At 49.4% G+C, this 61,556-nt stretch overlaps 2 protein-coding genes across 5 annotated transcripts in view; both read left to right on the top strand.

Moving 5' to 3' along the window:
* Positions 1–1,903: 1,903 nt before the first annotated feature.
* On the top strand, positions 1,904–30,472 carry DGAT2 (diacylglycerol O-acyltransferase 2). Of its 3 annotated transcripts, none has more exons than XM_019795361.2 (8): positions 1,904–2,015; positions 14,396–14,524; positions 19,737–19,844; positions 20,244–20,314; positions 26,080–26,284; positions 26,916–27,090; positions 27,499–27,701; positions 29,297–30,472. In XM_019795361.2, exons 1-8 carry the CDS (start codon positions 1,919–1,921, stop codon positions 29,449–29,451), a joined length of 1,143 nt encoding a protein of 380 aa, XP_019650920.1. In that variant the 5' UTR covers positions 1,904–1,918; the 3' UTR covers positions 29,452–30,472. The 3 variants fall into 3 exon arrangements, with proteins under 3 accessions (XP_019650920.1, XP_034522207.1, XP_034522208.1); XM_034666316.1 differs by lacking the exon at positions 1,904–2,015 and adding an exon at positions 7,807–7,891; XM_034666317.1 differs by lacking the exon at positions 1,904–2,015 and adding an exon at positions 7,919–8,000.
* Positions 30,473–45,069: 14,597 nt separating this feature from the next.
* The window catches only part of UVRAG (UV radiation resistance associated), a 298,437-nt gene continuing 281,950 nt past the window's right edge, over positions 45,070–61,556 (top strand). The window contains exon 1 of one of the 2 annotated variants that reach the window (XM_034666314.1): positions 45,070–45,505. In XM_034666314.1, the coding sequence (XP_034522205.1) occupies positions 45,389–45,505 (117 nt within the window). In that variant the 5' untranslated portion in view covers positions 45,070–45,388. The remainder of the gene's footprint in view (positions 45,506–61,556) is intronic. The other variant, XM_034666315.1, reaches the window with a different exon arrangement.

Below are 61,556 nucleotides of genomic sequence, written 5' to 3'. Positions count from 1 at the left end.
GGTCGGGAGGCGAGCGGTCGCCGCAGCGGGGGTCTTTCACTCCGGGCTGGGGAGCAGCAAGAGGGTTTTCGGGAAAGGACGGGACGAGGGCTCTAAGGCAGGCAGGTGTGTGCTTATAACGAGGGTACGTTGCTGGACGACTGGCCAGGGCGCAGGCTGAGGTCCCAATCCCTTTCTTTTCTTTTCCGCCGCGCATCTAGGTCTGGGAAGAGGGAAGGATCCTGGGGACCTCGTCAGATGCAGGCAGCATGGTAGTCAAGTCTGAGTTCAGGCTCCACTCTGGCATTTAATCAGTTTTTGTCACCTCTGTTACATCACTTTACTTCCCCCAGCTTGTTTTCCCCATCTGTGAGATGAGGTTGATATTTAACAAGCCCTCCCCAACTCCGAGCACTGGGGGACCGTGGCCCCTGGCAGTTCCCTCCCCTGTCTTCTCCCCAGGTGGAGCAAGCCCTGACAGACTGGATGGGGCAGCGTGGCAGGGTTTTGCAATCCCCCGAAACAGCCACCAGCCGGGGAATATGCCTGCCTGGGACAGGTGTGCCCACACTGTACTCTGCCCTCCTCCCATCCTCGAGCCCCTGCCCGGGGAGCCCACTCAGCGGCAGCTCAGCCCCGCACCCTTAGAAAGTGGGGCAGAGGACCCCGGGTCCCCTTCATGTGGCCCAGGCCCTCTTCCACCAGTGGGGACCTGAGGCCCTTGGTGAATATATAGGTACTCACTTACAGTTGGAGAAATTGATGGGAAGAGGCGTGACCTTCCTGAGGTTTCCTTAACAGACGCCTTGGCCAAGGGAGACCCTGGGAATCAATCACAGCTGTCCTGGGTCTGTGTGTATCTTGAAGTTGCCCTCCCTCCTCCTAAGTCTTTATTCTGCTTGCTGAACCTCTCTTACTTTGCATTTTTTCTTCAGTAACTGACAGTCGCCTAGTCTCCACCTTCATTATAAAAAAAAATACTAATTATTGGAATTTTGAAAAACAGAGAAAAACAGGAAGAAAATAACAATTGCTGACCTGTCAACTATCCAAAAATAGCTTCCTATTGCCGTGTTAGTATATTTCTTTGCAATTTTATTTATACACATTACATAAAGTTAAGGGCATGCTACCCCTATAGTTCTCAATCCTGGTTTCTCGGAGGATTTCCTCTCTTGCTCAGAATCACTTATAATATTCTAGTGGCTGCAAAGTAACCACCCTGGAGCTGTATCACAGTTTAACTGTGTCCTGGGCATTGGCATTGCCCTTGGAGCGCTGCTCATTGCCCTTGGAGAGATACCGAGCTGCTGTTGCCATTTCGGCAGCCAGCAGCCCAAGCTGCCCCATGTATCCGGCCTGATAGCCCATGACAGCCTCTTCTCTCACGGAAGAGTGCTTTTCTGTTCATTGTACCCTTAGATGCCCATAACAAGGGAAGGAAGGGACTTACCCACATTCATGCTTTAAAAAATGCTTTTGTCCCCAGAGAACGGGCTAGGGATACTGTCTGTGGTAGTCCTTCCCGGAGATCCCCTTCCCTCGCCTCTGCTGTCCATGGGCTGTGAGCTGTATCTTCAGGGAGCTGTCGACTCTCATGTTTGTATTGCAGGAGGACTTTCAGTGAATGATTTTGACCAAATCACTCAATCTCCTATAAGGAGCGTTTCCCCATGCTGTTTTCAGATCTTAAGAACTTTTTGTTCCTTGTTTGTTTGTTTGTTTGTTTGTTTTAAACTGGCTGCAAGAAATTCCAGCATGGGCTGGTATGAAATGCAAACCAGTCACATGATTGCTCTCAGGATCGGCTTTGGTGAAAGCCTGGGTGGGGTAGGGGAGGGTGCTGAAGCGGATTTTAGGTTATCTAGGCATCTTCATTAGACCGGCTTCTTACATCCTTGGTCTTTGAAGACACTCCTCAGTGGCCTAGTTTGCCTCTATGGATAAGTGTCCACTGTTGCGAGGTGGTGAACACCTTGTCAGTGGCGATATTCAAGGAGAGACCATGGATTCTGTGAAAGGAAGTCCTGTGTTGGGTGAGAGATGGAAATAGATACCTTGGTGACTGGTTTCTTGGCCAAAAGAAAAAGGCGGCTGTGGGAGCACGGGCGGGTGGGTGTCTGCTGGGGCTGGTGCGAGTCTGTGTTGGTAACTTCTGATCTCCGAAAGACTGTCCCGTGCCTCGGGTGGCGGCTACAGTCTGTCACGTTCGCATCCCTGCCTTTGTCCCTGCACCAGAGGCTCTTCGGGTCAGAGTCCTCTGACACCTGCTTAGATCCTCAGGGTTCAGCCCAAGACACAGAACAAAATGGTGGCAACTCCAATAAAATCCTGAGCTGATTCGTTAGTTCTGTGTGGGACGGGGGTGGGATTACAGGGGGCAGGTTTTGATGTAATGGAGAAATCCTTTCTAACGGCTGTTGAGGACTGCAAAAGTCTTGGCGTGGGTAGAGAAGGAGCTCCCCGTTACTGGGGGTATGCAAGCAGGAGCTTGGTAGGGAGCGAAACTAAGAGGATAGATTGTTGGAAAATTCCGGAACTGTGGGTTGACAGTCACCTAACCCAGTCCTAAATCATAGGATGAAAATGTCGCTTTCCTGTTCCCTTCTCCCCCATGTCTTTGTAGAAATACACCCCTTCCCTACCTGCACCCCTTCTCTACCTGCACAGAGGCCACTTTGGGGTTATCTGTGCTATGAAAGGCTCTTCTGTGCTGGGAAAGGAGGGCCGAGAGTAATATTTCATTGACAGGCTGGGTGACTCAGTAGCCAATGTGGAAATCCTGCCCCACCCCCAGCCTCCCACCTCAAGCTCAGCAGCAAGTACTTGAGTCATAAAATCATAGCTATCTGTTAGTGCTGGATCTGACCCAGCCCACATGTTACCTATGGGGTACTGAGGGCCCCAGAGAGAAGGGACTGGTTCAGAGAAGGGACTGGTTCAGAGAAGGGACTGGTGCAGGGTTGGAACCCAGATCCATCTCCTAGTCTGTGACTCGCCTCCTTAACCAAGAGAGGAGGTGAAGGGCTGAGCACAGGGCTCTGACTGTCACGGATGCTCGCCAATTTACTTGGAATGAGTGACGGTTACTCCTAGTCTCCAGGATGAGGTGGTAGATAGCTCCTAACCAAGTGCTTTTGCAGAAGCTCCCCCAGCTGCCCTGATGGGTAGAGACACCACGGACCCCCAGAGCTCTGATGCCAGGGGATGAACTGGCAGTTGCCCTTCATCATATGTCAGACCTTCCACACTCTTCCAGGAGGCCACAAAGCCCCACGTGAGCAACCCCCACCACCTCTCATCTCCCACCATGCCGTGCTCTAGAACTGCCACTGGTCTTCCTGTTCCTCCAGCTCTCCCCCCAGTTCTGTCCTACCCCGGGCCCTTTGCACACGCTGCCCCTCTGTCCAGATCTTCGCATGGCTGCTTCAGATCCTTCAGTCTCCTCTCAGAGACCTTTTCTGACCCTGCCATGTGTAGAACTGCCCCCTAATTGCCCCACCTTGTTTTATTGTTTATAGCCCTTCTCATTACCTAAATTATCATGTGTCTTTACCTGTTTAGTAATCGTCTCCCCCAAAAGATTGTCAGCCCCCTGGGAGCACGGACCTTGTCTTTCTCAGTGTTGCGTGCCTGGTATCTAGTATAATATATGGCATGTAGTAGGTGGTCAGTAAATATTTGTTGAATGAGTGAATCATTAATGGAACCTCAGCGCTCCTCAGAGCTGCCCTGTTCTCTTGGGAGGAAGTCCTGCTTTTAGCTTCAGTGTGACTCCTCAGTCCTTCCTCAGGCCTCCTCTGTGCCTGCTTGTGCTGGGTCCGGGGGCTGCAGCCGTTTCCTGCTGCGGAGACACCCTCAGTCTGGTGAGGAGCTGGCTCCAGGGCAGAGTGTCAAGTGGGGCGAGCTGGGCTCTCCATGGTCTCCCTCATCACTTCCAGACCTTTAGAAGCCAGAGAGCCAGGACGCCAGTCCTGCCTTCCCTCTGGGACGTGGCTGGATGGCTCACTTAGCCTCTGGGGATCTCACTCCCCGTATGGAAAATCGGATCAGAAATCTCAAACTCTCAAGAATGTGAGGCCTTGAGTGACCATGAATGGAAAGTGCTTTGTAAACTAGTGCCGCTCGAGTGCATCCAGGAAGGCCTTGCCGTGGTGGGGACTTGGGGTGTGGGCCTTCCAGTTTGCTGCTGGAGCACCGTCTGTGTGTCAGGCTCTGTACTGCCCCTGGGTCGATCCACCCTGGTCCCTGCCCTCGAGGGGGATGGACACAGGGTGACCGTGCACACAGCACAGGGAAGGAAGCAAGGGGAGCTGCAGAGGCCTGAAGGTGAGGCTGGGGCAGCTCAGTCATTTTGGTTGGGGTCAGGGAAGGCTTTCTGGATATTGAAAGACGAATAGGTGTTAGCAAGGCAGGTGAGAACATTCAGGTACAGGGAAGAGCATCAGCAGAGGCATGAGATTTGGGTGGGATGGGCAGTTTGACTGCAGGACCCCCGAGCGGTGAACGTGGGCTGAGGCCCTAGTGTGCCGAGAGGCAGAGACAAGGGAGACAGAGCATGCCGTCTCCAGGCCCTGGGTGGCTCACCTAGAACCACCTGGGGGGAAGATCTGAGGGCTCCTGGGAAAGGTGCACTCAGAGCTGCTTGGTCTCCACCACTTCTGGGGTCTCCCAGGTATGGAGCTGCTGCTGGCAGAGCGGAGGGCCTGGGGCTAGGAGTCAGGTCTCGGGTCTGTCCAGCCCCTGTGCGGCCCCCAAACCGCTCTGTAACCTCAGGAAACCACGGTGCCTTCCTGACTGTCAGTTTCGTCATCTGTGAAATGGACAAAAGCGTGGTAGGAGTAGCTGCCCAGGTTATGGTGTGGACCCAAGGGAACCGATCCCACAAACCCTTCGGGCAAATCAACAGACGCGGGAAACATGAATTCCTTTTATTGTTGGAGCAGATTTAAGAGTCCCGAGTAAAGGGCCAGGAGCCTAACTCTGCATCTGCTTCCCATGTAGCCTTGGCAAGACCCTGCCCTCCTGGGATGCCAGCCTCCTCATCTGTACAGTGAGGAGAGCCGGAAGAGCCGGTCCTCTCAGGTTCATTCCAGCTCTGCTGCAGAAATGGGATTCCAGTCCTGCCCCTGACTGCTGTGGAACCTGGAGCCCAACCTCTTCCTCATTCCCGTTCTCTGCTTGTCTTTGTGAAAATGGGCTCATGTCCTGCGTGGGGCCCAGGTGTGTGTCCCAGAAGAGCCTAGCTCCCCACACTTGCTCATGGATTGTGGTAGGGGCCTATTTGGAATCTCCTCGGTGACATACCCACAAGCTGGTGGTGTTGCCATGGCAACCCCTCCTACTTCAGTAGCTATTTTTTTAATGCGCCAGCATGTGGGGTTGGGGAAAGTGGGCCACTGGGGTCCTCAGCAATCACCTCCAGGGTTCAGGAGTCTGAGACCTACAGAGGGAAGGGGGAGGCCCAGGGTCCCAGCCTCTCTGTGGATACTGAGGACGCCTAGCTCCCTGCTAAGATCCCACACAGGAGGCCCTGAGGACCAAGCAGGGGTCCACTGAGGCCCCACAGCGTCCTGACAGCCAAGCCAGGAGCTTCACAGCCAGCGTGCCCACCACGCTGTGCATTGGCTTCCCCTTTGGGTCAGATGTTTAAGGGGCCCTGGTTTAAGGACACCTACCCCTCAAAGGGGAGACCATTGGTCTTTCCAGGAAAGAACTCACCAGTGCGTTGGGACCAGGTGAATGGCCGGCTTGTGGCCAAGGGGCCCCGGGGGCACCATCTGCAGCTGGTGAAGGGAATGGGAGGGGTGGGCAGCAGCGTTCTCGGCCTCTGGGATGGAGCCCAGGACGCCTTGGCCTGACATTCCCAGTCCTTCATGGCTCCCTAGCCTCTTTCTCCACTAGACTCCCCCGCTCACACAGTTGCCATGCTCCAGCCTGGCCGAACTACTTGCAGTTCATTCCTCCAATGTGCGCTCTCTCTTCCTTCCAGCCTTTGCAAATGCCATGCAGGACTCCAGCACCTGGGGTCCTGCCCCTGGCCCTCCCTCCTGTCAGCCTGGCTAACCCTTCCTCATCATTTTCACCTCACCTGACCCATCACTTCCTCCAGGAAGGTGTCTGTGAGAACATCCTCCAGAGCAAGTTGGGGGCCCCCCCTAGATTCCCCGGCCCTGACTTGCCCTCTGGGCCTAATTGTTCACAGCTCTGCCTCCCCAGCCATAGCTGGGGGGTGCTGCCCAGAGGCAGAGCTCAGCCTCCAGCAGGTGCCCAAGAGGCAGACGAGAAGCAGGGTCTGGCAGCTGCCGCCCTAGGTCTGCAGCACCTGGCCTGACGTGGAAAGGGTACTTAGAAAGCGCTTGTGGAATGAATGGCAGTGTTTGGACTCCATCCTTCTCTCCCTCACTCTGGAGTCTTCCACTGTTGCCCTTACCTTTAACCCCAGCCTGTCTAGCTGGAGGAGACCCTCCCTCCTGATTTCCCAGAAAGCTCCGTTTGACCATCTGTCGTGGCCCTTGTCAGTCAGCTGTGGACTGGGCCTATCTCTGTGGTGTCTGGACCCTGTCTGTTCACTGCAGTCCCCTCCAGCATCCAGTCATTCAGTAGACACTTGACCGAACCCCTGCTCTGTGCCTGACCCCATGCTGGGCACAGGGACCCAGATGAAGGAGATGCGGTCCCTGCAAACAAGTACACACTGTTGCCTTTAATGAGAAATGCTGAGTGTAGGGGTGAGGTGGGCTTCCCCGAGGAATGGTCAGCCAGGAAGCCTGAGGAGAGTCTCTGAGGCGTCAGCGCTCAGGGCCCGGCAGGTGTCCACCAAGCACGAGCTGACCAGATGGGAGCTGGAGGTGACCCGATTCTAGCTGGGGGGACGGCAGGCAGGGCCAGGAGGGCGGACAGTCTTCCTGGAAGGAAGGAGTATCTGGCGGAACAGGTGCTGAGGTGCTCTGTGTGCGAGGTCTCCAGGGGCCCAGGCACAGATGGGGACTCTAAAACCCGGAGGCATTTCCCCGCGGAGCCTCGACTGGCCTTCCCGTCACCACACGTGTGATTCCTGCTGAAAGGTGCCCATGGGCAGCCACAGAAGAGAACTCGCCTCTGGCCTTGAAGAAGTGGCCCCTGTCAGGTCCTTGGCCTAGTTTCCTGGACCTCCCTGGGGCTAGAAGGGTCTGCCGGGGTCAGTATGTCCATCTCCCTGCCTCTATGCAGACTTGTACCCAGGCCTTTGGAGTAGTTCGGGGCGACTTCCTCACTGTCCACTTGGCAGCTGTTGTCTGAGGGCAGAGCTTAGGTCCAGGTGGGCCCAGGTGTGACACCCTGGGGGCTGAGGCCATGAGCAAGATGACTTCCGTCCTCAGGAAGCCCCTGGGACTTCTCTGTGACCTCACTGGCCTCCTCCTAGTGCTCTGTCACATGGGCCAGGCACTCTTTGTCCCTTTTTTATACGTCATTTAGATTTCTCACCACAATCCTGGGTTATGACTAAAGAGGACACTGAGTGTCAGACAGGGAAGTGGCTTTCAGGGTCTCACAGTAGGCCAGAGTCAGAGCCAGGGTTTCAATCCCAGGTGTGCTGATGCCAACCCCTCTGCTTCCGGGTGGCACAGGGGTTGTTACACCCATCAGACAGGAGAGGAAGCCGAGGCTCCCTGGATAATTACCTAGCGTTCACGCAACTCTTTACTTTTTATGAAGCTCTTGCCCACACATCACCTAAGTCTCACAAGAATCTGGCGAGGTGGGTATTAGCTCTACTGCACAGATGAGGAAACTGAGGCTTGCACAGGAAGTGACTCACCAAGGCTACACTTCCTGCCGGCTAGAGGCCAGGGTCTCCTGATGCCTAGCCTCCTGTCTTCTGTACCTTTTCCCGGCTGGCATGCCCCCTCCCCAGGTGCTGGCAGCGAAGGTGAGTGGAGGAAGCAGCGGGGGCCATCCCGCGGCATGACCTATGGCCGTTCGTGTGTGCTCCTGCCTCCTCAGGGAGGCCGGCCTCGCTCAGAGCCTCCTCTCCACAGGTCAGAGGATTCTCCTGCCCCCTCTCTAGTTCCTCGCCTCAAATTAATTTTTTCTGAGCTCTCATGTGACGTTACGTCGCAAGTTTACGTGTAGGTGCTTTATGTCTCCCGAGCAGGATTCAAGCCCCGAACAGGTGAGACTTTATCTGCCGTGTTCACTGCTGTTTCCTCGGCACCTAGTAAGTGCCCCAGGCGTCAAGCCTGGTCTCTGTCCCCGCCTACTTCTCCAGGAGGCCACTTTTGGCTCATCAGGTCCTTTCCAGCTTCTCTATTTGCAGCTTTCATTTTTGGTAAACGTGAACCCCCATTCCTGGATCATTTAACCGGCCCTTTGTAACTGCTTCCGAGTCTTTATTCCCACAGCTGCCCCCAGTCATAGCGCCTGCTTTCCTTCCCCTCACCTCCCAGATCTTGTCATCAAGGCCCTGCTGAGGCCTCGCCGCCCCCTGGGAGCCTCCCCTGCCACCAGCCTCGCTCTGCCCCCTTGTCTCATAACACACACATCCTGACAAACTTTGTGTTTGCTCACTTCTCCTGCCCCTTGCCACTGCGGTCTGTGGCAGAAGCGATGGCAGTAGCTACCATCTGATCACCTAACAAATGCTGAATGTGCCTTGCACGCATTTTTTTTTTCTTTATTTCATTGTCCCAGCAACCCTGTGAGGTGGGGATGATTGTCCTCATTTTACAGATGAGGACACCGAGACTCAGGGAGGCTGGGTGACTTCCCTCAGGTCACAGAGCCATGTGGGGGCAAAGCTGGCCGAGAGGCCTTCCTCAGATTAAGGGGATTAGGGCTCAGAGCCTGCCCCCATCAGGCATGTGGAAGAGGAAGCCCAGGAAACCCTGGTTTCATCACCTGAGTGTGGCCTCCCTGGTCACTCTGCTATCAGATATTGGGCAAGAAGGTGTTCACACAGCCGTTCCCACTGCCACGCCAGCCTAAGCTCTGGGACTGAGGGGTGGTCAGCCCCATGGCTACAGGCTGGCTTAGCCCTGCGGCAGCAGCCGTACTTGTAGGGGCTCGCAGGTGGGGGCCTCGCACTAGCTGTGCAAGGATGTCCCTGGTAGACTTGGGGCATGGTTTGGGGCCAAGGAGGTAGCCCGCCCTTAGGCAGGGGTGTGTTCCTGAAGTCTGGGTGTGCACTGGCTTGTCTAGTGGGGACCAGCCCAATAGCTTGGCATCACGGGAATGATGAGGGACGCAGAGCCCAAATTCCAACCTTGAGTCCTAGCTCCCTGGTACCCTGACCTCAAGCGACGGGTTTAACCTCTTTTGGCTTCACCTCACCTCAGTTTCCATCTCTGTGAAATGGGGTTGCCCATCCCTGCCTTGTCTGCCTTCCCAGGGAGTGTTGTGGGACACTGAGGCCCCAGATGGATGGGGGGGCTTCCTTTCTGGGGATCAGAGAAGTGCTCTGGGCTTCTCTGGCAGCTCCACTCTCTCTGGCCTCCACGAATCTAGAAGTCCATGAGCTATGTAAAGTAAGCGGTGAGCTAGACGGTGCCTGGGAGCAGCCACTTGAATGAGCTGCTGGGGACATTTCTCCACAGGGCTAGTGAAGTGACTCTGTGGCCTGTCTTGTCTCCCTCCATGAAAAAAAGCCATGTAGGTTGTGGGTACTGTTCCCATCACAGTGGGAAACTCATGCTCAGGGAGGGCGAGAGAGGCTCCCTCCATGACCCCGACCCCGGCCAAGTCCTCAGTGAGGGTGCCAGGGGCCTTCCTGCCAGCCTGCCCCATCTGACTCGGACACCCAGGCCCCCCATGGCCTCTGTGGTTCATGGGTCTGTCCGTTCATGCGTGATCCTCTCTGCGCACCTGCTCTCGCCGGGCCCTGTTCACGGCTTTGGGCATATAGATGCGTCGGTGTGAGCCCTGGCGCCGGGGAGACCCTGGCAGAGGAGGGTGGCCAGTGGGACGGGAGCTGAGAGGGCGTGGAGGGGACTCTGCGCCGAGGGAGGCTGGGAGAGGGTGGCATGGGAGCAGACTAGATGCGGCAAGATGCTGAGGCCCCACCCGAGACTGGGGACAAGTGTGGCATCTGATTGCAGCACTGGCATCCACACCTGCTTCTGTCACAGCCTGGGCGGAGCAGGTGCTGACAGCTGGGTGGTCAGGGTGGCTGTGACTGGTGGGTACCCAGCTGAACCTCACTTCCCATCGGTTGGGCAACCGTACCGGGGCTGTGGCCAAAGGGGGAGCCTCTAGGGTGTGTCCCCAGCAGGGTGGACACCAGAGTCCAGCAGTCGAAGAGATTGTAGAGTTCATCCTCGCCACCCTCCTGGTATAGATGGGGAACCAAAGCCCAGAGAGGTAAAATGACGTGGCCAAAGTCACACAGGTGTCGGTGGCGGAACTGGGACCGAAACCTCGAGGCGTGCTGCCACATCACCTGCTCCAAGAGATGCCTGCTCCTGGCCTGGCCTGTCGCCTCCCAGCTTCCCCCTACTTTGTTGTGGGGAGAAGAGAGAAGGAACTTGGCGGGGGCGGCCTGCGGCCTGGGAACAGAATCAAAGCCTGGACTTTGGGCCTGAATTGAGTCCAACTCCCTCTGGCTGAGTGACTTTGGCCCTGTCGCTTTTTTATCACCATCAAAATGAGTGACGATGCCAAGCTCACGGGCCTAGTAAGGAATCCGAGTGCCCGAGAAAGTGCTGTGTGGGCCGTGCGGGAAGCACAGCCGTCACCTAGCTGTGAAGAGAGGGAGCTGGGGGGCCTGAAGAACAGCCAGAACGGAGACCTGCTCTTCCTCTCGCTCAGCAAACCTTCTCAGTGTTTGCTCTGGGCCAGGCCCTGGCAGGCCACCGGAGACCCAGATGTGAATCACACCCGGGCCCGGCTCTGTCGTGGGAGAGTGGATGTGCAATCAGCAGCTGGCACAGCTGAGGGGCTGTGGGACCCAGAGGGGGTCTTCTTTTCTCTCCCTAGTTCCCTGTTCTGTGGGCCTCTCCTGACTTCATTCCAGACAGGTTCTCTCCGTGGGCAGGTGGGATGGCTTCTGACAGTTCCAGGTTTGCACGGGCTTTAGAGTTTATGATCCCAGAGAAAGAATGACGGCCTCTCTCCAAAGGCTTACCCTTTCTGGGTTTTAAAGGATGAGCTGCCTCATCTCATTGTCAGGGTCTCGTCAGGTGGGCACAGCAAGGAGGGGTTTTCTGGGCTGAAGAGCCATGACTTGACATCTCTCAGATCCATACGGGGCTTCCTTGGGGCTGGGGTTCAGCATCACGGACAGGCCAGCTCCAGGGCTGAGCTCTGCGGTCAGCCAGGTTGGGATGGTCTGGCCCGGAGGCAGCCGAGTGGGCCAGGCCTGAGGAATGCAGAGTGGCCGTTTCCCCCTGGGCTCCCCTCTAGGCAGCCTTTCACTCTGACTTCCACAGAAACATCTCTCATGCCTCAGTGGACTTGGCGTTTCCTACTTTGTTGTAGAGCGGGCTATGGGTGGTGGCTGGAATAAGGCAGGGTGAGAACAGGCTGGGCAGTGCAGAAAAAGCCCGGCTCTGGCCGCTTGCCATGGGGCTGGTGCAAGTGCCTTAGGCCCCTTCTTCCTGCCTGGTCAATAGGGGGAGGGTCGCACACCTTCCTGTGTTCTGACCTTATCCAAATGCGAGATGCTGCTAATAAGCTTAGCAGATGGATTTGGCTTAGGCATTAGCAAGAATGTCTTTTCAGTGGTTTGGATGGGAGATAACGCCCCCAGCGTGGCGTTACTGTGCGGCCCCTCCCCAAGCAGGAGAGCTCAGTATGGGGAGTGGAACCAGTTGGCTGGCCCTGACCCAGCGCAGGGGCTAGACAGTGAGCCCCTTCCTTAAGCGCTCCTCAAGCCGCTGGCCTCTGGGTTCCTGGCCGCTGTGGGGATTTGCCGTGTGAAGCAATGTCTGATGCCCTCCCCTCCATTGCCTTTTAGTCCCTGCCTAGCAGAAGGTCTAGGTCCCCAGCTCCTGCCCCTAGCTCCTTCCCTGCCCCCGACTGGCTCTACCTGAGACTTTGGCTGAGGATCTTGTTAAAATGCAGATTTCGATTTGGTAGATCCAGGCTGGAGCCCCAGATCCTGCATTTCTAAACAGCTACCAGGTCCCACTTTGTTTTGTTTTGTTTTTTTAAAGATTTTATTTATTTATTTGACGAGAGAGAGAGAGCGCGCGTGCACAAGCGGGGGAACGGCCAGCAGAGGAAGAGGGAGAAGCAGGCTCCCCGCTGAGCAGAGAGCCTGATATGGGGCTCCATCCTAGGACCCTGGGATCATGCCAGGTCCCTCTTTGAATAGGAAGGTGCTGGGGTCCATTCTCTTCTTCTCTCCAGCCAGCACACGTGGTCTGCCCCAGACCTGGAGCAGGGACTTGGTGCCCCTGAGCTGCCACGGCTCCTGCCTCACTTCATCCGGCACAGCTCAGGAGGCAGAGCCAGTGGCAAAGCCATGACTTGGGCAGGCCAGCCCTGGGATCGGGGGTTCAGGCCTGCGCTTGGGCCTCACTTCTCTCCACCATGTCCCTACACAGGCCTTTCCCCCACTTCTAGACAGGTTTACCGGTCCCTGAGCACACCCTACCTCAGACCTGCTGTGTCCCACGGACAAGAGCCCTTTGTGCTTGGCACCTGCTGTGGGGGAAAGGGAGGTGCCCTGAGCAGGGAGCGGGAATCCCGGGCTTTAGCCCTGGCTCTACCTCCTACTGCCTGGGTAAGCCCGGCAAGTCAGAGCTCCTCAGTCACCTGACGCTCCCGTTGGGCCCTACCACGTGACCCCGGGGGGGCCTCAGGCCCCAGCGTGGGCTTTGGGAAGGTGTGGAGGTGGGAAGAGCCCGTGGTGGGAGGATTTTATTTAGAGGGCCACGGAGCAGTTATGCCAAAACCTCTGCCGTGCCGCTACGGCCCAGCCTCACCGGCTTCTGTGAGTTCACATGCTACCACCTCCTCCCAGTTACGCCGGGGAGTAGCGGACGCCCCTGAGCGCCCATGGGTGCCGTGCCCTGGGGACACGGCAGGGAGCCCTTGCAGGCGTGCCTGGGGTCACCTAGTGAGTGGAACCGAGGTTCCACTGGCGTCTGGCTCTTCTGCTGGACCATGCCACCTTCCTCCGATCCACCGGACCAGGGACAGGACACAGGACTGGTGTGTCTGCCTTGAGGTCTGGTGTTTTCTGTGTGTCTCCTAAAAGTCAACTTTCAGCCGAAGAGGTTTCTGTCCCTTTCTAAACTCTGCTGTGACCTTGTTGCTCTCCAGATTGGGAAGAAATGCAAAGGCTTGAGTGTAAGCCCCTAACCCCGTCTCCCAGCAGTAGGCCAGGATGAAAGGTCATGAGACCCTCAAGGACAATGTTGTGACTCAGTCCTTGGGCCTTGCAGAGTGGTGGGCGTGAAAGAATGTTTGAGTAGCATTCGGCAGGCGCTCACTGAGGATGTGTAGAGCGAAGGGCATACCGTTGGGGCTCAGCAGGCATGGGGCTTGGAAGCGGCCCACTTCCTTTGGTCCAGCCACTGGAAGGAGCGAGGTATGGATTAGGAATCTCGCCATGCTCTTCCCTAGTGCTGCCTGTCCTGCCATCACCAGGCTTTCTGGTCCCACTGCCTACCAGCCACTGGAGTCCAGGACATCATCCTGGGGGCACAGCCAAAGAGCCGATTAAGTGGCCATGTCTTGTCCTAGCTTCTAGGCTTGGCGGCTGCTTGGTAGCAAACCTAATTGCGGCCCTCACTATCCCAGGCTTCCCGAAGCTCACTGGCCACTGGTCCTCTGAGGAGGCATAAGCTCCCCCCTGATTCCTTTCTGGGCCCCAAGATCTGGGCCCTGAGATGAAGCTGAAAGTGTAAATCCCTCTAAAGATGGTAATGGTGGTGGTGGTGGCGGGGGTGGGGACAAGAAGGCTCCAAAGGGGTCCTGGGGATGAGAAAGGGCAGGGATTGGGGTACTCAAAGTACACTTGGAGGAAAAAAAAAAAACAACATTGCAAATTGGATATTGAACCTCTGTCCTTGGCCTCACAGGCACAGAAAGTAAAGAATAAATATTTGTACTAGATCCAGTTAAAGGATAAGGACAGGAGTCTGATTGGGCTGGAGGGGAGGGAAGAGAACTGGCAGTTATGGAGAGCTTCTCCCCACCCCAGCCTCTTCAGATACTTTGTTTGGTCTCCAAAATGACCCCGTGAGGGGAACACCATTCCCAGTGGGTAAATGTAAAAGCTGGGCACAGGGAAGCCTGTGAACAGCCCAGAATTACAAAGATGCTGGGTGGCAGGGCCACGATTTGAACCGATGAACTGCTAGGGTCAGTCTGATGTTGCGGCCTTGCCCCTCTCACATCTAGGAAGGTGTCTGCAGAGGTGGGTTGGTGTTGGGGGCTCTGAGGCTGGAGGGCAGTGTGGCAACAGGCTGACCTCTCCCCTCTGCTGCAGGCACTGGTTCCAGCATCCTCTCCGCCCTCCAGGACCTCTTCTCCATCACTTGGCTCAATAGGTCCAAGGTGGAAAAGCAGCTGCAGGTGATCTCAGTGCTACAATGGGTCCTGTCCTTCCTTGTGCTTGGTAAGCCGGGGCTTACAGGGTGAGGGCAGACAGGGTCCTCCCCGGCAGAGCTCAGAGCAGGAGCTCTGCTCTGCAGGGGTGACGGGTGAGAGTACCCTGCTACTTGGCTAGCTTTTGGGTGCCCGATCAAGGGCTCTAGCCCTAGGCACGCATGAGGACTCCGTGAGATGCCATGGGAGGTGGTGGTACTCTTCCCATTTCAGGATAGGAAACCCAACTCTCACATAGGGTAAGTAACTTGTCCCAAGTCACACGGATTTGAATCCTGGTCTATAGGACCCGCAAAGCCTGTGCTTTTCCCACATGCTACCCTGCCGACCAACAACCATTTCCCAGGAGGTGTGTTGCTTTGTCTTAGTGGGGTGTGGTGCCGGCTTGAGTCCTGAATGTACCACAGACAGGCTCTGTGAGCTGGGGCTTTCTGGAGGTTCATTTCCTCATTTCAGCTGTAGGGAAAATACTGACTTCTTCACAGGCCTTTGTGGGACTTGAAGATGAGGGACGAGAGCGTGCAGCGCAGGGCCTGGTCACGGTGGGCCCCCGTTATGTGGGAGCCGCTGTTGGGACGCGCCCTCAGACCCCGCTCCCAGCTGTCGGCACCCTCTGCTGGACACAGTCCCCAGCTGCTCCCCCTGGCCCATTAAAAGCTTCCTCCCTTTCTCTCTCTCCACCCCACCCCCGCCAGAGCTTTGGCTCCTTCTGCAGGGCCAGCTTGGTGCTCTCATTGCCTGGCTTGCCCCCCGCCCCGGACCAGGATCAGGCCATGGCGGATTGTCTGGGAGGAGGAAAAGGGCCCACGCGAGGGCCAGCCCCTGCTCTCTAGCAGCCTTGCTTCTTCCCCAGCCCCGGTGTTCTCAGTATCATGAGTGGCCTCCCAGCGCGTCCAAGCAGAGGGCATCACGGAGCACGTTCCGGTGCCTGTGGGAGAGTCCTGCTGGGCACAGCACTCTTTAGGGTTGTTCGGGCTGACGGGGGATGATCAGAAGTTACCCCGTCTGTGCTGGACCTCCGAGACCACATTTCCAGGGCAGTTCCATGCTGCGCCAGCCTTCCTTTGCAGGGCAGAGGGATGGGACAAGGGTGCTGTGTATCAGGCCCCCACGCTGCCCCAGGCACCCGATGGGCCTTGCCTTGACTTCCCACTTCACAGGTGAAGAAGTGGGGACCTACAGGGCTTCAGTGACTCTCTGAGACCATGAAGCTCCCAGGGTGACATAGCTGGGATTTGGGTGGGAGCCCAGAGCACTCGCCAGGGAGCCCACCTTATTGGAGAGCTCAGAATGAGTGGACCCGGTCTAAAACAACCAGTTTTCACCTTTAGGCCCGAGAGTGGGTTTTAGGGAGAGGGCCGTGAACCCCCAAAATTAGGTGAAAAATCATATGTGAGAATATGTACACCTTTTTCTGGGGTGAAGGGCAATTACCATCAGATTCTTATAGAGATCTAGGGCCTTAATGAGCTAAACACTGGTCTGGGGAGCAGAGCAAATTAAACTGGTTCGCTCGGGGCTCAAACCTCCACCCCGGCCTCCATGTGGCCACTTCTCAGGGTCCTAGAGTAGAGGGCCCGGAGGGGGCAGAGCCTTACCCAGAATGAGGAGGACGTAGTGGGAGCAGGACAAGACCGCATGGACTACAGCCTTCCCAGAGCCCTGTGCAGTCTGCTGCACCCCCACCCCTCAGTCCCCGTTTGTACCAAGAAGCCGCCACCATCCCTGTCCTAGCTTGGCTGCCGGGGAGCTGCTAGAACCCCAGGCCATGCAGTCTGCAGCAGGGACTGGCCTCAAGTTGTATGTTAGCGATCGATCCAGTCCAGCATAGCCCAGAAACCGGCCCGGCATCTTCCCAACGCCCTGTGTAGGTGGGAGCCCAGCCTGCTTGATGGGCAGGTCCGCTGAGCCGCTGCTAATGATTGCTCTAAGCAGCCCCAGCCGCTCCTCCCCACTCCCTCCCACATCTGGCAGAGGCTCCTCTGGTGTTGCAAGGGCTGCTGCGGCCCCACAGGCCTGCCTCTGAACAGACGGACTCTACCAATTTTGTGCAGTGGACCTCTCTGGCGTTCTGGTAAAGGCAGTAAACCTTTCTCAGTGTTTTTAAATGTGTCATGCAAAGTACATGGGGTTTCCAAGAAAACCAATGATACTGAAGTGTAAAATGTCTAGGCATTTAAGAAGTCAGGTTGGGCATACAGTAACACGCACGCTTCTTTATTACTGCACAAAATAGAAAGAGCGGCAGACATAATCGTTGCTCTAATTCTTAATCATTTCGGAGAACAAATGATTTTTTAAGATCTCTGCCCCTGCTCTAAAAGTGATACGAAAACACCTTTGCTTTGTCCCGGTGTCACTGTCGACAGGTGTGGTCTGTTACACGCGTACACGGAGGAAACACTCAATTTCCCTAAGAGAGGGGTGAAAATTAAGGTGTCATCTCGTTCCCCGTCCAAGTGCATAGATCTCCAGATGGGACACTTGGCTGTGTGTTCTGTTCCCTTTCACATCGGGTCACGCACCCTTCCAGCGCCCTGTGAGGACATAGAGACTCAGGGAGGGGCCGCAGCCAGTGAGCTGCAAGGCTGAGGCTTCCTGGAGGAGCATGTCATGCCACCTCCCTGCCCCTGAGCCACCGCGGCCCGCCCTTCTCGCAGGCCTCAGTGACTAGAGTTTTGAATCCCCAGCTTCCCCAAGACGTGGGGAGGTGAAGCTGGGGAAGGTGGCCCTGGGCTCCGTGCACGGAGCCCGCACGGCCTTTAAGTGGTAGTTGACCCCTCCTGGAGCCCACCGTGGGGCTGCCGCAGCTGCAGCCCTGTGGCCCACCAGGGGGAGCAGGGAGCCCTTTGTTCAGAGGGGGATCAAGCTCTGAGAAAGGAGGCCCTTTGGTGCGTTCAGCTCGTTTTTTGCTCAATAAACTTTTCCTGGGTCGGCTGCTAGGGATGGAGAGGTGAATCAGAGCTTCAGCTCCCAGGGAGCCCAGGGGCTGCAGGGCTACGTGCAGGAGGGAGTCCGGCGCGTGCTGAGAGAAGGGCTGTGGGCACCTGGGGGCGAGGCAGAGCAGGTCCCCTGGGCTGCGAAAGTCCAGAACTGGGGTATAGTCTCTGGACTCACAGTGGATTCTGTCTTCCTCCATCCAGGCTGCCTTAGCACCAGCGTGAGGATGGTAGGTAGGGATTCCCACCTTCCCAGAGGGCTCAGAATTTGAGGCAGTGGGCTGCAGCTCAGCCCTCTCTGCTCCCTGTACCCCTTAGGACAGTTGGGGGTCTGATGGCAGCTAGATTTCCAGGCTGCTCAGACCCTCGCCTGAAGTGTGTGGCCCTTGCCCAGGCCCACCTGGAGAATCCACCTGGTCTCGAAGGAGCTTGGATAGCTGTGGCATCTAGGGGGCTGGAATGGCCCTTTTCCCAGGCCTCAGAAAGGCGACCAAAGGCAAACTGCTCAACAGTGTGAGTGACTTTGTAAGTGGCCTTAACTTTGACATAGCCACTCACCAAGCTGCTCCAAGTACTTCACAGCTCAGTGGGGTTTTGTAGGCGGCAAATGCTTCCCTAGAGACTCGTCTTCCCCGTCTGTGACGTCACACTCCTCAGCTGGTCCTGAAAAGCTGGACGCCTGGTCACTCTCTGTTCACTGTCCCTCCCAAGATAGTTGTACTATTTTTAGCTACCTTGGGAGAGGTAAGCTCGTGAGCAGAACAGGACTGCATTGTGGATGACAAGGGACCACGATTTCCCTGCTCTTAGGCTCAGGGAGAGTCCATCTGGCCCTCCCCCGTCCCTCGGGAAACCAGAGGAGGCTTGGCATAGCAGGAAGGAGAGAGAGCATGGGATCCAGAGCCAGGCAGCCCTGGAGCACCGAGCAGTGCCCAGCAGAGGGTGGGCATACAGCAAGGGTGGGCTTCCCTCCCTGAGCAGCGGGGAGGGTGCTGGGTGGAAGTCACGCTTCTACCGACATGAGCATCCGCTGCCCCCAGTCCTGTGCTGAGTGCCACGGGGGCAAAGAAGATGTGCCCCCCTCCCCTAGTGTGGAGAATTCAGAGGTGAGAGATCCATGTGGAAGGCCAGTAGGATACTGGAGAATGGGACTTGGAGAGATCTGGTCTGAGCTGGACCTTGAAGGCTGGATAAAAATGAGAAGGATAGAGGCCCGATGAGGGCTTCCAGGCGCCAGCCCTGAGGTAAGCCAGCTATGGCTCGGACTTGCCTTCCTTGCTGCACCAGGTGTGTCAATGTTAGGGCCAGAAGACCCAGAGAGGAGTGACTGCACCGAAGCCGGCCCCAGGGAGTCTTCTGAGGGCTCTGCTGGGGTTTTTGCGAGGGGGCCTGATGGGCTCTGGGCTTTGGCCTGGGCCTGCCTACTGCTCTCTTATGTTGGAAGGGGCCGGCCCCCCTCCCGGGGCAGGAAGCCACCTCTGTCGGGTCCCTCCGGTGGCAGTCTGGGCCTTCTCATTTTTGGTGAACTTCTAAAACCTGGTGCAGATTATGGATTCACTGGTCCAACCCTGGCTCTGCCGAGATGCCTGGGTGACTCAGTCGGGTAAAGCATCTGCCTTCTACTCAGGTCATGATCCCAGGGTCCTGGGATCAAGTCCCGCACTGGGCTGCTTGCTCGGCCGGGAGCCTGCTTCTCCCTCTGCCTGCCATTCCCCCTGCTTGTGCTCTCTCTCTCCCCATCCCTCCTCTCTGACAAATAAATAAAATAAAATCTTTATGCATCCTGGCTCTGCCACTGTCCTGCTGAATGACCTTGGGCATGTTACCTCCTCCTGGAGCCTCAGTGTTCTCATCTCCGAAATGGGATAAAGTCGCCCTGGCTCACACTTGAGACAGTGGCCCAGGGCTAGCCCTGAGATGTAGATGCACTCGGTCTGTCCCTCCCTGCACCCAGCGTAACTGGGGTGGGCACCGGGATGGGGAGAACGTGCAAGGAGGGGCCAGAAAGAACAGCTCTAAGGACGGCTTTCCCAGTGCTACTGCCCAGACCACATGGAGCCCACGAGCTCCTCCATGCCGGGAACGCCCGTCAGAATCCAGGAGATGAGGTTCTTGCCCCCGTGAGCCTCACCCTCCCCAGGCTGTGGCTGCAGGCCTCCTCTGCCCACGGCCCCAGCTGGGCTGAAGCCACCTCACCTGGTGAGCCGTGGCCCAGAGAGGAGACCGAGACCCCTCCGGGGCGGGGGGCCGGGCCTGATCCGTGGCCCTCTGCTTCCCCGCCAGGAGTGGCCTGCAGCGCCATTCTCATGTACACGTTCTGCACCGACTGCTGGCTCATTGCTGTGCTCTACTTCACCTGGCTGGCGTTTGACTGGAACACGCCCAAGAAAGGTAGGAGCGCAACCTCCTTGCCCCACCCCCTCGCCCTTGGGACCCTCCCTCCCACGCGAACTGAAGTTCCTCAGTGTGGGGGCCGCCCCTTTTTACTTAGCACCTGCTATGTGAAAAGTGGGCAGCTAGGCCAGGGCGCGGTTTTGGGTCCAGGGTGTCGAAAGCCCCTCGGAGGGCCCCATCCTGGTCCTCAGAGGAGCTCACACTCAACCAAGGGTTTGCCTAACTTGAGGGAACAAAGGTGGGAAAGGGCCCAGTGGGAAGAGGGGGAAGATGCTTGGCAGGGTGACCATCCCCTAACTCAGGGTCTCACCCTGGGTCTGTCTTCTCTGCCTTTTGCCCATATGTCACCCGCCCCCACTCCTGCTCCTTCCTACCCTGTATTTTGTTCCCTGGAAGGTGGCAGGAGGTCGCAATGGGTCCGAAACTGGGCTGTGTGGCGCTACTTTCGAGACTACTTTCCCATCCAGGTAAAGACCTGTGGGTGTTAACTTGGGAGGGTGGGGACGGGCGGGAGATCTGAGCGCAAGCTTTAACTCACCGGGCTGCAGTTACCGCCTATGCTGTGTTGAACCACAGGACCCCTTCCGCCAGGAATATCTGTTCCTAGTCTTCCCCGATGCATGCAGGATTTGAGGCATTGCAGGATACAGACAGTGTCATATCAGGTAAAAACAAAAACCAAGGCCCGAGGGAAAGGCTACTCGTAGTTGAGCCATGACGTCAACAAAGTTGCGGTAGGTCAACAAAGTTGTGGTAGATAAGCTTCACGGTCAACTCTTAGCTTCCTGGCAGCCAAGGCAAAAAGGGAAACATGATAGTTGTTGGCTTTTATTTTGGGAAAGGAAGAAGCATGCTAGTTTCTTAGGGAAACATGACTTGTTCTAGCATTTGGATCTAAAAGATGCTTCCGGCACTGAGATCCTTAGTGATACAAGGAGCGCGTATAATAGCAGATATTATGGCCGTTGCGTGTCTGCCTTTCAGTGGATATTAAAGGCATAACTGAAAATGGCAGCGATTTATCAAGAGAATACTAAGGTCGTTCCAAGTCCATCTGACCTGAACCACGGATACAACCTAAAGCAGTAGGTGTGAGGGGCCTTTTTTTCCTTCTGAAGCTCTGATAGGACATCGCGTCTCCCAGCCAGCTGCAGGTGGCCCCTGGGGCTCATGACCAGGGAATTAGGGCCCAGGAAACTAGACGTGCCAAAGAGGAGTGAGACCCTAGTTCTGAAGTGCTCAGGGAGGCTTCCGGAGGACGTGCTCCGAGAACTCCATCTTAAAGATGAGTAGCACTAAAGAGGCGTGGAAACGGACGAACGCGGAGGCAGCTGAGTTTAAGAGGAAGCCTGAGGTGCGGGGGATGTTGAGGAAGTAGAGTGGAGAAGGAGGATCTCCATTTATTGGGAACCTTCTAGAAACCAGCACCTTTCCTCAAGGGGTCCGTTAACCCTCACAGTCCCCTGTTGAGGTGGGTATTCATTTTATCCCTTTTTTTTTTTTAAGATTTTATTTATTTATTTGACAGAGAGCACAGGTAGGGAGAGCAGCAGGCAGAGGGAGAGGGAGAAGCAGGCTCTCTGCTGAGCAGGGAGCCCCATGTGGAGCTCGATTCCAGGACGCTGGGATCATGACCCGAGCCGAAGGCAGCTGCTTACCTGACTGAGCCACCCAACCCCCCCTCCCCCCCGCCCATCGTATCCCTTTTTCACAGAAGAAGAACCTGAAGGTCAGAGAGTCGTAAAGCTGAATGAAGCCAGTAGCAGTTTAAGCTGAAAGTCCACTTGCTGCCTTGCGTCAGAATTCTGGACTCTTCCCCCTTCCCCCACAGCATGGTGCCTCCCTATGCCGCAGAGCTGTAGGAAATAAGCTCGGGGACTCCAGCTTCCCTCAGGCTTGGAGGAAGAGCCCAGTATGACCCCGAGAGAGGCACCATCCCTTCCAGCATGCAGTCTCCCCGTATGAAGCTAGTTAAGACTCTGCTCGTCTCTGGGTTTCCTTCCCGCTGCACCAACATTGGCTAGTCTGGGACCCCCATGCTGGTCTTCCAAGTACCTGTCTTCTCTGGGGCCAGCCTCCAGGTCCTGACAAGATAAGGGCTTGGTCTTGACTTTTTCTCATCTTTGTCTGGCCCCCTGCCAGTGGTCTACTAGCCAGGCTGGCAAGGCAGAGCCATCTGGGCCCAGGTGTACATGGGCAGCGCTGGGGGACTGTGGCTGACTCTGGCAGGATCCTGAAGGCTTTTCCTGCAGGGGAAAGACCTGTCTGGCCAGCTCACTGAGCACCCCAGCACTGGCACACCCTAGCTGCTTGGGGTGACCCAGCGGAAGGCGGTGGGGTCTGAAGAGCCGAGGCAGCATGTGTGAGAGCGAATGTGTGTGAGGTGCGGGGTGGTGTATGTTTGCTGCTGTGAGTCAGCGACTGAGACACCCTGGCATGCCGCCCAGAGGAGGTGGCCGGCTAACCCTACATTCCTCCGCTGCACTCAGCATTGGGAGGAAGCTCCCTCTGCTCGCCACAGCCTGAGCCAGTTTTCCCAGGATCCTTGGGGTCAGGGCTCCCGCTCCTCCCTTTCCCTGACCCCATCTCTCCGGCTGCAAGGAATTCAAGGCTGCTGTTGCTGGAACAGTGCTGTATCATCAGACCTAAGGCTCTCATTCTGGAAGTGAGGAGACTGGCAAGTCGCATGGCAAGTCCAGGCTGCATGGCGAGTCCAGGCCGGCGTTTGTACTAGAATCCAAGCCCCAGGCTCTTTCCCACTGAATTCCTACTGCCTATTTCTCTGGGAGAGACTCGATCCCAGATTTCCTCATTGGATCGAGCCCCGCTTCCTGGGTCTCCCTCCCTCTGCTTTGTGGTTAGAGACCTGGGTTGAGTTCCTGTTCGGTCACTCTATTCACTGATCAGCAGGTGTTTCTCCCTGTACAGCGCTGGGCTCTGTGCTGGGCACGGGGACATGGAAGAGTCAGCCCCGGTCCCCCTCAGGTGGGCTCACCATCCAGCTGATTCTGCTAGACTTTGTCACTTTCTGCCCAAGGGACCACAGGCACACTTCTTGCTAAGCCTCATTAGCCTTACTTGCAAAATGGAGCTGTTCATATGATAAGAAGGGGTCAATTATGGGTGGGTATGAGGGATTGTGGACTCTCCTGTCTCTGCTGGGACCCTTACGTCAAGGGTCAGGCCACAGTGATCAGAGCAGCCTGTCCCTCTGGAAGATTCCTCGAGTCCAATAGCCCCCTCCACCCAAAACAGGATGACCTGATGACCACTGGCCGGAGCTGGGACAGGCAGGGGCCCTTCCCCACTGATGTCCACAATCCCCAAAGAACCAAAACAGAACTCTGTGTCGTTTTCACACCTTTATTCCAAGAAGTCAGCTGGGAATTAGAGCTGCAGGGTACATGTGGGCTGGCCCTCAGAGGGCCCCTAGGCACCGGGACCCAAGCCAACCTGGGCCTGAGGCCGGCTGGGGCATGGAGCCTCGGCCTGGGCTCTGCTCTTGCCCACTGGTGATTTTGGCCGAGCCCTTGATCCTTAGGGCCTCAGGCTGCTCTTCTGTGCGGGGAGGGTTTGGCCTTGGTGACCTGATGTCAGGGCTGACGCTCTGTGGTGTTCTGTGTGGCCCTCCTGGCCCTCCCCCTTCTCCTGGCCTCTTGCCAGTGGTTATGTAACGGTCTCTAGCTGTAACCACCCGCCCACACTTCCGCGCTCCCTTCTTTGTATAGCTCTCTGCCACCAGAGCAGCTCAGCAAGCCCGGAAAGCATCCCTTCTCCCAGCACAGGAGGGCTCACGCGTTAGCGTTAGCGGCAGCCGCCAGGACCACCAGCTATCTGGAAGAGGAGGGGCGGCGCCTGGGTCACCTTGCCCTGAGTTACAGGCAGGATCTCTGGAGAGGAGACTGGGAAAGACTCTCTGAGCTTGGAATGATCTATCTGTCCATCTGCTTCGTTTCCCAGATGTTCTTACTAAGGCCCAGAGAGGAGGGACTGTCCCGAGGTCCCAAAGCAAGTCAGTAGCAGGGCTATGACCTTTGGGAAGTGATGGCTCCTTTCTCTAGGCGTCCGTCTCCACCTTGCAGTCTAAGGAACAGTCTAGATGGGGGCTCTTCCAGCGCATTTCATGCCTTGGGCTCCCAGACCTCGCCTTCAGTTCCGGAGCAGGTTACGAGTGTGTTGCCGGCTGTCTCCTCTCTTACCTAGACACGTCCCTCCCGCGTGGAAGCCGGCTCCAGGTTCCAGCTTTATGTGAGCTAGTGTGGGGGGCACCCCTGCTGTTCGGGAGGCGAACTCTCAGAACAGTCTCCTTGCGAAGCTCACGTAAAGCTGGGCCCCCTCTTAGACGCTCCCTCCTGCCCCCTTCCCAATAGTCATGGCTTAGGCTCCTGCTGTTTTCCATTTCTGTAGCGGGCAGCAAAGCCCTGGTTGGGTTTTGAGCAGCTCTAATGTGGTTGCCAAAGGCAAAGTGGGGGAAAGAGTAGGAAGGCCCGAGCAGCTGGGGGTGGAATCCGGTTCTGGCTCACACAGGTCCCCGCAGTCATAGCGCTGGGAATGGTGCCGGCCACCATCTGCTCCATCCCCTGTGGGCCTCTGTCACCTGAAGGTTCAGATTTCAGTTTCCCAGGGCCAGCCACCAGCACCCCCTCCCCCAAATTGAACACCAGGTCCTCTCCCCAGCCAGGGGCTCCCAAGTCGGGAGTCATGGAAAACCCAAGCTGTGAACACTCTGCCAGTGGCCCGTGGCTCTGCCACCAGCTAGCACCCGTGCGGGGACGTGGGCACTTTCAGGCACGGGAAGTGGGGGTGTTGTCAGTGGCACCCCTCTAGAGGCAGGGCAGCCCACGGGACCAAAACATTCATACCCTTGGCCCCGGGAACTGTGATTTCTAGAAGTTTGTCAAACAATCAGATATGTGGACAAAAATAAGGTACTTATGGAAGGATTATTTCTGAAGGACATTTTGGAAGGTTTTTAAAGATCCATCCTTCGGAGTTTGATTATAATTCTGTTACACACAGCATAGCTATGGGACAGGATAATCAGCCAGGAAAGACATGTGACTCAGGGGTTGCGAAAGGAAAAATAGTTATGATAGGCTTGGTCGAAAATTATGTAAAAACGAGGGGCGCCTGGGTGGCTCAGTCAGTGAAGCGTCTGCCTTTGGCTCAGGTCATGATCCCAGGGTCCTGGGATTCGAGCCTCGTGTCAGGCTCCCTGCTCGGTGAGGAGCCTGCTTCTCCCTCTCCCTCGGCTGCTCCCCCTGCTTATGCTTGCTCTCTCTCTGTCAAATAAATAAATAAATAAATATTTTTTTAAAAAGAAAATTATGTAAAAATGATACTGACCATGTGCCTTAATTCTGTGGTTTTTAAAAAGCACGTGTATATTTGAGCAGCAAAAGAGCTCAACATGTCAGAGTGGTTTATCAGGATGGAGGTAGGACAGGAGCTTTGGATTATCTTTTTACTTTCCTATATTTTAAAAATACTCCATGATTATTCATTATTTTTCTAATCAGAAAAGAAGTGATGTTTCTGAACAAAATGGCCTTGCTCTCCATTGCTCTCAGCACCCCCCACCCCTACCACGTTCCATATAGTGCTAGCAGGTGCCTCAAAGTCTAGGGCAACTTTGCACCCTCCACCCCACCCTCCCAGCCACCAGCCCCAGGGCAGGGAGCAGCCCCCTGAGGAAGCCATTCATTCTTCAGAGCATCCCAGGACAGCTTTGTTGGTAGTACCACAGGTCAGCTGCCGGGCTGGCCCCCTGCCCCTGCTAGGGCTGGCACAGGGCTGTTGCTTCCCTGTCCTCCCTGCATTAGAGCATAAGCTGAGCCTGGCTGCCTGGAAGGAAGTTTCCATTCAGGCCAGCTGCACTGTCCCTTCTCTGGCCAAACTAAGGGACATGGACTTTACCTTGACCCAAACTGGACACCCCTCTTTCTCTGAGAGTGGCACGGGTTGGATGAGGAGAACGGGCCCAGAAGGAGGGCAGGCAGGAGGCTGGCAGGGTGTAGATGAGAGGACCTGGTGCGTTTCACTGGAAAAGTAAGGGAATGAGAGGGAAATTTCCCACTCCCCTCCCGGGGACTCACAGTCTCCATGGCAGTTGCCACGAGTCTCAGGACAGTTGTACAGAGTCGCATGGGGTATGGCGCCCTGGGTCCTTCCTCCATCTCCTGGGCGTGTCCCAGTACCCCTCTCCTGGCATGACCCGAGTTTTTCCCTGCAGCTGGTGAAGACACACAACCTGCTGACCACCAGGAACTACATCTTTGGATACCACCCCCACGGCATCATGGGCCTGGGTGCCTTCTGTAACTTCAGCACAGAGGCCACAGAAGTGAGCAAGAAGTTCCCCGGCATAAGGCCCTACCTGGCCACGCTGGCCGGCAACTTCCGGATGCCAGTGCTGAGGGAGTACCTGATGTCGGGAGGTGAGAGTTCCCCTCGGCCTGCCCCTGCTGGGCTCTGTTGCCCAGGCTTGGGCCTCTCCACTGAGCGAGGTGATAGAGGGAACAGGAGGCCAACACACTGTGTCCCAGGAGCTGGTCCTGTGCGGAGAGATGGCAGTGTGCCCCACGCATGGCAGACCAGGTCTGAGCAGGAGAGCTGTCCATACGGTCTTCAGGATTTAGCTTGGTTAACGTCTTCCCTGGAATGCCTTCTCCAACCCCTTTTCTGGGCATCCGCAGCCCCTGGGCTGCCCTTTGCACAACCAAGTCACTGTCAATGACTCTGTCATTATCCACCTGCCTGTGACCCCCTGCCACCCTGATTCACTGGGAACCCCAGCACCTAGCAACAGCCTGGCAGAGTTAGGACCTCAGGGAATGTTTGCCAAATGAACGAGTTCCCCCAACAACCTCGTATAGTTATACCCGTTTTACAGATAAGCAAGTCAAGGCTCAGAGAAACAAATAGTTTAGGCAGGGCCATATAACTTCCAGAGGCTGGGTTAGGTCTGGAGCCCAAGTCCAGTTCCCTCTCTGTTTAGGCCTGGCTATACACAGGGGGTAGGGAGTGCATTTATGGGCAGCCCTGACTCTGTGTCCTTCTCCCTACTAGGCATCTGCCCTGTGAACAGGGACACCATAGACTACTTGCTATCAAAGAATGGGAGTGGCAATGCCATCATCATCGTAGTGGGGGGCGCAGCCGAGTCACTGAGCTCCATGCCTGGCAAGAACGCGGTCACCTTGCGTAATCGCAAGGGCTTTGTAAAACTGGCCCTACGCCACGGGTAAGTGCCCCCTCCACGCATGCACGTGCTCACGCGCACACACACACACACACACACACACACACACGTGTGCACTGCACACACAGCCCTCTGAAACTTTGGCCCCAACAGAGCAACTCCTTGGCTCCTGGAGGCAAGGCCCCGGCCCCAGGAAAGCCTAGATGAGAGTTTGCCATCCTGTGGGAGAGGGGAGGTTGGAGGCCAGAGCTGCAGACCAAGGTTGCCCAAACGTAGCCCGAGTGTCTGAGTGGAGCAGAAATGCAGCCTGTGCTCCCTGGGCCCTTGCGGGCGGGCCGAGAGGCCAGGCTTGCGTGGGACCGTGCGGCCTCAGGCGAAAACACATCATGCTGCTAGGAGAGCGAGAGGCCAGCAGTTAGGGTATGACAGACCCTGGCTTCTCCCTTCCAGAGCTGACCTGGTTCCCACCTACTCCTTCGGGGAGAATGAAGTATACAAGCAGGTGATCTTTGAGGAGGGCTCCTGGGGCCGATGGGTCCAGAAGAAGTTCCAGAAGTACATTGGCTTTGCCCCGTGCATCTTCCATGGCCGAGGCCTCTTCTCCTCTGACACGTGGGGGCTGGTGCCCTACTCCAAGCCCATCACCACCGTTGGTGAGCTCCCCCGCCCGCAGCCGCTGAACTGGGGGTGCCCCACTGCTAGCTTGTGGCGGAGTTAGGATTCACATCCGGGCTATGCGGTCCTGATGTCCGTGCTCTAAACCTTGTGGATGGGGACATGTTTGGGCGCTGATGGGAATGGCTAGTGGGGGTGGGGAGTGGGCGGTGGAGAATTAGTTCCATCACTGTGAGCCAAGCAGTGCCAGGTGAGAAAACCAGACTCGGCAGTCTGTGTGTGCAGAGCCCGGAGTCTATGAGGGAAGGACCAGCCTGTCAGGCAAAGCCCGGGAGGGGGCGTGAGGGGAATGTGCTGGGTGCTCTGGGGGGGGTAGGAGTGGACCCCAGGGAAGAGGTGACTCTTACACCTCTAGCTGAAAAGGAATCATCTAGCAAAAGAGAGGAGGAGGAGAGATTCGTCAGAAACATGAGCCTGAGCGGACTTCCCACAGCAAAAGTGTGTAGATCGTTGGGGAACAGAAAGAAAAACATCAACACGACTGGAGCATAGGCCTCTGAGAATATAGCAAAAAGCTGGCTGCCCTCATCCCTCAGCCGTGTTGTTCTGGGTGTGTGTGTGTGCGTGCGTGGTTCACAAGCCAGAGATCACACGGAAGTGCGTAGGCCGCCAGCCACGGCCTTTCGGGGTCAAAGCTCACGCGATACTTCGAGTTATCAGGGTCAGGTGTTCGCTTTTATTTTTACAAAGACTAACTTCCTGCATCTTAGGTCCCAGACCCACACTCACTCTCTGCTCTGTTCACACGCAAATCCTATACCAGGCCAGCTCGCTCTGAGGCAGCAGGGCCATTTCCGGGCGCAGGCGTGGCTGGTGGGGGACAGGCTCCTGGAGGCAGTGTGAACGAGTTTGCGCTTCACCTTAAGGATAGGGCGCTGCTTGAGGGTCTGGGGGCGGAGAGGATCAGCACTGCCCTTTGAAGTGATTCTTGGGGCTGCTAGAGAGCCAGGGGGTTAAAAGGGTCAAAACGGAAGCCCCAAGTCCCGTGCAGAGGCCTCTCTGGCAGCCGCTGGGGACCGAGGGAATGGGCATGGCGATGGAAGGAAAGGGCGAGAACTGGGGAGAAATTTCCAAAATGTCTTTGCCAGGGCTTGGGATGAGTTGGGTGTGGAGGTGCAGGAAATAAAGCAATGCACGGATGTATGACCGTTGCGCCCCTCCTCCCTCACCTGCCGCTTGATGTCCGATTCCTCAGCAGAGCCCTGTGAGGGAGGATCCCGTGGGACAGGTGAGGGGGCTGAGGCTCAAGGAGGCAGCATGACTTGGCCACAGCGGGGCAAGTGCAAAGCCATAACTTACTCCCACAGCTCTCAGAAGCTTCCGGTCGAGTGCAGTGGGTGCAGCCGGGGTTGATCCCACCCGCTGCTTAGTGGCCGGGGGCCCTGGGGCCGGTCCCTTCCATGCCCCGGGCCCTCCTCACCTGTCAGGGGGACATTCTGGGCACATTTAGCATGGTTCCTGGCACATGGTTGGCACGAAGCACAGGGTCACTGCCATCAGCATCATGGTAGACGCTCAGGGAGGGTGGGCCGAGTGCGCTGACTAACCAGAGGCCTCCACCCCATCCCTGCAGTGGGTGAGCCCATCACCATCCCCAAGCTGGAGCACCCGACCCAGCAGGACATAGACCTGTACCACGCCATGTACATGGAGGCCCTGGTGAAGCTCTTCGACAAGCACAAGACCAAGTTCGGCCTCCCGGAGACCGAGGTTCTGGAGGTGAACTGAGCCCACCATCGGGGGCCAGCTCCTGGGAGCAGCCAGCTACAAACCGTTTTCTACCAAGTTCTCGAATGCTTTTTTGTTCTGTAAATTTGGAAGCGTCATGGGTGTCTGTGGGTTATTTAAAAGAAATTATAATAATTTTGTTAAACCACTACAAATGTTAGGTCTTTTTTAAGAAGGAAAGAGTGAATATTTCAAACTCTCTCACTTCCAGTTTGTCCCTCTCTAGGTGGTGGCTAACACATCTGGGCCTTTATGGTTTCTCAACCCACCCTTCCCACTCTTCCTTTCCCAAAATTACAGAGAAAACTCTGCCCCGGTTAACTGGGAAAGAAGGACAGCTATCAGTGGCTCAGGCCGGTGAGATTATTTGCTTTTTCCCGCCGCAGAATGAGGGGCAGAAGCCACTTGTAATGCAAACACCTCTATTCCACACTACCGACCCCACACTTCACTGCAGGACTGGCCCCTCTTACCAAGGGGAAGACTTGGAGGGCACAGGTGTCCCCATCTTGAAGAGTGCCGTGATGAGCATCTGGAATGCTCCAGCTTGAGTCCAGCCTGTCTTTTCAACCCGAGGCCCCCAGAGCAAGCATGGGGGTGGCAGTGACCCTGTGTCCAGACGCACCACCTCCGGGATTATTCAGCCACCACGTTCTGGTTGGAGTGACTGGTCCTCCACAGGGCGCTGACCTGGACCCAGAACGATCCACACTCGGCCTCAACCCCATACTTCCCCGGGGCCTCGATTTGTTCAACCCATACCCCCAAGTGTGGGGGTGAGGAAAGGGTCCCTCTTCCTGTTCAGAGAGGGGCCTGACCTTCTGAGCAGCAGATTGGTTTCAGGTCAGGAGGCCCGCAAAACCCAAGCCTCACGTATTTGTGCCTTTCTGAGAGGGCAGGGGCCGGGGAAGAAATCCAGCCCCTCCTCTGCGTGTTCTGTTTTCTTTTGATGAGATTATTGTACCACGTCAGACTTTTGTATTTTCTAAAATGAATAAATAAAAACGAGAGTCCTCTGTGAGTTATTGCTGGGGCTACGTCTGCATGTTGCCACTGACACTTGGGGAAACCGTGGCCCCACCTGGGCTGCCTGCCAAGCCTTTCCCTGGCCCCTTTGGGCTACATGACCCTGTGTGGTGTATTGGTTATCTAGTGCTGTGAGACAGATTCCTCCAGAAGGCAGTGGTCAAACAACATTGTGTCCACCACACAATCTGAGAGTCAGGAGTTGGGGTGCAGCTTAGCTGAGCCCGCTACCTCAGGGGCTCTCACAAGGCCACACTTGAGGTGTCAGCTGGGCTGCAGTCATCGGAAGGCTTGACTGGCGGAGGCTCCACTTCCAAGGTCAGCCATGTGGTTGTTGGCAGGGTACCCTTCCTCATTGGCTGTTGACCAGAGGCCACTCTTAGTTGCTCACCAGATGGGCCTTTCCATGGAGTAGCTCACAACATGGCAGCTGGCTTCATCAGGGAGAGGAAGCAGGAAGAGCCAGAAAGAGTGAGCAAGATGGGAGTCACGTTATTTTATAACTTAATCTTATCACTTCTGCCATATTCTCCCCATTAGATGCAAGTGACCAGATCCAGCTCACATTCAAGAGGAGAATACACTGAGTGAAAATCCGGACGCAGGGGTCCTTGGAGCCCCCTCATGGCTGCCTACCACGTATGACAAGGGTTAGTGTCCTAGATGTAGGCAAGGGCTACGGTGCTGAGGTGGCTGAGCCAGAAGCGTCCTCCATGGGTCACTCAAACCATGTTCTTTGCCCCTGGCTTCAGCTGCACCACAAAGAGGAAGAGCTGGCCTAGCTGTCACTGTCGTGATTGCAGGCCACACCCAGGTCTTACAAGATAGCACCTCTCTCTGTTCTAATTCCATTCGGTCCAACGAGGAGTAAGCAGCTGGGAACCCCTGCTAGTTGAGACCGAATGACTTCATTCCAACCTTCCCACTGCCTAAGTGCCCCCCTTGCCATTCATTCATCCGCTTCAAGGACCACTCCTCTGGGCATCCAATGTGGGGTGCCTCATGGAGCTGGGATCTCGATGGCTGACCTGGGACTTGAAGGGTGACTGGAAGTTTGCCAGGAAGGAAGTGAAGGGCAGAGCAGCAAGTGCAAAGACAGGGGAGACGGCAGTGCTGATTTGAAGGAGGTCTGCAGTGGGGCTTGGCTTGGAAGGGTGGGAGAGTCGACTTCTCCAGAGTTTCTAGGTGGGCAGGAGTGCAGGCGGCAACAGGAGGCACCCTGGAGGGGCCTCAGGCCCACAGAGCTCTGGTAGAGGACAGATATTTAGGATGGAGGAAAGGCCTGGGTTTTGATGACAGTCTCAGCCCCTTTCCAGCCCCAGTCTGAGGTTAGCCTCTGGCTCCAGGCTAAGCCCTGGCCCTAACCTAGGCCACCTCACAAAGGCAGACCCTTATTCTCAGCATTGATTTTGGGAAGATTGAACACCTAACTGTGCACAAAGGGACTCCACTATATCTGCCTACGAACAGCGACAATCAGCAGGCCCCCAAATGCCAGAGGGGGGCCTCACCTAGGGCAATGCACAGAGGCCTGTCTGCTCTAAGCAATGTGTGCGGGGCTCTAGGTAAATGCTGTGAATGTTGCCTCTGACTGGGAGTTGTTACCTTGGGAGAGGGAACAGGATCCTCCTTTTCCAGGTGACCTTCTGCTTTTGGACCGCGGAGGTGGGGCTGTGGTCTCAGCCTGGAAGGTGTCAATTCCATGATTCTACTTGTGGTTCACAGATATGGCCACTAGAGGGCACTGGGGCTAGTTCTGAGGCAAATGTCCCGTAGGGGCCAGGGTTTCTCTTCACATTGTGGCGTTTCAGTGCTCTCACCCTGGGCTAAAGAATAGTAAATCAGACTCACAAATGCTCAGAGCTAACCAGGAACTCTTCTTTTTCCAGGGTCTTCAGGNTTCTAAAATGAATAAATAAAAACGAGAGTCCTCTGTGAGTTATTGCTGGGGCTACGTCTGCATGTTGCCACTGACACTTGGGGAAACCGTGGCCCCACCTGGGCTGCCTGCCAAGCCTTTCCCTGGCCCCTTTGGGCTACATGACCCTGTGTGGTGTATTGGTTATCTAGTGCTGTGAGACAGATTCCTCCAGAAGGCAGTGGTCAAACAACATTGTGTCCACCACACAATCTGAGAGTCAGGAGTTGGGGTGCAGCTTAGCTGAGCCCGCTACCTCAGGGGCTCTCACAAGGCCACACTTGAGGTGTCAGCTGGGCTGCAGTCATCGGAAGGCTTGACTGGCGGAGGCTCCACTTCCAAGGTCAGCCATGTGGTTGTTGGCAGGGTACCCTTCCTCATTGGCTGTTGACCAGAGGCCACTCTTAGTTGCTCACCAGATGGGCCTTTCCATGGAGTAGCTCACAACATGGCAGCTGGCTTCATCAGGGAGAGGAAGCAGGAAGAGCCAGAAAGAGTGAGCAAGATGGGAGTCACGTTATTTTATAACTTAATCTTATCACTTCTGCCATATTCTCCCCATTAGATGCAAGTGACCAGATCCAGCTCACATTCAAGAGGAGAATACACTGAGTGAAAATCCGGACGCAGGGGTCCTTGGAGCCCCCTCATGGCTGCCTACCACGTATGACAAGGGTTAGTGTCCTAGATGTAGGCAAGGGCTACGGTGCTGAGGTGGCTGAGCCAGAAGCGTCCTCCATGGGTCACTCAAACCATGTTCTTTGCCCCTGGCTTCAGCTGCACCACAAAGAGGAAGAGCTGGCCTAGCTGTCACTGTCGTGATTGCAGGCCACACCCAGGTCTTACAAGATAGCACCTCTCTCTGTTCTAATTCCATTCGGTCCAACGAGGAGTAAGCAGCTGGGAACCCCTGCTAGTTGAGACCGAATGACTTCATTCCAACCTTCCCACTGCCTAAGTGCCCCCCTTGCCATTCATTCATCCGCTTCAAGGACCACTCCTCTGGGCATCCAATGTGGGGTGCCTCATGGAGCTGGGATCTCGATGGCTGACCTGGGACTTGAAGGGTGACTGGAAGTTTGCCAGGAAGGAAGTGAAGGGCAGAGCAGCAAGTGCAAAGACAGGGGAGACGGCAGTGCTGATTTGAAGGAGGTCTGCAGTGGGGCTTGGCTTGGAAGGGTGGGAGAGTCGACTTCTCCAGAGTTTCTAGGTGGGCAGGAGTGCAGGCGGCAACAGGAGGCACCCTGGAGGGGCCTCAGGCCCACAGAGCTCTGGTAGAGGACAGATATTTAGGATGGAGGAAAGGCCTGGGTTTTGATGACAGTCTCAGCCCCTTTCCAGCCCCAGTCTGAGGTTAGCCTCTGGCTCCAGGCTAAGCCCTGGCCCTAACCTAGGCCACCTCACAAAGGCAGACCCTTATTCTCAGCATTGATTTTGGGAAGATTGAACACCTAACTGTGCACAAAGGGACTCCACTATATCTGCCTACGAACAGCGACAATCAGCAGGCCCCCAAATGCCAGAGGGGGGCCTCACCTAGGGCAATGCACAGAGGCCTGTCTGCTCTAAGCAATGTGTGCGGGGCTCTAGGTAAATGCTGTGAATGTTGCCTCTGACTGGGAGTTGTTACCTTGGGAGAGGGAACAGGATCCTCCTTTTCCAGGTGACCTTCTGCTTTTGGACCGCGGAGGTGGGGCTGTGGTCTCAGCCTGGAAGGTGTCAATTCCATGATTCTACTTGTGGTTCACAGATATGGCCACTAGAGGGCACTGGGGCTAGTTCTGAGGCAAATGTCCCGTAGGGGCCAGGGTTTCTCTTCACATTGTGGCGTTTCAGTGCTCTCACCCTGGGCTAAAGAATAGTAAATCAGACTCACAAATGCTCAGAGCTAACCAGGAACTCTTCTTTTTCCAGGGTCTTCAGGCAGAAAGTTAAGAGATCTTTTTTTTTCTTTTTTAATATGTTTACATCTATAAGATTCTCTTTAAAACTGCTTTTGCCACATCCCATTGGTTTTGGTGTCTTGTGTTCTTATTTCATTCATCCTCAAGTTTTTCCTAATTTCTCTTCTGATTTTCCCATTGGCCCATTCGGTTACTTAAGAGAATGTAGCTTAATTTACACATATTTGCTATTGTCCCAAATTTTCTTTTGTAATTTATTTCAAATTTTATTTCCGAGAACATACTTTGTATGATTTCAGTCTCTTTAAATTTATTGAGACTTCTCTTATGACCCAATAGATGGTCTGTCGTAGAGAATGTTCCATGCGCATTTGAGGAAAATGTGTATTCTATTCCTGCTGTTGGAGCGTTTTCTAGATACTATGAGTGTTAACAGTAGTAGTATTTTCCAGATGTCTATTAGCTCAAGTCGGTTCATAGGGTTGTTCACGTCTCCTGCTTCCTTGTTGATCATGTCGATCATCTGTCTAATCTTTCATTTTTATTTATTTATTTATTTATTTGACAGAGATAGAGACAGCCAGCGAGAGAGGGAACACAAGCAGGGGGAGTGGGAGAGGAAGAAGCAGGCTCATAGCGGAGGATATCCCATAATGCCGGGATCACGCCCTGAGCCGAAGGCAGGCGCTTAACCGCTGTGCCACCCAGGCGCCCCACTGTCTAGTCTTTCTATCCATTATTGAAAATGAAGTATTGGAGCCGCCAACTATTGTTACACTGTGTATTTTTCCCTTCAATTCTGTTAAGTTTTGCTTGCTGTATTTGGGGACTCAGCTGTTACGTATGTATATGTCCATAATTGTCACACCTTCCTGATGGAGTCACCTCTGCATCATTGGTCTCTAGTAACATTTTTTGTTGTAAAATCTATTTTATTTAGCCTACAGACATATAGCAACCCCAGCTCTCTTTTAGCTACTGCTTGCATGCAACATTATCTTCTATCCTTTTCCTTTCAACCTGTTTGTGTCTTTGACTAGGAAGTGTATTTTTGTAAGCAGAGTAGTGTTGGCTTTTTTTCCTTTCATCCGTACTTCCACTTTCTGCCTTTCTCATTGGAGTGTTAAGTCTACTTACATTTAACATAATTACTGATAAAGTAGGATTTACATGTGCCATTTTGCCATTCTTATGTCTATCTTGTTCCTCTCTCCCTCTATTCCTGCCTTCTTTTCTGTTAAATGTGTATTTTTAAATACACTGTCTTAATTCTCTTGTTTTTTTTGCCGTATGTTTTTAAGTTATTTTCTTAGTGGTTACCCTGGAGATTAAAATTCACATCTTAATTTAAAACAGTCTCATTCAGATTAGTAAGAACTTAATTTCTCCATCTGTTGGCAGGCTGGCTTGAGAGGGGAAAGGAGCAGGCCACATATACGAATGATGTGGCAGGTTGAATAGTGGTCAACAAAATGATACGTACGTATCTTAAACCCTGTAATCGGTGAAGGAATGTGACTTTATTTGGAAAAAGAGCCTTTGCAGATATGATTAAGTCAAGGATCTCAAAATGAGATCATCTTAGATTATGCAGGTGGGCTCTAAATCCAATGACAGGTGTCCTTCTAGGAGAGAGGACAGGGAAAAGGGGAGAAGACCACGTGGGGGAGGCAGCCCAGGCACACCACAGCCACCAGCAGCTGGAAGAGGTGAGGAAGGATTTTGCCCTAGAGTCTTTGAGGGAGCAAAGGCTTCCCAATGCCTTGACTTTGGATTTCTGGCATGCAGAACTGGGACAGAATGAATTTCTGTTTTAAGTCAGCTAGTTTATGGCTTGACCTCATACAGTGACCTTAATGTGTTTATATCATTTAATAGAGGAGTCGTACCTGTGGATGGCAGAGTCTGGTCTTCTCATCAATAAAATATTGAACAACATGGGTCTGAACTGCCCAGGTCCACTTACACACAGACTGTTTTTGATAAATGCGATGGAGTGCTATAAATGTATTTTCTCTTATGATTTTCTTTTCTCTAGCTTTTTTATTGTAAATACACAGTAGATAATACAAATAACGTACAAAATATTGTTAATCGACTGCTTATAATTATTGGTAAGGCTTCTGGTCAAGAGGAGGCTATTAGTAGCTAAGTTTTGAGGGAATCAAAAGTTATAGTAGGGGCACCTGGGTGGCACAGCGGTTGGGTGTCTGCCTTCGGCTCAGGGCGTGATCCCAGCATTATGGGATCAAGCCCCACATCAGGCTCCTCTGCTATGAGCCTGCTTCTTCCTCTCCCACTCCCCCTGCTTGTGTTCCCTCTCTCGCTGGTTGTCTCTCTCTGTCGAATAAATAAATAAAATCTTAAAAAAAAAGTTATAGAATTTTCGATTGTGTGTGTGTGGGGGGTGGCATCCCTAACACCTACATTCAGGAGTCAGCTGTATTTCACTTTTCTTTACGTGGGGCAGGCTGCAATTTTGGAAGGCACTTTTTCCTGATATTTCGGAGAGTTGGAAGAAGTTCCCCTGTAATGGTAATGAATAGGATCACTAGGAGAAAATAGGAATTCCCCCTACTCCTTGGCTTCAACCATAATTTTTATAACAAATCTCTGTCCCATGTGTATTCCAAACTTCTTTTTTTTCACGATCCTGTTTCCCTTCCTTGTAAACTCTCTTTCAAGATATTTTTCACCACTTCCTGCTTAGGGAGTTTTGCTTTGTGTATTTCATCTAATATTTGTGTCATGCATACATACGCTTTCATCTCTTACATTTTTTATATAATATTGAATTACACTGGCACACATTTAGAAAGTTCCTTTTCTCAGTGTTAAAATAAGTTTTGAGATTTCTAATTACTTTTGATGAAAACTGATTCAAAATATTTCTCCACTAAACACAAAAGATATATTTTTAATGTGTAGGATATAAAAATGTATTCTGAAAATAAATATGACTTCGCTGTGTAAATCAAATTTGGGACCTCAGGCTGGCTCAGTTGGTAGAACATGTGACTCTTGATCTCGGGGTTGTGAGTTCAAGTTCCACAATGGGCGTAGAGCTTGCTTTAAAAAAAATACTATTATACTCTTTCACTACAGGCAGTAAAATGCAGGGTTGCTAACACTGGAGTAAGACTGCTTCCAAGTCCCAGCCCTGTACGAGGGAGGGTGCTGAAGGTTCCAACCTTCTAATCAGGGTTAGTTTCCCTGGCAACCAGACCCCATCCTTAAATTATCTGGGGCTTTCCAAATGTCACCTCATTAACATAAACTCAGAGGTAGTTGAAAGGGACTTGTTACGGAAACAAAAGATATTCATTTCCCTCTCTGAAGCTTTCAGGAACTGAGGACAAAACTAAATATAACAAAAGATTCCCCATGCTACCTCCTGCGCGTGCTCTCTCTCTCTGAAATAAATCATAAAAAAAAAAAAAAAGAGAGAGCTGCCCCTATGGCTTTTATATAGGAAATTGCAGGAGTTTTAGGAGCTATGTGCCAGGAACAGAGAACAAAGACCAAATACCCGGAGCCTGGGTGGCTCGGTCAGTTAAGCGTCCACCTTCGGCTCAGGTCACGATCTGGGGTCCTGGGGATCGATCCCCACATTGGGCTCCCTGCTCAGTGGGTAGCCTTCTTCTCCCTCTCTTCCCTGCTCGGGCTCTCTGTCATTATCTCTGTGTCTCTCAGATAAATAAATAAAGTCTTAAACAAAAAAAAAGACCAAATGTCTATTACTTATTATAAATCACAGTATCACACTCCTTTTCTCTGAAACAGTTCTTCTGTGTCTCCTTGACTATCATGACCTTGACAGCCTTGGAGATTATGGGTCTAGTATTCTGTAGAACACCAGTTCCGTTATGTCTAGTTTTTCCTTAGAATTGACTCCAACTATCCATTGTTAGGTGAAATATCGCAAAAGTAATGAGGGACCGCCCCCCGCATCCTGGCAGGTAGTCATGATTTCAATTTGTCCTACTGGGTGATACTCAATTGATCACCTGATTAAGGTGGGAACTGTTAAGTTCTCACATTGTAAAGTTACTCTTGCTCCATACTTTCCCCGCCTTTTTACATCAATAAAGACTCATGGATCCCTATTTTATTCAGCGGGTTATATGCTATTCTATCATTATTTATCCTGATGTTCCAACTGCTCCAGATTTAGCCAGTGGGGGACTCATCAAGCTGCCTTCTGTGTCCTTTTGACGTATCTCCCTCTTTTTGGGGGGGAGGAGCACTTCCTTACTTTCTGGCACAATGAGACGTCCTACGATCGATCATTTGTACTTTTTCTGGCCCCGTCCTGGGAGTCAGCCATTTCTCCAGAGAATCTTGATTCCTTATAGTGAAGGATGCTATTTAGAAACCAATATCTGGGCAACTATGGTCTATCACCACAGAGTTCGTCCAAATTCTGTCTTCTTATGTTTGTAACTCCTTTTCCTGATAGAAACTGGCTCCCATTATCCTTAATATATTTATGTATTTGATCAATCCCTCTGTACATCACCAATCTTCCCTGAACCCAATACCGATGCTCTCCTCATCAAGGCCGGCTTCACAGGATGTGACCTACGCAGTTGCCTCAGGCCTGGTGCCTAGAAGGGCCCCACGCTTGATTTAATGCTGTTGCCTTCTTGGAATTCTTAATAATTTTGAACACGGGAGTCTGCATTTTCCTTTTGCACTAGGGCCCACTAATTATAGAGCCAGTCCTCACCTAGCCCTGTTTCCGCTGTCACATCTTGCCTTAGGCTGGCCTCCCAATGGATATCCTGTTCACCTACTCTGGTCAACTCCTAGTCTTGTGCTGGGATCTCCTCCTGCACCCACTGCTGGCCCTGTGAGGACGCCCTCCTCACCTCACTCTGGTTCTGACTCCCTCCTCTGGCCTTCCACACTGTCCCCTCACCCCATGCTGAGTCTTGTTCTCAGCCCCACCCTAAGGGTTTTTGAACTACATTATTTAGGAAGAGAACAAGAAAGAAAAACTGTGTAGAGAGTTTTAGCGTTTGGATTTTTTGCAGCTATACAACAGTTCTTTGCTGTTGATGGAAGTAAGATTTTCTTTTGGGAAAATTCAGTCCTACATAGTGTATTCCACTTAATGCAGGCAGTGTGGTATGGGGGACAGAGCCCACTGGCCCAGGAAGCAAGAGACTTGGCTTCACAAGTCAATCTGCCACTAAGAACCATGTGACATTGGGCGGCTCATTTCCATTTCCACAACTGCTTTTTAAGCTTCTGTAAAACGGGGGCAATAATACCTACTTCATGGGGTCCTGTGGGGATTATCCATGGCAATGTATGTAAAGGACCAGACAAATGTTCGTTCTCTCTAGCCCCCAGGGAAACCTGTTAGGGAGGGGAATGAATTTGCCTCAAATCCTGCAGCCTATTAGCTGCGGGCCCAGACCCTGTTTTTTTCTGACCCCTGGCTCGGAGCTCTCAGACACCCCACTCTGCAGCCACCATGCCTGTTCTCAGGAACCCTGTGAAATCACTCCTGCTTCCGGCAGGAAATGAGGAAAGTTGGGTATCTGTTGAACCACTCTCTTCCCAGGAATTCAGCCACATTTCTATATTCTAACTGTCCTCTAACTCAACCAAGGAATGTCACAATTGATTGTTGCCATTTTCACCATCCCCGCCCCCCCACCCCCAGCCCTTGCATCTGCTCGGGACACAATTGCCAGAGTGATATTTTTATTTATTTATTTTAAGTAGGCTCCACGCCCCACATGGGGCCCAACACGGGGCTAAAACTCAGGACCCTGAGATCCAGACCTGAGCGGAGATCAAGAGTCAATGCTCAACGGACTGAGCCACCCAGGTGCCCCCAGAGTGACATTTTGAAAACATAAACCAGATCATGTAGTTCCCCTGCTTAAACCCTTCTGTGGTTGTCCACACACCTCAAGGTCAGTACCCCCCGCAGTTATCTGGACCCTGCCGGCGTCACCAACTGCATTCTGTGCCATCAGAGCTGGACTGAAACCTCAGAAGCTCTAAGCACAGAAAAGACACTGCCACTGCCACTGAGGGAAATGACAAATGAAAGCAACACTAAAGCTGTAAAAGAGATTGAAGGAGGTCTTTGATTTTATTTTTGAAATATCAGTTTCTTTCAAACACTGTTCTCCTCCCCCTCCTCCTCCTCCCTGCCGGCTGCCTCTCCCGCCTACTCCCTCCTGGCCTTCTCTTTCAGTTCCTTCAAAGCTCCATGCTCCTTCTTCAGGCTGTTCCTTCTGCCCCCATTCTCCTCTTGCTCTCTCACTAGCCCCCTTTGTCCAGTTACGTCCTCCTCACCGTTTAGACCTCACTGTAAAAGTCAGTTCCCAAGGAAAGCCTTCTCTGGGGGCTCCCACTAAATCGGCCCCATGGGTTAGATGTCTAATGCTTGGCACCCTGGCTGGCCCGTGAATTCATAAACCCATTGGCACCTTTATAGTCCCTGACAGCGTGAAAACTACTGGAATTGAGGAAGGAGCGCTGCTCCCCAGGGCCAAGAAGCCCAAGTCTTTGTCTCAGCTTTGCTACAAACTTTGTGTGACCCTGGGCAAGCTCCCTCCTCTCTCTGGGGTCGTGTCCAGTGGGAGAGGTATGGAGGCTCCCCATCGTCTAAACATTCTCTTACTCGAGCGTTCATCCACTCATTCACTGATCTTATTCACTGTGCGTTGAAGCTTCTGCAGCCTGCCTTCTGTGGGATTCCGAATGAAATGAAAAGCAAGAGTTCAAAGTACAGTGGGTGAGACAAACACAAACCCTATGGCGAGGCACGCGGATACAGGTACTAAAGAGAGGTCAGCCAGCCAGAGTGAGAGCCCAGAGAAGGGGGCCATTAGCTCCCATCTAAGAAGGCTTTTTCAAAAAAGTGACCTTGAAGGGTTGAGACAGGAGAAGGAGAAACGCTGCCCAGGGACTCACTATTGTTGGGTGTAGGCTCTTTGCGGAATGGTCTCCTTGTTTTAGGATTCTCACCTGGCTTTCTGCAAGAGTCTTGCTCTTCAAATCCTCCCCCTTGAAAGCTGCATCTCCAGGGTGGCCTGAGGATCTTTCTAACTGACTTCCTGTTGCCTAAGATGAAGCCCAAGTTCTTCAGCCTAGCAGCCAGGTTCTTCCTACCCCACCCCCCCTTCCTTTTCAGGCCTCTTTTCCTGTTGCTCCCATGCAACCTTGGTTTCAGCCTCTTTACACTACGCTAATGTCACTTCCTCTGCCTCAGGGCCTTTGCTCATGCAAAGGTCATGCTACTGCCTAGAATACTCTTTGTTCTCCGGAAAGCCTTCTGGTACAACACACAGCCGTTAGCAACTTCCTCTTCCATGCCCCCGTTATACGTTATATATCGTCCCAATGACTGCATTGACCACTTTGTACTGAAATTATCCATGACCTCCTTGCAGTCAGGGATTCTATCTGCATAATTTCTGTAAATGTAGTGCCCTGGCTGGGCACAGGTCTGAATGCTGAGTTAGTGAGTAAGTAAAAGGAAGAAAGAGGACTCTGTTGAAAGGAAGGGCATACACCTAATTTAATTAAATTTGAGGCATCAGAAGACCAGCCTGGCCTGCCTTGCTCTTACTTGATGCATCGTACCCACGAGATCTAGAGAATGGGGAGGGAGGAAGAAGAGGAGGTAAAATGGATTGCAGTAGCTTTAGTTTTTTGGCCCTGCAAACAATGGTTGGTTTCAATATCCAACATGGTTCTAGTTAGCTGTTAAAACACCAGTCATCCCTGAACAAAACAGATCTAACCCCTTGTTGTTCATCTATCAAGCTCCTAATCATTTTTAAGACTTTTGCGAAGCCGCCTCTGACTTTGCCCACCAGCTCCCGTAGAGTCAGTCATTCCATTACCACTTGACCTTGATCTTTCTTCTGTCATTGCATGTATATTGTATTTGGCCACCGTAGAATCCATGCTCCCTACACTTGGATACAAGTTTCCCTAGGGGATATATAGCACTGGATGAATATTAATGTATTTTAATTCAAAGTGATTAGAAATGTTCTTATGTTGAAACAAATATAGCCATATTATGGAAAAGGATCTAAGATGATACAAGATTTTTTTTAGAATGAAATAGGACATATAAAAATAATTATAGATAGCATTTATTGAACACTTACTATATCCAAGGCACAATGCAAAACATTTTACATTCACTACCTTGAATTTTTTGCAGGTATTTCAGTTCTCTGTCCTGTCTTCTCTCACCTAGGGGTGAGCATTCCACCTCTACTGGTGTTAGCGGCATGTTAAGTGGAAAAGTTTGAGAAGGGTGGTTTACTTGAAGAATGTATTTCCAGTGCCCAGTAATCAGCCTGGTACAGAGTTGAATCTCATTGGAAGCTTGTAGAAAGAATGGATCCTGCTCTCTCTGCTGGAATATTCTTTTCTCCCTTTCTGCCTGGTAAACTCTTATTGGTCCTTCAATACCCAGTTTAAATGTCACCGCTCCTGTGACTGAAATCTGACTCTCTTCTCTGGCTTCCACAGCTCCTGAACTTTCCTCAGACTGAGTAACTGGATTATCACTCTTTGTTTACTTATTGGACTACCCGATAAAGAGGGCAGCTCCTCTGGGGATGAGTCTGAGTCTGATTTCCCAGAACCCGGCTTGACATCTCTGTGTCAATGAACATTTGTTGAATGAATGAAGTAATAAAGTTAGCTAATATTCAGAGCTGACCTCCAAAGGGGAAGGAAGTGATTCTGTGTTCCGTTCCATTTTCTTAACTTATGTGGTAGGTTGAATGAGGTCCCTCTCCCCCTCGAATGAGTCCATACTCTAGTTCCTGGAACCTGTGAATGTCATCTTCCTTGGAAAAAGAGTCTTTGTAATTAAGGATCTCACAACGAGACCTGGATTATCTGGGTGGGCCCTAAATCCAAAGACAAGTGTCCTGGTAAGAAAAAGAAAAGAATACACAGGAAGAAGAAAAGACCATGAGAAGGTGGAGGCAGAGATTGGAGTTATGCAGCCCCAGGGTAGGGACTACCTGAAGCCACCAGAAGATGAAAGAGGCAAGGAAAGATTCTCCCTTAGGGCCTTCTGAGAGAGTGAGGCCCTGCCAACACCTTCATTTTGGGCTACTGGCCTCTAGAACTGTGAAAGAATAAATTTCTGTTGCGGTTGTTGTAAGCTACCTAGTTCGTAGTAATTTGATACAGCAGCCTCGGGGAACTAATACAGCTTAGAAACAGAAAAGTGTTTTCTGTGAAATTCCACCAGATCTTGGCACTACAGGAGCTGAACCACATGAGATTTGGGATTTCCTAACTAATCCCTTCTCAACAAACACCTGACCACACACCCATGAGGAACCACTCGATGTCTCAGAATAGGAGACAGTGTGACATCCATGTTAGCCAGCCCTGGGGTCAGAGCCAAAGTGTCTTCAGGTGTCTGAACACCCTGGACAGATAGTATGCTTACCTTTTATTAAGCTATTTTTAGTGCAATTATTGTATGTGAGGCCTTCACTGGCACTTTTCATGTGTTGATTTAATCCCTGCAGCAACCTTATTATTATTTTACAGTTGGGAAAACCAAAGCTGAGAGAGGGGAACTGGTTTGCCCAGGAACACATAGCTAGAAAGTGGCAGAGCCAAGATTCCCAAACTGCCTGATTCCTGTTTTGTCTGATTCTAAAACACTGTGTTCTTTCGGGGATATCAGTCCAGGTGGTGGAGAAATTCACAGTCTGGGGGTGTGGGGGGAGGCAGATTGATATCCTGAAGAATGATTCAATGCTATTTATTATAGAAGCAATTGCTATATATGCTATCATTATGATCAAGGAAGTCTTCATGGAAGAGGTGGCATTTGAGCTGGGTCTTCACTTAAAAAACAAACATGTACTGATTATTCAGCAGGTCCTGGAAATCCAGAGATGAATGACAAGGTCCTTTTGCTTGAGGAATTCAATGTGTGTGTGTTACACACGTACTAAAAGACAATGCAATAGAATAATCAGAAATATGGTAGAGGCAAGGTTCCTAACTCAGGGTTCCAGAGTAGATCAGGGAAGCCTTTTGGAAGAAGGGACCCCACCCCCGGACGAGACTTGATGGATAAGTAAGCACTAGGAGGAGAAAAGTAGCAAAGGTTTTCTAAGGACAGCATAAGCGACACACTCCTAGAGGTGAAACAGCGTCCCGGGTGCCCGGCACACCTTGCAGCTCAGCGTACTAGTTAGTGGAATGCGAAGAGGGGCGTGGACTTCTGGGTCGGAGTTGGTCACGGAAGAGCAGGTGGGACTGCCCGACAGGTTTCTGGTCTCCGTGCATCCTGCGTGGTGCCCTTCTGTCGAACCATGAAATACTCGTTTTCAGTCCCCGCATGTTCCTGCGAGCCCCTCAGGAAAAGGCTGCTCAGGGAGCTTGCAACAGTAGATGAGCCATCACGACCCAGCTGGCGCCAAATGGGTCCCCGCCCCCCGAGGGAGGCCGATTACCATGGCAACTAGGTCCGGGCGGAAGTGGCTCGGAAGACTGACTCTCACTAATCAGGTGACTCCCTGCCTCCTGCACGTGACAACAGAGCCCAGGCGCGCGCTCTCCCTAATCAGACCCCGCCCCTCTTTCCCCTTCCTGACAACTGACACAGACCTAGAGCAATGGCCTTTGCAGATCCGCCAGGAGACCCCGCCCCATAGTGCTGAAAGAACCAATTAGACTGGGAAAAAAAGAAGCAACGCCCCAGGTTTCACCCGGGTTTGACAGACGCGATTTAGGCCATCCCCGGGTCCCTCAGCCCCGAGCCCATTCCGGCCGGCGATGGACAGACCTTCTACCCAATAGCACGTCCGATGTTTGTCGTTGGGTCCCGCCCCCGTGGCAGCCGAACCAATGAGCAAGCCAGGTCTCGGCAGGGTGGTGGGGGTTGCACTGCGGTAATATGGCTCTTCCTTAGCCAGCGGCGGTGGCGGCCGGAGGTTGGGTACAGCAGTCCTGCCTCTCGGGTGGCGGGTTTCTGGGCTGCAGGGGCTCGGCGGGTCGAGGCTAGGCGGTGGTGGCGGATGCCGGAGGAACGCGGGCCCCGCCGCTTGGCGGCCCCTGGGTCAAGATGAGCGCCTCAGCGTCGGTCGGGGGCCCGGTTCCCCCGCCGCCCCCGGGCCCGGCCGCCTCGCTGCCACCCGGTTCTGCCGCGCGGGCCCTGCATGTGGAGCTACCCTCTCAGCAGGTAACCCCGTGGGCTCGCGGCGCTCCGTGGCGGGTGGGGGGGGGACGGGAGGAGGCCGGGGAGGAGAGCCCGTGGGCGGCGGGCGCACCCTGTGCCAGCCAGGAGACCCAGAGAAGTGCCGGGGGAGAACTCAGGGGACCGAGGACTTAAGGATTGTGAAGGGAGGGAGCCAGCGATGGCCGAAGCTCTGGGAGATCCCCGAGTCCCCGGAGAGATCCCGTTACTGGAGCCCGGCTGCAAAGAGACTGGAAGAGACCCAGTCGAACTCCCCAGGGGCTCCGGCCTGAGTTCGCCTCTCCCCCGCTGTCGGAAGGCTGGGGATTCCCCTGCGCGGACCCTCCTCCTCATCCCTCTGGGGAAGGGACCGGGGGAAGCCCGGGTGTCCCACGAGAGACAGGGAAAGCGCTTTTCCTTTCTCAACCCATTTGCGAAGAAACCAGTTAGTCTGAGGGAGAAGTTGAGGAGTCTTTATGGTTTCTAGCGTTTACTTTTAATTTCCTTGTTATGAAGTACTCCCCTCAGCTTCCCAAGAGAAATCCTTTGGGACTTTGGGGTTTCCCTCCTGATTCTCAGACCCCCAAGGATCTCATTTCAGCAATTTAGGGGGCACTTTCCTTCTTCGTTCCCTCAAATGACTCTCCATGGAAGGAGGATTTGATGTATCTGTTTGTGTCTTCCCCCATCCTTTAGCAGGGGTTTGAGGGCTTCTTGGGTCTACATCGTAAGGGGATAATAGAGAGAGAGCACTGGAGATCTGACACAGTTCTTTGTATCGGCGATATGTGTGCACAGTACTTCTTCCTTCCATCACTCCCTTGCCATTAAAGTACCTTTCACCCTGTCTTGTAGTCCTGCTTCCAAGAAGAGGACCTAGGAAAAACTGTCAGTTACTGAGAGTTTACCATGTAGAATTTGTGCAAAGTGGTCAACGGCCAGTAGTTCATTTCATCCTGACAGCTCTATGAGATCGCTATTTTTATGATTTCCCATTTTGTAGTTCAGCAAACTGAGGCTTGAAGATATGCAATCACTAGCCCAAAGCCTTGCATTTGGGAAGGGCCATGTCTGGGTTTCACACAGCTGCGTCTGACCCTGTAGCCCACGCACATGCTTGTGTGCTTGACACTGGAGCAAGCGCCTTCACGCAGAATGGAGCACGTTCCTTTACCCCTCCTTCAACTTTATATCCTTGCTGTAGTACTTGGGAAAGATTCTTCAAGAAGAAAGCAGAGTTTGGGACGGGGGGTGGGTGGGAAGTGGGATGGATTTGAATGCAGTAGAGGGGGTGCTAAAGCAGAGAGCTGCCCCGGGGATCATAGCTACAGTGGCCACTGAGCTGAATTGTGTGCAGAAGCAGGGCTTTTTATGTGGTAGAAGAGGATTTAAGGATGGGCTTAGCATGTGCTCTCGTTTTGTGGTGCTGTTGGGAAGCTAGTTGTTGGAGAATATTAGGAGTTTGAGGGGAGTGAGGTTTGGATTGTATTTATGAGGTCCTGGGTGGGATTAGAAGTCTGGTAGGGGAGACCCGCCTCTGGAATGAGCATTAATGTGAATTTTCATGTGTGTGGGGAGGTGGATTATAAGGATGGATATTGAGAGAGGCGATGGTGGGCACTGTTGCAAGCAGCCTGGAGAAATACTAAGGAGTTGAGGGCCAAGAAATATTTAGTTTGGAGGAGCTTTGGGAAATTTTGGGATTAAGAAAGAGAAAGCATCATTTGTTACATAGAATGCATTCTCTGATGACAGTTCACAGTTTAAAATTGGGGGAAGTAATTCAAACTGCCCATGGAATAAATTTAACTGCATTTGTAAGCCTTTGTCAAAATTTTTGGATTTGTGCCGGGGGATATATGGTGGCTTCAGTGTTCAGCTGAATGCTGTATGAGCTCTGAGTATGATATTTACAGCTTTCTGGGGGTGTCATCCTTCTTGAATTCTTGGAAGGTAGCCTGTGCAACAAAAATACTTTTACTTTTGCAACTGACGTTCATTTAGCTTTGTGGGTCAGAGTGCTCAGGTTTTTAGGGTACGAATAAATAACATTTAAAAAAATAAACATTTTTGTGAAAAAATAAACATTTTTGTGTTAACTGTAAAACTGCACTGATTACTTAGTACACAGCTTGATGAATTGTCATGAAGTGAACACAGTTATATAACCATTACCCAGATTAAGAAATAAAAAATTAGTAGCATTCCAGAAGTTCCCCTTATGCTCCCATCACTACCTTTTCTTTCTCTCCAAAGAAACCGCTATTCTGATTTCTAACAAGAGATCAGTTTTTGCCCATTCTTGAACTGTATATAAATGGAATCATGCAAAATGTAGTTTTTTGTGTCTGGTTTCTTTTGCTCTCTATTGTTTGTGAGCATCGTAGGCTGTGTGTGTGTAAAACTTTTCGAGCATTAATTCATTGTCTTTTTTTTCTTGCCTATGACTTTTGTATAATTTAAAAGGTTCAGATAAATTGGAAGTTCAATTAGTAACTTTCTTTTAAATAACACTTGGAAAACTATGTCATCTTAATAAGATCCCATGCTGTTTGTTAAGGTGTCAGTGTTTCAAAACAAATAAAAAAACTTGTTTTAGGATTTCTGTTGTAAAGTTGATTATCTCAAAGCATAGATTCAGTGGTTCCTCCAGCCCACTTCTTGGCATTGTTGACATTTTGAGTGGGTGGGTGAGTCTGTGAGATGTTGAGCCACATCCATAGCTTTTGCCCACAGTATACCAGGAGCATTCGTCCAGTTCTGACAATAGAAAATGTTTTCAGGTGTTAATCAAATGTCCCTTAGGGGGGCAGAATTACTCCTGGTTGACAATCACTGTTCTAAGATATATTTTCATTTTAGGATAGAGAGTATTCCTGCCATTTTCTAATCATTTATTTCAGTCTTCATTAAGTCCCATTGATTCTAGTGGCTATTATGTTTAAAATGTTAATTTACTGTTATTAGTTCTAAAGGTATTGGAATCCTCTTCCTAATCTGCCTCCAGGAAAAGACTTATTTATTTACTCTGCTCAAAGAACTGTTCGCAAAACTGTGTATAAGACCTAACTTTTTTTTGTCTTATTTTAATCCACTTATCTTTAAAAAAAAAAGTTTAGTTAAGGCTGCATAACTCCTGAATCTTTATAGTATGAGTAACTAGTCCATAATTATCAACCTGACTCTGTCAAATGGGACTACCACTTAATCTTTGCCTCCTTTTGCTTCTGTATGATCTTACTTGAACTGTAATTTAAGCATGAACTAGTCACACATTTTGAAGATTGTTTTTGATCTTTAATTTTTGGTTGAGGTTTGTAATTAGTGAATATAAGCTCATCTGATGAATAACTTCCTTCACACCCTTAGATTTAGGAATTCTGAAATAAAATGTGTTTTGTGGTAGAGGCATTTAATACGTCCTTGAAAATTTAACTAAGAGCCTTTCTTTCCTCTCCAAAGTCTTCCTCACTTGAGTATAACCTAATTACATTTCTTAGATACTCAGAGCTGGGATGCTTTTTCCTGATTGTTTAGTGACCCTTTCCAGGGGGCTACATATTCCTTTAAGAATTTGATGAAAGCTACACTTTCCTTAGAAAATGCACTTACATACATAAACAGTTTTGCATGCAGTGTTGGTTCTCTTGAACCATATGTACATGGAAAACCCGAGATTAAATAGTCCTAACCTGGTTTATTTCCTTCCTTTAAATTAAAAAAAAATTACTATTTATTGTTTCTTTTAGACAACTGTCCATATCAGTGTATATACATCTACCACATTGTGCATAATAATGTTCAGTTACCTTTGTGCAACTCTTGGTAGCCTTTGGATTATTTCCAGTTTTCTCTATTACATTGTTGCAGTAAATATCAATGTATAAGTGTCTTTGTACACTTGTGCTAATAATTCTGTAGGATGAATTTTGAGCAGTGAAATCACTCAAAGGAGATATATATAAATTTGGATTGATATAAGTATAAAATTATGCTTTATATAAAATATATAAATTAAGATTTTTATGTATATTTTTTAACTTCAGAAGATACTAGCAAAGGACATGCCCACTACACTACTGCTACCAAATTGTGACAGGATGCCTTTTTCCCTGTTTTGTCAACTTTGGGCTCAAAAGTCTTCTCAGTGTTTTCAAAAATGACTTTATTTATACAGACTTTATCTGTATGTAATAATATATATAGAATATAATCATATAAGTTATAAATATATGAATATAACCTTCTATTTCTGTTATTTGAATTTGTATTTCTTTAATTATTAGTTATATTTTAAAATAGCTTCATTTATTGTATATAAAACATTATGTTATGTACATGATCTCATTTATCCTTACACAACCCTGTGAATTTCATCTTTGTGTAGCTTTATGTAGCATTTTAATTTCTTTTTGTGAATTGCAGGTTTATTTATGTCCTTGGCATTAATTTTTCTGATTGCTTGCTCATGTTTTTCATTGACTTGGAGAACATTTTTCTTGTCCTGTTTTTGGAACAGGTAGGCTATATTAGTGCTATTAGCCTCTATCTCCCCTGCATTTTTTAAGTAGACCTTATTTTTCAGAACAGTTTTAGATTTACAGAAAAATCGAGATGAAAAGATAGCACAGAAAACTCCCATATACCCTACACCCATTTCCCCCATTCTAAACGTCTTCAGTAGTATAATACATTTGTTATGATTCATGAACCAATATTGATGTATTATTATTAACTGAAGTCCACAGTTTATTCAGGTTTCCTTAGTTAAAAAGATTGGGCTAAAATATATGTAACATAAAGTTTGCCGTTTTAATAATTTTTAAGTGTACAACTCAGAGGCATTAAGTATATTCTCAGTGTTGTGTGTGCAGTCATTATTAGTATATATTTCTAGACCTTTTCATCATCCCAAACAGATACTGTACCCATTAAACAATAATTTCCGATTTTCGTCTTCCTCCAGCCCCAGGTAAACTCTGTTCTACTCTCTGTCCCTATGAATTTGCATATTCTACGTACTTGATAGAAGTGGAATGCTACAGTATTTGTCCTTTTGTGTATGGCTTATTTTCAGCATAATGTTTTCATTGTTCTTCTGTGTTGAAGCACGTGTCAGAATTTCATTCCTTATATGGCTAAATAATACTCTATTGTATGTATATGCTTTATTTATTTATTTATTTATTTTGAAGTAAACCGTAGGCCCAGCACTGGGCTCGAACTCAGAATTCGGGGATCAAGAGTCCGTCCTCTACCGACTGAGCCAGCAGGGAGCCTCTGTGGTTTAAATATCCATTCATCTGTTAATGACCTTTTTCTGTGCCAGGATACCTTCCTGAAAGCACATTATATTTGTCCCATCTCCTTAGTCTCTTGGCTGTGACAGTTCCTCAGATTTTCCTTCTTTTTGATGACCATGGCAGTTGTGAGTACTGGTCACGTATTTTGTAGGGTGTCCCTGTATTGGAATTCGTCTCGTGGTTTGTTATTGTTGTTTTTTTCTATGATCAGACTGGGGTTTCTCTGCTGTAAGTTTACTCTTTCCCATTCACCGCTCTATACAGTCCTCTTTGGAAGGAAGTCACTATACACAGCCCACGCTGTGTATATATAACGAGATGGGATTCCTGTACCCTCTCCTGGAGGGCAGAATATCTACATAAATTATTTGGAGTTCTTCTGCACGGGAGATTTGTATCAGTAACAACTTCCTTTTACAGATGAGGAATCTAAGGTCTGGGTAACTTTCTCAAAGTCACACAGTATCAACACAGGGACTGCAGTCAAGGTGTTTGATCCCAAGTTGCTATGGGCACTCACTCTGCAGATTGCTGGCGAAGCACAGAAGTTTTTTTTTTTTTATTTTTTTTTATTTTTATTTTTTATTTTTTATTTTTTAAGATTTTATTTATTTATTTGACAGAGATAGAGACAGCCAGCGAGAGAGGGAACACAAGCAGGGGGAGTGGGAGAGGAAGAAGCAGGCTCATAGCGGAGGAGCCTGATGTGGGGCTTGATCCCATAACGCCGGGATCACGCCCTGAGCTGAAGGCAGATGCTTAACCGCTGTGCCACCCAGGCGCCCCAGCACAGAAGTTTTAAGTTACCTTAAAGTTCAGGACCATAATGCTTTGTGTAGTTTATTTCCCACAGCATTTGTGTCAAGCGCTACTGATTATGTAGTAGGAGCTGTATATTTTTATTCATTTATGTATTCTTTCTTTCTTTCTTTTTATTTATTTATTTATTTTTTTAAAGATTTTATTTATTTGACATAGAGACAGCCAGCGAGAGAGGGAACACAAGCAGGGGGAGTGGGAGAGGAAGAAGCAGGCTCATAGCAGAGGAGCCTGATGTGGGGCTCGATCCCATAACGCTGGGATCACGCCCTGAGCCGAAGGCAGACGCTTAACCACGGTGCCACCCAGGCGCCCCTCTTTCTTTATTTTTTAAGGGTTTATTTATTTATTTTAGAGAGTGAGCAGGTGTGCTTGCAGTGGGGAGGGGAGGGAAGGGGTAAGGAAGAAGAAGAAGGAGAATCTCAAGCCGACTCCCTGCTGACTGCGGAGTCCAGTGCAGGGCTCAATCTTCACCGTCCTGCAATCATGACCTGAGCTGAAACTGAGAGTTGGATGTTCAGCTGAGTGAACTACCCAGGCGTGCCTATATTTTTATTTTTAAATTTTATTTCTTTATTAAAATTTCCTTTGAACAGCTTTACCCCCTAAAGAGAAGAAGGAAATGGGATTTGAAACACATACAAGAAAAAAATGGTAGAAAAGCACCAAAAAGTTTTATAAAGCTTAATTTAGTGTACATGATATGTATTTTCCCCTTATATGTTTATTAGATATCTTACTTTTGCTAATCTAATTTAGTCATCTTTTTATTATATTTTCAAAAAAATCTGTTTTGTTGGTAAGGCCACTGAAGGCAGAGAGAAAGTCGTGTCTTACTGGAAATGAATGCTTCGTGCACCACATACTGTGCTATGTACATTCATTCCTTCCACAAATATTTATTGAGCCCCTTACTTATGACTCAAATTTAAAACATGTAATATCTGTAAAATAGAATGATAGCAATTTTTGGGCTGCTTGGCCCTTGCCAACAAAACTGATGAGGAAGCTTCAGAAACTTGAAAAAAGATCAACAGCCTAAAATCATTTTTATGTGACAAAATGCCATCAGTAATGTAAGAATTTTTGTTTGTTTCTTTGTTTTTCCTGTGAAAATGTTTAGTTCTACTTTGAAAGGAAAAGCTATGTTCTTATTTAGTGTTTACTTTACAATTTCTCCACAGGGTCACAATTTTTAACTTTGTGGCAGAAAATTCAGAAGTGAAACTGACTGGAAATAGAGCAAGAGTAGAATTGAAACTAATAAGTTGGGCCTGAAGTATATGGTGAAATGAAAAAAAAAAGTAGGTTTTTCATAGTTTCCAAATGTGCACTTTTGATACCTATGTATTTTTACCTGTTAGACTTCTTACCACTGGGAGGGGGGAGGGCAGGAATATTTGTCATTTTTAATGCCCTCGAATGAGTGCTGCAAGAAACTAGGGGTATTTTAGAAAAAGTAAAGGCCCATCTATGTTAAGGGAGGAATTGAAACATTTTAGGTTTTATACTTTGTTATAGGTCTAATGATATCAGTAATGTCTTAGGAAGAGTTAAATTTTTCTGATGCCTTGCATGATTTAGTAGGTGTCATAGACTTAGATTACATAGGTAGAGGAAAACATGGAGAACGGAAAAGTTGACATTGGATTTTCAGTGGCATAGGGGCGCCTTGGTGTCACAGTTGGTTGAGCATCCGACTCCTGGTTTCTGCTCAGGTCCTGATCTTGGGGTTGTGAGATCAGCCCTGCGTCAGGCTCCGCACTCAGCACAGAGTCCACTTGAGATTCTCTCTCCCTCTCTCTGCCCCTCTGGCTTGTGCACCAAAGCTCTCTCCCTCTCACATTCTCTTAATAAATAATTAAATCTTTGGGGGGAAAAAAAGGTATAGTTCATAGTCTGCCTTCTTGGTTTGATATTATATAATCCTGTTTTTCATCTTCTTTTAAGGTAGAAGTGTGAATTTGAATCATAGAATTTTATAGATGCAAAATGTGAAGCCCTCGGAGTTGAAACTATTTCCTTGGTCATAGACTTGGTCCACCTGTTTATTCCCTTCCTCAAGGAGTCAGTAAAGAGTATTAGTTTAACAAATCCGAATTGAGTGTTCCTTTAGTTCCTGTTAGTGACAGTTACCTGACAGTTCCTCTTGTTTCTTTTAGTGACAGATACCTGACCAGATCCTGGGCCTCCTGAGCCGTTCTACTGTGCTTGGCTGGGTGTTTGAGAACTAGTTTCTTAAACTTATCTCTGTGATTTGACACATCATTTCCACAGCTCTGGGGATTTTAGGCTAGAATTGAAATGGGAGAAGGACTGTATTTTGAACTTCTCTTTATAGGCAGAACACTCAGACCCCACCCCCACACCCCCTTTTATGGTATGAATTAGAGTGAAACTTTGGAAACTCTGTATTTGAAGTGATCAGTCTTCCTGTTTTGTCCCTGGGTACTTACCAGGCCAATCCTTTTTTTTTCCCCCGTGTCTATTCTTTTTGAATAGTCCACTTAAAAGTACTGATTCTTTACCTTTTTAAATTTCTGAAACAGCAACATCTGGTGATTGTGGGTTCTGTGATGTCAGGAATTTCATTCTGTGTAATATTTGGCGATGATTGTCATAGACCTCATTTACTTAGAAAACTTACTAGGCATTGAAAACTTTAGTAAAGTGCATTCGATGGTTAAAGGCTGAGCCAGATAATGCTAAAGCTGTGCATTAGAACCTCCTACGTAAACGTCTCTGTTTGTTTGTTGGTCTGTTGAAATATCTGGCATTTTTTTCCCCACCATGGTTTTTGGAATGTCCTGAAAAAAGCATTCAGATATTTTTAAAAATAATGAGGAAAACTGGGAAGCTGAAACTGGCAGTTACCTTTGGCTTTTGTCAGTAGACTCCAGGGTAAGAAAAAAGAGAAGATATAAATAAGTAAAAGTGGAAATCAGACTTATGATCTTTTTTTTTTTTTTTTCAGGAAGCGCTTGGTGTTCTTTACCATGACTGTACTTTTTCTTTTTACCGAGGGTTTAACTCTGAACTTTAAGTACTTCTTATGTCATGTTAGCCTCTGTTAAAAGAAGTATAGAAGGAACTTAACTGCATCAGATGCTGTTTATTCGACAGATATTTATAAAGCACCTTCTTTGAATATTGTTAGGCATGTGATTAGAAACTGTATGCCTTGTTTCCTCCAACTTACTTATGTCTTTCTGAGGATATGAATTATTTCCTGTCTTAGTGCCGGTCATTTTTTTAAATGAGACTACAGGAAAACCGAACTTTTAAAAAAATGTAACATGAAAATAACTTTATTTTGAATTAGGAAAAAACTTTATAACCTTGATTGTGTGTCTTAATGAATAATAATCTCATTGAGAAAACTGGTACTGCTTTCATCCACTCAAATGTTAATATCTAGCTACATATGGGAAGCAGCAATATGAAGATTTTCTAAGTTTTCATTTTGAAAATAGATCACAAGCTCGCAAGATAGGCAGGTAGGCTGTGGGTGCTCATTATAGGTCTAGGATATTTTATATTACTGTACTCATTACAGGAGAGAGTTGGTCCCATTATAGACTTACTGGAGAGTAGGTATTTCAGGCTTGTTTTCATGAATTGACTTAATGAGGTTTATTCTGCTTGGAAGGTATTTAATAGAAATGAAAAAGTAAAGAACAGTTGTCCAGGTGCTCTGGAGTGACTAGTTTACTTTTGATTTTCTTGTTTTTCTATGAAAAGACATCAGTCAGGTTATTAGATGGGGACACTAGAATTGCAGAATTTCTTAATTGCACCTTAGCTGCATTTTTTGGGCTGCATTTTTGATAAATAAACTTGGCTATTTTAGAACTACCTGAAAATTACTAGAAAGTATTGCTCATGATTATTACCTTGAATTTTCAGGAAAAGGTTACATTATCAATATTCTCTTTAATGAGCTAGCAAAATATGCAGCACATTTTAGTTAAGTTATATCAAAAATAAAAATTAAATAAATTGATACTTAGAAGTAAACATAAGACCTTAAAAATGGAAAATTTAATTAATTGATATTAAAGTCCTGCTGTGTATCAAATACTGCATTAGGCTGGGGTACATTTTCTCTAACTTCTCTTATTGTTGGAATACCAGAATATATTTGAACATAGTTTTATAATATTTTTCTTTCTTTATTTTTAAAGATTTTACTTATTTGTCAGAGAGAGACAGAGTGAGTGAGCACAAGCAGGAGGGAGTACAGGCAGAGTGAGAATCAGGCCCCTCACCGAGCAAGGAACCAGATGCGGAACTGGATCCCATCAGGACCAGAGCCTAAGGCAGACTCTCAACTGACTGAGCCACGCAGGCGTCCCCCTTTTTTCTTTTAATTTGTATTTCATTTTTCTTGTGAGTGATTTCACAGTGTCTGGTGTTAGGTATTTTTGTCTATTATTATTTTTTTAAAATTGAAGTATAATCAACATACCTCATTAGTTTTGGGTATATAACATGATGGTTTGATATTTGTGTAAATTATGAAATGATCAGCACAATAAATTTAGTTAACATCTGTCACCACACATCATTTGTTCATTCTTTCTTTCTTTCTTTTTTTTTTAAGTAAACTTTACTTTTTTTTTTTTTTTTAGTAAACTCCATCTCCAATGTGGGGCTTGAACTTATGACCCAAAGTTCAGAAGTCACATGCTATACTGACTGAGCCAGCCAGGTGTCCCAGTCACCATATATAGTTATAAGAAAATTTTCTTTTTCTTGTGATGAGGACTTTCAAGATTTACCCTTGTAGCAACTTTCAAATATGTAGTACAGTATTATTAACTATAATCACATTACATCCCCATGACTTATTTATTTTGTAATCAGAAATTTGTACCTTTGACCCCCTTCATCCTGTTTTACAACTTCTTTTTTTAACAAGTTTAGTTTTTAAAAAAATACTTTATTTGTTAGAGAGAGTGTACAAGCAGAGGAGCAGCAGGCAGAGGGAGAAGCAGGCTACCCCACTGAGCAAGGAGCCCAATGTGGGACTCGATCCCAGGACCCTGGGATCATGACGTGAGCTGAAGGCAGATGCTTAACCAACTGAGCCACCCAGGCGTCCCAAGGTTTTTTTTTTTTTTTTTTTTAAAGATTTTATTTATTTGAGAGAGAGAGTGTGCGTGATGGGGTGAGGGGCAGAGAGAGAGGGAGAAGCAGACTCCCTGCTGAGCAGGGAGCCGACACAGGGCTGGATCCCAGGACCCTGAGATCATGACCTAAGCTGAAGGCAGATGCTTAACTGACTGAGCCACTCAGGGGCTCCTGTTTTATAGTTTCTTGAAAACAGATAATCATTCCTTTAATACGGTGTAGTGGGAAGACTTGTTGTCAAGCTGGTTCTGGGAGTAACTAAGGTAACTTTGGGAAACTTTGTTCTGGTCTTAACTTTTACAAGAGAAAATAGTAAAGAGATTGGATTATTTATATCTCTAAACATTTTAAACCCCAATGTTCCTCCTTTTTCTCAGTTGCCAGTTGCTTGACTTTTCTTCCCTAATATTTTCATTCCATAAAAGTTGTGTTCAACTCTGTCTACACTATCACTTGTTCAACAGTTATTTTTTTGAGTTTCTGCTATGTATACCACATTGGTGAAGAATATGGATTCTAGAGCCAGAGGGAACTGCTGGGTGAAATCCTGGTATTTCCATTTCCTAGCTGAGCAGTCTGGAAGTTACTTGATATCCCTATGCCTCAGGAAGGCTCAAATGAAATGGGCATAATAGCACTTACCCTGTGGGGTTGTTGAAAGGATTAAATGAGTCATAAATTTGCTTTCAAAAGTGCTTAGTACAGAGAAAGTGCTCCAGAAATGTTAGTTGTTGGCTTCTATTGTTATTACTATTTGTTAGACACTGAGGATACAGGATCAATAAGGCACTGTCCTTGCCTTGGAGGGACACATAATCTAATGGTTAAGGCAACTATATCAGCAAACTGTTTTAGTGTAATACAAGAGGTGGTTTGAACAAATGCTAAGGTGGGAAAGGGGAGGAAAAGCATTCTAGCAGAATGACCAGCTTGAATAAAAAGGTAGGATATAAAAAGGAATGGCAGATAATTAAGTGAGGCTGGAGTTTAAGTAGCTTGGAGGAGGATGGTGGAAACAAGTGAGTTGGAGAGGTATAGTTTGGGATTAGATTATTAAGGGCCATATATGCCATATATGGGATTTGGATATTTTCCTGGAGGTAGAGGGGAGGACAGTCTTTTTTTTTTTTAAGACTTTATTTTTTTAAAGCAGTTTTAGATTCACAGTGAAATTGAACAGAATGTACAAAGATTTCCCAAATACCTCTGCCCGCACACATACATAGTCTCCCCCATTATCAATATCCCCCACTCTGTGGTATGTTTACTACAGTTGGTGAACCTACATTGACACATCGTTGTCACCCAAAGTCTGTAGTTTACATTAGGGTTTTCTCTTGGTGTTACACATCTATATGGTTACAGACAAATGTATAATGACATGTATTCACCAATATAGTATCATACAGAGTAGTTGCACTGCCCTAAAAATCTCCTGTGCCACACCTGTTCATCCCTCACACCCTCTTAAGCCCTGGCAACCATTAACCTTTTTACTGTCTCCATAGTTTTACCTTTTCCAGAGTGTCATATAGTTGGAATCATACAACTCTGTTGAGTAAATACCAAGGACCATGATTGCTGGAACGTATGGTAAGAGTATGCTTAGTTTTATAAGAAACTGCCAAACTGACTTCCAAGGTGGCCATATCATTTTGCATTCCCACTAACAATGAGAGAACAAAGAGTTCCTGTTGCTGCACATCCTCGCCAGCATTGGTGCTGTCAGTGTTCTGGAGTTTCGCCATTATAATAGGTCTGTGTAGTGGCATCTTGTTTTAGTTTGGATTTCCCTGATGAGAAATGATGTGAAGCATCTTTCCGTGAGCTTGTTTGCCATCTGTATATCTTGTTTGGTGAGGTGTCTGCTAAGGTGTTTGGCCCATTTTTCAATTGGGTGGTTTTGTTTTCTTATTGTTGAGTTTTAAGAGTTCTTTGTATATTTTGGGTTAACAGTCCTTTGTCAGATGTTCCTTTTGCAAATATTTTTCCCCAGTCTGTTGCTTGTCTTCTCAATCTCTTGACATTGTCCTTTGCAGGCAGAAGTGTTTAATTTTAATCAAGTCCGGTTTGTCAATTATTTTTTTCATGGAGAGTGTATTTGGTGTTACATCTAAAAAGTAATTGCCATGCCCAAGGTCACCTAGATTCTCCTGTGTTATTTTCAATGAGTTTTATAGTTCTGCATTCTACATTTAGGTCTGTAATCGCATTTTGAATTAATTTTTGTGAAGGATGTAAGATTTGTGTCCAGAGTCATTCGTTCGCATGTGGATGTCCAGTTCTTCCAGCACTGTTGAAAAGACTATCTTTGCTCTGTTGTATTGCCTTTGCTCCTGTGTCAAAGATCAGTTGAATATACTTATGTGGGTCTTTTTCTGGGCTTTCTGTTCTGTTCCATTGATTTATTTGTTTATTCTTTTGCCAATACCACACTGTCTTGATTACTGTAGCTTTATAGTATTTCTTGGAGTCGGGTAGTGTCAGTCCTCTAACTTTGTTCTCCCTCAGTATTGTATTTGCTGTTCTGGGTCTTTTGCCTCTCCATATAAACTTTAGAATCAGTTTGTTCATAACCACAAAGTAACTTGCAGGGATTTTGATTGAGATTGCATCAATCTGTGGATCAAGTTGGGAAGAATAGACATCTTGACAATATTGAGTCTTGTTATCCATGAATATGCAATGTTGCTCCACTTAATTAGTTCTTCTTTGATATCTTTTATCGGAGTTTTGTAGTTTTCCTTATACAGATCTTTTTTTTTTTTTTTTAAAGATTTTATTTATTTATTTGACAGAGATAGAGACAGCCAGCGAGAGAGGGAACACAAGCAGGGGGAGTGGGAGAGGAAGAAGCCGCCGAAGGCAGACGCTTAACCGCTGTGCCACCCAGGCGCCCCTCCTTATACAGATCTTGCACATATTTTGTTAGAGTCATGCCTACTATTTCACTTTTTTTGAGATTACTAATGGAAATGGTATTGTGTTTTTAAATTAAAATTCCTCTTGTTCATTGCTGGTATAGAGGAAAGTGATTGGCTTTTGTATGTTAACCTGTATCCTGCAACCTTTCTATTATTGCTTATTGGTTCCTGGAGTTTTTTTGTCCATTTTCTCAGATCTTCTACACAGATGATCATGTCATCTTGACAAAAACAGTTTTATTTCTTCCTTCCCAATCTGTACACTTGTTATACCTTTTCTTGTCTTATTGCATTAGGTAGGGCTTGTTTTTCTTTTCCTTTTTTAAAAAACTTTTTGTTTAGAAAGAATTTCAAGTTTATTGAAAAATTGCAAAAATAAAACTTGTACGAGAACACCTCACCTTTATACCCTTTACCCAGATTTGTCTACTGTTAACATTATTCCGTGTGCTTTATCAATTGCAAGTTCTCTCTTTCTGTGTATATACAGGTATAGATAAATATTCTTTGGTATATGTGAATCATTTGACGTTATCGTGACCTTTTACCCTTAAATACTTGCATATGTATTTCTTAAATAGGTATATTCTCTTTCCTATGCATAGTATAGTTATCAACTTTGGTAAACTTAACGGTGATACACTTTTATTTAATCTGTTGTTTATATTCCACTTTCGTTAGTTGATCCCGTAATGTCCTTTATAGAAATTTTCCTCTTCCAGTTCATGATCCAGTCTAGCATCAGAGTGCATTTAATTGTCTTATCTCTTCTTTAAGAGCTTTTCACAGCTTTTCTTTGTCTTTTGTTTTTAAATGTCAATGTCATAATACAGATCACCTCTTCCCTTTTAAAAGTAGAATATACCTCATTTTCTGTTTATCTGATGTTTCCTCATGATCAGATTCAGATTATGCATTCTCACTTGGAATAGTCCATTTGTCCCTCACTGGTGTTAAGTTTGGTCACATGGTCAAGATATTATCTGATTTCTCAACTTTAGAAATCTGTGCATGCGTGACTAATGAAGAGTTTCTAGGGAGACACTTAGAGCACATGCATATATCCTGCCCTCCACCCCCCTGCAGACTTACCATCCACTGATGGTTTTTATCTGAGCCGGTCTTCTCTATGATGGGACAAAACAAAGATTTCCCAGCTCTTAACACTTCCTCCACATTTACCAGTCTGACTTTGACATTGTACTATAAGTGAGAATGGAGGATAGTCTTTTTAAAAAAATTCATTAATTTTTTTTATTCAAGTATAGTTGACACAAGAAGAGAGAGTGATAGTGGAAAGAGTGGTGAGAAGACTGCTGACAAAATTTCTAAGTAAGGGAAGATTGAGGTCTGAGTGGTGAGGCAGTGGTATTCATGCATTCATCATTCCCTTCTTCTATCAGCAGACATTTATTGAATATCTGCGTGCTTGCCCATTAGTCACTTGGGATAACAAGATATAGTTTTGGTCCTTCGGGAGCTTATAGCCATTGAGGCTACAGAAGGGCAGAGAATTGTGATAAAATATATGTTATTTTGCATAAAATAAAGCTTTAAATGTTACCTTATACTTCAGGGTACTATCTCACAGTGAGATCGCTAATATTGTCTGTGATTCATTGGTTCATCCAGCAAACACTTATTGAGGACCTACTTTGTGCCAGCCTTGTGCCAAGTGCTGTAGGTGTAAAAAGAGTAAAACTTGATTTCTGTATTTAGAGATCACCCCTCTTTTTGTGGGGAGCATTGGCAATAAAGCATAATTGTGGCAAGTGCTACATGATGGTGGCATGTGCACAAGGTAGTGGTAGCCCAGAGGGGAGAAATGATCATCTTCGTATGGGGTAGTGGATGGGACAGGGAGGTCAGGAAGGATGT

The sequence above is a fragment of the Ailuropoda melanoleuca genome, chromosome 8 (assembly GCF_002007445.2).
Source record: "Ailuropoda melanoleuca isolate Jingjing chromosome 8, ASM200744v2, whole genome shotgun sequence".
Classification (NCBI taxonomy): Eukaryota; Metazoa; Chordata; class Mammalia; order Carnivora; family Ursidae; genus Ailuropoda; species Ailuropoda melanoleuca.
This window is presented reverse-complemented; position numbering and strand designations above follow the sequence as displayed.

Coding starts and splice junctions, on each gene's coding strand:
- DGAT2 (XM_019795361.2), top strand. CDS start 1,919: ATGGATAAGTGTCCACTGTTGCGAGGTGGTGAACACCTTGTCAGTGGC. Junction 19,845..20,243: donor CTGGAACACGCCCAAGAAAG/GTAGGAGCGCAA, acceptor GTTCCCTGGAAG/GTGGCAGGAGGTCGCAATGG. Junction 26,285..26,915: donor GGAGTACCTGATGTCGGGAG/GTGAGAGTTCCC, acceptor TCTCCCTACTAG/GCATCTGCCCTGTGAACAGG.